The sequence below is a fragment of the Artibeus jamaicensis genome, unplaced genomic scaffold, assembly GCF_021234435.1.
Source record: "Artibeus jamaicensis isolate MK-2021 breed Jamaican fruit bat unplaced genomic scaffold, CSHL_Jam_final contig_2962, whole genome shotgun sequence".
NCBI classification, from domain to species: domain Eukaryota; kingdom Metazoa; phylum Chordata; class Mammalia; order Chiroptera; family Phyllostomidae; genus Artibeus; species Artibeus jamaicensis.
In genome coordinates this window covers 5484-77422 of record NW_026521675.1, presented here as the reverse complement: position 1 = coordinate 77422, position 71939 = coordinate 5484, and the positions used below count along the sequence as shown (strand labels likewise).

Genomic DNA, 71939 nt, shown 5'->3' with positions numbered 1-71939 from the left:
CAATCAGCGCTTTTAGAAGTTTTTACTTCTAGCTGCCTCCTCTTCCCTTAACCATTAAGGTCTGCATGTGCCAAATGCCAGAGGGGAATTTATGTGCTTTCTCTTCATACTCTTTGTCTCTGATATTCAAGTCTTGCTAATTTCTTTATGCCAAATTAATGGTCTAATACACCGTTCAGAGATCTTTCTCCACCTTTGTGGCTTGCCCATAATTAAGGCTGTAATGTGAAAACTGCATTTTTTAGCTTTCTCATGGTGAGCTGATTCATTCATTATCAGGACCCAGATTTTCCCTCCCCTTTTGTTTGGCCACAGGAAACCTCCCTGGGCCATAAATCTGAGGCAAGAAAAAGGTTTTCATGCAAGTAAAATAAGCAAAATGAGGTCTGGGAAAATTGGGTAACCCTAGGCAATGCCCCAAACACTGCTCTCTTGATGGAATGGGTTGCTGCTATGCTTGTATAACTGTATTGCTTCTGGCTTCAGATAATTGGAGCTGTGATGGCTAGTTCTCTGCATCATTCTTTGCTACAGACTCTATGGGTTTATTCTGGAACTCATATTATGACTTGCCAGTGATTCCCTGCCCCCAGTTTTTTTTTTTTTTATCACTAATACCAGCAGCACCACTGGATCTACCACATCCTATAGTCTGAGAAGTAGGCTACTTGAACCTCAGCCTAAACTTCATACAGAATTCTCCTTGCTCTTGGACCCATTCTAAACTGTCAGTCTTTGATGTCACCAGATAAATAAATCATGCATTAGATCAAAATTCTCAAGGGTGTTTATATGTTATCTGTAAAATCCAGAGTTGTTTCTTTCTTAGTAGTAGGAGGTGCAAGTTACAATAATTTGTCCCTTTAACATGGGAGTGATGTCTGAACATTCTCCCCCCACACTGGAAATGCAAAAACATCCCTAATGTGGCAAACTCCTGAATCTTTGTGATATTTATCTTCCACCCTGCCATGTGCATGTGCCTTATCATAGAATTCAGGGTACTTGACATTTTCTGCTTAATTCCTCTGATTATGTGCTAGCATCCATGTACTGGATCAGTGTGGTAGGAAGTGCCAAAATGATCCAGGTTGTTTCAGTGTGTATGGTGACAAAGAGAAAAAAAAGTAAATGTAGCCAATGAAAAGCCCCTGTATGTGCATGGCTGTCTACTCTAGTTGCCTGGAAACTGTTTTCTTGATAGGGATTAGCAGAAAAGAACACATTAGTGAGAACAATGTTCCCATAGTAAATGCTAGACACTTTGTTTGTTTTAGTAAAGATGTCCCACCTGGCATAGCAGTTGTTATTGGGGCTACAATATTTTTTACCTAGTAAATGAATGTGACACCAAAAACAATAAAACGGAACCCAGTGTATTATTTGAAAATCACTACAGACATTAATACTATTAAGAATGCTACACAGCAAAAGGCATGTATTTGTAGTCAGCAATTAGACATAAACCATCATCTTGGATTTTTATATTAACAGTATCACAAGAATAGGGCTTCTTGAAAACATTTCATTCAAGTAGAACTATTGGTTATAGACATTAAAAAATTAGGAAGCTGATCTGAGTGTTTTATTGTAACTATAAACTATCAGTATAGAAGTATACATAATTGGTTTTATGTATATTTTTATCAATATATTTCTGAAAAATCAGAACTTGGTACTCATTGATATTTTGTCTAGACCCTCTTGCCCTAGAGCTTTGCTCTTACATGAGTAATCAATAATAATTAATACTTTTATTTCCTAACTATCACACTCTACTCCTTCAGCTGGTATAGAGTGATTAACTCTGAGACTATCCCTATGCCTTCAGGGACAATACGGACTGCTTAGGGATCACTGAATGGGAAAAGCTGAGAGGAAAGATTTCTCCCTGAGGAATAAGAAAACGCTTGGCTCTTGAGTCTCTGGCCCCTTCAGGGCCAACAAGGCAGTCTTTCCCCAAGGCAGCTGAAGCTCAAGCATAAACTATTTTTTTTTCTGAAAGCCAGAATGTAACATTAAGACAGCACAGGAGCCCTTCCTGGCAGAGATATCTTTCTTCATCCAGTAAGTTTGGCTCCACCAGAAGAGGAAGGCACTAATCCGCTGCAATGATACTGGACATCCTGGCTAGAGCAGTGATTGTGGTGGGACTAAAGCTGGGCTTGCAACTGGAAAAGCTGTAGGGTTGAAGTTGAGCTAGAAAGGCAAGTGAGGGAGAAAAATGGGACAGCACCAGGTGGAGATGACTGTGCCAAAGCTGAGCCCAGGCTTCTTGCTCTGGGAGAGGTTAGATCTAGATGGAGGTCCAAGGATCTGTAGCAGAGTATCATGCGAGAAATTTTTTGAAGAGCCTTCATGAAAATGTTACAGGAACATGAGGCAGAATGCAGACTGGGAAGGAAAAGAGGATTCCCAGTCATACTCCCTTGATTATTATTACTTAGAAATCTTCACTAATCTGCCTTTTACTACCTTTATTTCCTAAAAGTGCCTGATTTCCTTTCTGCTTTTTTCTTTACTTTCCTTGTGTCCCTTGTCACCTCTATTTATGTTTAAGCTCTCCTTTTTAAAAAAGATTTTATTTATTTATCTTTAGAGGGGAAGGGAAGGAGAGAAGGAGAGAAATATCAATGTATGGTTGCCTCTTGTGGGTCCAGGTCTACCTTTTATTTCACCTTCTTGTGGCTAATATACTTTGAAGCTTATTTCTTAAGATTTTAATTATTATATTTTTATTTTTAAGAGATATGACTGATTCTTCTTATTCTAAGTATGCTTATCTGTTGCTTATATTTTCTTATTTATTCATCTTAATTGTTTTATTGTTGTTCAACTACAGTTGTCTGAATTTATCCCTACCACTCCCCCCCAACCCCAGCCATCCCCACCTCCCTCCCCTGATTCTATACCCCTTTGGTTTTGTCCATGAGTTCTTTATAGCTATTTCTGAAAACACTTCCTCCCTTTCCTCCCATTATTCCCTCCCACTTTCCCTCTGGTGTTACTTATAATTCAAGCTTATTTTTCACTTCTTAAAACCCAATAAGGAAATTTGCTCAGTGTTCTTTATTAATAACTTCAATATCTCAAGTTTTTATAAATTGAATTTTGTTATCATTTTTATGGGCTTTTACTCATGATTTTTTCTTTTTTCTTTTTTTTTTACTGAGAAACCCTATTTCTTTAGAAGTCTATGTGTTGAAGTTTTCTGAGGTGTGAGATAAAAGTTGGTTTCTCAAAAAAGGATTGGGGCTTATTTCTTTTAGCTGTGTTTCATCTTATATTTTCTGGGGCCACTATGGCTTAGGGTAAATTTAAATTTCTCTTTGATAAAATAATAATATAAACAACAAAAATAAATATGGAACAGAGTTTTCAAGTAATATACAAAAATTTTAAAATTGTGTCAATTTTTGACAAGGCAATTCAATGGGGAAAGAGTAGTCTTTTCGACAAATTGTACTTGGGTTACCGGATACCCATATGTAAGCGAATGAAATGAATTTCCACCCTTTTGTTATGGATTAGAGATATAAATGCTAACAGACAAATCAATAAAATTCTTTGGGAAAAAAACATAGAAATAAATCTTTGTGAGCCTGACTGAGAACAAAAGTCAATTCTTTGAGACAAGGAGTTGGTGTAAACTCAGGCTGCAAAGTTGCATAAAGACCAGATTGTGGTTCAGGTTTTACAGGAAAGATTTGTTACATAACAAATTTGGAAGCAGTCAGTTTCCTTTGAATTCAGGTGGGGATGAGGGATGAAGATGAAAGAGTGGATTTATTTCTAGCACCTTCATTCATGATACAGTGCTATAAAGTCCCATCTAAGTGGGAGATCACCTAATAGATTTTCTACCTCCTTAAGCCTGGATTTTATTTTCTGTCCCTGAGCTCTAGTAAGCAATAAAAACTGGGGCTTAATTGGAGAGGGGAGGGGATAATGGGGGAAAAGGGTAAAGGGTTTACAGGGACAATTATAAAGGACACCTGGACAATAACAAGGAAGGGTGGAAACAGGGGAAGGAGGTCGGGAGGCCTGGAGTGGTGGGGAGGGGTGGGGGGAAAAGGCAGAAAACTGTACTTGAACAACAATAAAAAATGTTAAAAAATAAAATAAAATTGAAGACCAATCTCAAAACAACAAACCAAACCAAAACAAAATTTGGTGCTTAAGTTCATATAATGATACAAATGCCCTCATGTTGAAAGCCAACATCAATGTTTGATTTTAATGTCTTGATTTCACTCTATCCTTAGCCTGATAATCTTTTCTTTTAGCCTGTTTGTGGATACATTCAAGGCATTCAGACATACATATAGCTATAGGTAAGGCTGTTAGCATAAATAGAGACACAGAAAAACATAGATATGACTGTTATTCATTTTCATCAGGAGCTTTGCTCTATATACCCAATCCATCATGCCTCTGGATGCCTTTTACCTTTTACTTCTTTAAAAACTTAATTGTAGGTGCCTCAGTTTTAAAAATGTATATCTATACATTTTAAACTGATTTAAACTGAAATGTTTTCTTTGATAGTACATGTTTCATTAAAATAACATTTGATGCTTAAATGATTTTAACTCATTAAATATTAACCAAGCAAACACTAAAAAGATACATTCACAAGGGAGAAAAATATAAAATAATACACAGATGGACAAACAACATAAAACATTATTTTACATATTCAACAAATATTTTTAGCCACCTCTTATGTGTTAAAAAATGTGGTAGGTACAAGGGATCGGTTATGTCCTTATCCTCATGGATCTTACAAGCTAAGCATGTAGTCATCAGAGTCTGTGGTAGCATTAACTCCGTCTTTCTTCTTCAGCTACTCAAAGGCTTCTACCTCACTAAAGTCACTGCCAATGATGCTCGATGGCAATAGCTCCTTCTCTGTTGAAGTTTCTGAGTTCCTCCTGAATTGTTTTGTGAGATCACCCAGGTTGCAGTTCTGGCTGTCTATGCCCCTCAGCCTCCTTTTCCTTTTAGCCATGGGGGCCAATAGTATTCTCCTGATCACCATCTGGCTGGAGGCCTCTCTGCACGAGCCCTTGTACTACCTGCTTGGCCTTCTTTCCTTGCTAGACATGGTGCTCTGCCTCACCGTCATCCCCAAGGTCCTGCTTATCTTCTGGTTTGATCTCAGGCCCATCAGCTTCTATGCCTGCTTCCTTCAGATGTACATCATGAATAGTTTTTTGGCCATGGAGTCTTGCACATTCATGGTCATGGCCTATGACCGCTATATAGCCATCTGCCATCCACTGAGGTACCCATCCATTATTAATGATCAATTTGTAGCTAAGGCTGCCATTTTTATTTTGGCCAGGAATGTCCTTTTCACAGTGCCCATCCCCATTCTCTCAGCACGACTCTATTATTGTGGAAAAAATGTCATTGAGAACTGTATCTGTGCCAATATGTCAGTCTCTGGGCTCTCCTGTGATGACACCACCATCAACCGTCTCTACCAATTTGCTGGAGGCTGGACTCTGCTAGGATCTGACCTCATCCTCATCTTCCTCTCCTACATCTTCATACTACGAGCCGTGCTGAGACTCAAGGCAGAGGGTGCTGTGGGCAAGGCCCTAAGCACATGTACCTCCCACTTCATCCTTATCCTCTTCTTCAATACCATCCTTTTGGTCTTTGTCCTCACTCATGTGGCTAAGAAGAAGGTCTCGCCTGATGTGCCAGTCTTGCTCAATGTCCTTCATCATGTCATACCTGCAGCCCTCAACCCCATTGTTTATGGAGTGAGAACTCAGGAGATCAAGCAAGGAATCCAGAGGTTACTGAAGAAGGGATGGTAATAAGGACAACTGGATCTCTGTACTGTTAAAAGAGAATGACTTAAAAATCAGGTAATGGAAAATTGGGTTGAAACTCATAGTTCAGAGATATAAGTTGATGGAAAATGTAATTTTAATTCTTTAAAAAGTTCTTGACTCTATCATTTTCCTTAAATTCCAGTGCTTCCCCCTAAAGTCTGTCATTTCTGTAACTTAATTTTTTTCCCAATTTTACAAATCTAAAATATGAGGACTCAGGAGGATGAATTTTATAGTGGAGAAGTAAGTTCCAGTTAATATAGCATTTACTATTTCTGTACATAGATATAAATGTCCAATGTCTGCAATTAATATTGTTGTTGGTGGTGTTAACCTAGTTCCATAATGCAGTTCTGAAAAGACCACAGTATTTTAAATATCAGTCCTGAATAATGAAAAGTTTCTAAAGTCTATAAATAAATTTTGTTCACTTTTCCTCCAACCAGGCCAATATTTTTCTCTTATTCTTTTTTTAATATCAGAAAAAATAGTATTTATGGCAAAAAGTAATAATATGTAAGTAAAAACTATATATAAAGTAAAATTCTAACATGAAACTATACAGATCACAATTAGATACCTAAATATCAATGTAGCTTTAAAACATTAATTAAAAGGTATCAGGCTCTGGCTGGTGTGGCTTAGTTGGTTGGAGGGTCGTCCTATAAGAGAACAGTTGCAGGTTCAGTTCTTGGTCTGGGTACTTACCCAGTTTGCAAGTTTGATCCCTGGTCTGGGCACTTATGATCCCCAGTTTGGGTGAGTATGCGGAGGCCATCCAGAGATGCTTCTCTCTCTCATTGATGTTTCTCTCTCTCCCTTCCTCTCTTTCTAAATGCTATGAAAAAAATGTCTTTGGGTGAGGATTAAAAAAATAAAAGTCAGAAGCATGAGACAAACTTGGCAAACACTAGCATGAGATTTTAACGAAAATATCCTAGAAACTTATAGACTGCTGGCTAAATAGTAGCAAGCATGCAAATAATCTGAATGACAACATTTAACTACTTTGGTGTAATGGATCTGTAGAACTCTTCATCCAGCAAATTGAGAACCTGCATTACTTTCAGACTCACAAAAGCACTTACTTGCAAATACTGATCTTGTGCTAGTTCACAAAGTAATTTAAAAAAAAACAGGGTCAAACAATACATTTTCTGAACATAGTGCAATTAAATGATAAATCAAATAAAACAAATAAAATCAAACTATCTTGCACTTTTAAAAATAGCTGTTGTTGTACACATTGATTTTCCTGCCTCCACTTGTGCCCTCCTAAAGTCTATTATTCTGGGAACAGACAGAGCAATCCTTTTCAAATTCAAAACAGATTAAGTCATTCTCATGGAAAACCAAAATTTTCTATTGGCTGTTTTACCACCACTAGATTTAAACTCAAACTCTTTACTATGAGACTACATGATCTGGTCTGCTAATAACTCTCCAATCTATGTTTCCTATCAGGTCCTCCCCACCCCAACCCAATATTATTTCTATTCCAGGGACACTGACTACCTTCTTTTTAAAATATAATCTTTATTATATTTTTCCATTTCCATCTAGTCCCCTTATATCCCCCTCCCCACAGCAATCATCTCACTGTTGTCCATGTGCATGAGTCCTTTTTCCTTTTTGCTGAGTCCCTCCACCTCTTAACTCTCTCCTCCCCAAGTAGCTGTCATCTGCTCTTCATCTATGAGTCTGTCTCTGTTTTGCTTGTTAGTTCAGTTTGTTCCTTAGGTTTCACATGTACATGAAATCATAGGGTATTTTTCTTTCTCTAATAGGCTTATTTCACTTAGCGTAATGTTCTCCAGGTCCATTCATACTGCTGCAAAGGGTAAAATTTTCTTGTTTTATATGGCCAAGTAGACTTCCATTGTGTAAATATCCTATAGCTGTTTTATCGATTCAACTGTTGGTGGACACTTGGTTTGCTTCCATATCTTGTCAATTGTAAATAACACTGCAATGAACATAAAAATGCTTGTTTTTTTGAATTAGTGTTTTGAGTTCCTTCGGACATATTTTCAGAAGTGGGTCAAAAGGTAGATACATTTTTAATTTTTTGAGGTATTTCCATACTACTTTCCAAAGTGGCTGCACCTGTCTGCATTCCCAGCATCAGTGCAGAAGAATTCCTCTTTCTTCACATCCTGGCCAACAATTTTTGTTTTTTGATTTTTTGATAATAGCCATTCTGACAGGTGTGAAATGATATCCCATTATGGTTTTTATTTGCATTTCTCTGATGATTAGTGATGTTGAGTATCTTTTCATACACCTATTGGCTATTTGTATGTCCTCTTTTGAGAAGTGTCTGTTCAGGTCCTTTGTCCATTTTTTTATTGTTTTTTTTTTTTTTTTGGTGTTGAGTTTTGTATGTTCTTTATAAATTTTGGATATTAACCTCTTATCAGATGTATTGACAAATATGTTCTCCCATTCTGTGGGTTGTCTTTTATTTTGCTGATGATTTCCTTTGCTATAAATTTTTTTTAGTGTAATAAAGTCCCATTTGTTTGTTTTTTCTTTTGTTTCCCTTGTGGGGAAGATATATCTGATAAAAAATTTCTATGGGCAATGTTCAAGATTTTACTGCCTATGTTTTCTTCTAGGGTTTTTATGTGTTGCAGACCCTGTCCAGCAGAGTCCGCCTGTTGTGGTTTACAATGAGAATCAATGCACAGGCAACAACAACCCTGTGTGGAAAAAGGGAACAGGCACGACTACTCTCTCAAGGGGAGAGTGCCTATGGTGCCTCGGCCACTCTTTCAAGAGGGGAGTGCCTCGACCCTTGCCTAGACAGGCTTTTATTGTTTTCCTGGGGTCTTACATCAGAGAAAGATTTATTATCTATCACATAGAACATTATTGTCTACATTCTAGGTACAATCAAGGAAATAGAAATAACATGCAGAGGGGAATGGCAATGAGCTCATTAGCTCTGTCCTTGGGAGAGCTCACACGGGTTTTGGGAGTTACCTTGAGGATAAACAATATACATTTGTTGCTTTAGACCAGGGTAAGGGAGTTTTAGCAAGAGCAAGCCATAACAGTCTGTAAGTATTTTCTAGGCCTGATTGCCATGGGAAAACTTGGTTTGAAGGTCTGGCTCCTGCCCACCACATCACATCTGTAGGTTTTCCATACAGAGCTGAGTCACATTTGCCAGGCCAAGACAAACTGGTCCCCTACATTTATGGTTTTGGGTTGAACATGTAAAAGTTTGACCCATTTTGAATTTTTTCTTGTGTGTGGTGTAAGAAGGTGGTCTAGTTTTATTTTTCTGCATGTTTTTGTTTCAGTTTCCCTAACACCATTTGTTGAATAGACTGTCTTTAGCCCATTGCATGTGCTGGTTTCCTCTGTCGAATATTTATTGACTCTAAAGGTGTGGGTTTATTTCTGAGTTCTCTATTCTGTTCCATTGATAACAATCTGTTTTTATTTCAGTGCTAGGCTGTTTTGATTACTATGGCCTTGTAATATAGTTTGATGTTAGGTGGTATAATTCTTCCAACTTTGTTTCTTTTTCAAGATCACTATTACTATGTGGGGCCTTTTGTAGTTCCATATAAATTTTAGAAATATTTGTTCTACTTCTGAGAAATATGCTATTGAAATCTTGATAGGAATTGCATTGAATGTATAGATTGCTTTGGGTAGTATGGACATTTTAATGATGTTAAGTCATCCTATCCATGAACATGGTATGCACTTCCTCTTATTTGTATCTTCTTTAATTTCTTTCTTCAGTGTGTTACAATTTTCCAAATACAGGTCTTTTGCATCCTTGGTTAGGTTTATTTTAGGTATTTTATTCTTTTTGAAGTACTTGTGAATGGGATTGTTTTCCTAATTTACCCTTCTGGTAGTTAATTTTTTGCATATAAAAATGCAACTGATTTATGAATATTAATTTTGTATGCTGCCATTAGGCTGAATTTATTTGTCAGTTCCAGTAGTATCTTAGTGGAATCTTCGAGATTCTTTATATACACTATCATGTCATCTGCAAATACAGACAGTTTTACTTCCTTCTTTCCAATTTGGTTGCCTTTCATTTCCTCTTCTTGTCTGATTGTGTGGCTAGGACTTCCAGTACTCTGTTGAATAAGAGAGGTGGAAGTAAACATCCCTGTCCTATTTCTGATCTTAAAGGGAATATTTATATTTTTGCCCACTGAGGTTGAAGCTAGTAGTGAGTTTGTCATATATAGCCTTCATTATGTTTAGGTATGTTTCCTCTATTCCCACTTTGCTGAGAGTTTTTATCATAAATGGGTGCTGGATTTTATCAAAAGCTTTTTCTGCATCTATTGATATATCACATGGTTTTTATCCTTTTTTTTAATGTGGTGAATCACACTTATTGATTTGCAAATGTTGTACCATCCTTGCAATCCCAGAATAAATCCCACTTGATTATGGTGTATGATCTTTTTGAGGCATCACTGTATTCAGTTTGCTAATATTTTTTGAGGATTTTAGCATCTATATTCATCAGTGATATTGGCCTATAATTTTTCTTTGCAGTGTCCTTGTCTGGTTTTGAAACTAGGATAATGTTGGACTCATAAAATGAGGTTGGGAGTCTTCCCTCCTGTTGAATTTTATGAAGTAGTTTGAGAAGAAGTGTTAGTTCTTCTTGGAATGTTTGGTAAAAGTCACCTGTGAAGCATCTGGTCCAAGGCTTTTGTTTGTTGGGAATTTTTTTATTACTGCTTCAATTTCATTAAATGTAATCTGTGTATGTAATCTCTTATTCTTCCTTTTTATTTTTGAAAGATTATATGTTTCTAGGAATTTATCTATTTCATCCAGGTTGTCCAGTTTGTTTGTTGGCATATAATTGTTCATAGTTTTTTTTTTTTTACAATCCCTTGTATTTCTTTGGTGTCAGTTGTTAGATATACCCTTTCATTTCTGATTTTATTTATTTGGGCTGTTTCTCTCTCTCTTTTTTCTTGATGAGTCTAGTTAAAGCTTTATCAATATGGTTTATCTTTTCAAATAAGCAACTCTTGCATTCATTGATCTTTTGTATCATTTTATTAGATTCTATTTCACTTGTTTCTGCTCTGATCTTAATTATTTCCTTCCATCTATTCAAATTGAGCTTTGTTTGTTGTTCTTTTTCAAGTTCCTTTAAGTGTGAAGTTAGATTGTTTATTCAAGCTTTTTCTTCTTCTTTTTTTTGGTTAAAGATAGGCCTGTAATGCTATGAATTTCCCTCTTAGGATTGTTTTCTCAATCCCACAGATTTTTGATTGTTGTGTCCCCATTTTCATTTGTTTCAAAGTATATTTAGATTTCTTCCTTGATCTTGTTATTGACCCATTCATTGTTTAATAATATGTTAACTTCCATGTCATTGCATGTTTTTCTTTGTTTGTTTTGTGATTGATTTCAGGTTTCATAGCATTTGTGGTCAGAGAAGATGCTTGATATGATTTTAATCTTCTTAAATTTATCCAAGCTTATTTTGAGCCTCAGCATGTGGTGTATCCTAGAAAGCATTTAATGTGCACTTGAAAAGTATGTACATTCTGCTGCCTGGGGTGAAATGCTCTGAAGATATCAATTAAAGCCATTGGATCTAGTGTGTCATTTAAGGCCTCTGTCTCCTTGTTGATTTTCTGCCTGGAAGATCTAACCACTGAAATGTTTCAAATGCCAACTATGAGTGTATTTCTGTTGATCTCTCCTTTTATGTCCATCAAAATTTGCTTTACATATTTAGGTGCTCCTATGTTGGATGCATAAATGTTTACTAGGGTTATATCCTCTTGTTGGATTGTTCCCTTTATCATTATGTAGCGTCCTTCTTCGTCTCATACTGTAGCCTTAGTTTTAAAGTCAATTTTGTTGGCCATAAGTACTGCTACCCTACGGTTTTTTGTGTATTATATCTGCATGAAATATCTTTTTCCATCCCTATACTTTTAGTCTGTGTTTATCTTTTGATCTGAGATGGGTTTCTTGGAGGCAGGATATATATGGGTCTTTTCTTATCCATTCAGCAACCCTATGTCTTTTGGCTGGAGCATTTAAGCCACTTACGTTTAAGGTGATTATTGATAGATATGTGTGTAGTGGCACTTTATTGTTAGACTTTTCCTCTGTTTTTTTTTCTCCCCTTCTCTTTTACTTCTCTTTCTTCTTAAAGCAAGCCCTTTAACATTTATCCCTGTATTGGTTTGGTGTTAACAAACTCCTTAATTTTTTTCTTGCCTGGGAAGCTTCTTATTCCTCCTTCAACTTAAAACAGTAGTCTCACTGGGTAAAGTAGCCTTGGCTGTAGGTCCTTGCTTTTCACCACCTTGAATATTTTATGTTACTCCTTTTGGCCTAAAATGTTTCTGATGAGCAATCAGGTGAGAATCTAATTGGTGCTCCCTTGTAGGTAACTACCTGCTTTTCTCCTGAGGATATTAGGATTCTCTCCTTATCTTTAAGCCTTGTAGTTTTCTAATTATCATGTGCTCCAGTGTAGGCCTCTTTGGGTTCAACTTGTTTGAGACTATCTGATCTTCCTGGGCTTGTTTGACCTTCCTTCACCAGATTTGGGAAGTTTTTGGTTATTATTTCTTCAAAAAGGTTCTCAATCTCTTGCTCACTCTCTTCCTTCTGGTATTCCCATGATGCAGATATTGTTATGTTTCATGTTGCCCAAGATGTTTGTTAAGTGTCTATTTTTTTAATTCTTTTTTTCTTTTTGCTGCTCTGCCTGATTGTTTTTTCTACCTTGTCTTCCAAAGCACTGATTTACTTCTCTGCTTCATCTACTGTACTGTTTATTCCTTCCAATGTATTATTTATCTCAGATATTGCATTCTTTATTTCTGAATGATCATTTTTAAGGTTTTAATGTCTTTTTTCATGCTTTTGAGTATCCTTATAATCATTACTTTAAATTCTCTATCTGGTAAATTGCTTACTTCCATTTCATTTAGTTCTGGAAAATTCTCTGGTTCTTTCATTTGGGGTCTATATCTTTGTCTTTCCATTTTGGCTGCTTTTTGTATTTTCCACCTTAGATGTTAAATTAATCAGTCATCAATCTAATCAGTTGTTAATCTTACCAATCTATAATCAGCAGTCAGGCTTAAGCACCAAAGGGCAGGGCGGAGTAATCTCTGTGGGTGGGGCTATTGCTTCCCCTCAGGTTGATGCCCTTTAGAGAGGAGCCTGGGAGAGATGGCTCCTGCAGTTTAGGGAATGACTCAGCATATGGGTCCTGGTGGCCGTACCCTCAGTTCCCTCTCCAGAATCACCAACCCCAGATTCTATGCAAGCATCTCTAGTTCACTTTGCCTTCCCTTTGCTCATATCTAGGGTAAATGGTGGCAAACAAAATTTTGTTGTTTGGCCCTTTAAAAGGCTCTCTGTGTCTCCAGTTGTCTTGCCCTGGCTGATCAGATGCCTGGTGTTTTCACAGCTGTACATTACCTAGGTTCATTTTTGGCTCTGGGGCTGTAAGCTAGAGAGTCCTTCTTGGGATTTGGACCGCACATGTGGCGGATCCTGACCAGAAGGATCCGTGTATGTTGTGGCTGCTTGTGAACAAATACAGACAAACTACAGAAGTCCTGTGGAGAAAAAGGGATGGCATGGCCACTCTCTGAGAGAGAGAGAGAGAGAGCGAGAGAGAGAGGGCGAGAGGGCCAGAACCCTCAGTCCTTGCCTGAGTAGGCTTTTATTGTTTCTCTGGGTGCATTACATTGAGAGTAGTCCTCATTTACTATGCACAGGTTCACTGCGGGGGGATTACCTTTTACAGATAACGAAGGAAAGAATGTTGCTAATTACTTCAAAGAGAAGGTTGTTGACAACCAAGGGGAAAAGTGGTTGAACTGGTTACACTCTGTACTTGGGAGGTTTAGCACAGACTTTAGGAAGTTGCAGTAAGCGCTCTCAATTCAGGGTAAGGGAGTTTTAGCAAAAGCAAGCCTCATAGCCGCCTAGGTACAATGCAGGCCTGATTCCCCATGGGAAAACCTCTCAAACGTGTGCTTCTGTGTGCCAACATGCACCCCACTGGCTTTCCACGTGAGGACTGAGCTACATTTCCATGGCACTTGAAACAGTTCCCCACACTCACATTTCTCAGGGGGAAGCTGTCAGCCTCTGGCACTTCAGCTGCCACCTGTGGGGTCCCAGCCAGCCCTCTGGCATCTCCTCCACACTCCTTACCAGTCATGTTGTGCTGAAGTGTTTTTTTCTGTTTGGCTTTGTTTGTAAGGCTTCTCTCCAATTACTGTTTTCAGTTGGTTATTTAAGATAATTTCTCTACAATTTAGTTGTAATTCCAGATTGATCTTGGGAGGAGGTTAGTGTAGCTTCTAATCACTCCTCCATTATCTTGGATATTTTTTTCTCCTATTCTTGATCAAACAAAACCTGTGTCTTGTCAGGTGCAACTCTGAAAAGGGTAGAGCTCTTGCAAGAATTGCTAACATGTGGGAAAATGAGCTTTGCTGGGTTTAGGAGAAGGGATTATTATATAAAGTCTGTTTCTTAATGTCTTTATACTATTTTCTGTGTTTGAATCCTCACTTTTGGAATTTATGATGACTCAGGTTATGATGTGTATATAGGGCTCTGCTTTGGTGTGTTAATATGTTACAGTATTGGAAGATGTTCCAGCAATGACACTGAAATATACTAGTAAGAAAAGAAATTAATTTTGATATTTTGATGGTCTTTAGTTTCATAACCACTGAACAAAGCATAGAAGAGTATACTCTAAACAGATCAGTGATTTATCTAATATTTTTTATCTCAAGCTAAATGACCTGAACTTTGGGAACTATACTGATACTGTATTTTGATGAATTTCATTTGGGGGTCAGAAGGCAGGAACCCATAAGTTTGGGTCTAGTAAGACTTTCCCTGATGAAATTGTTATTTTCTACATCAGTAATTCTCAGGAACATGTCCATCCTAAATACAAGATGAAGACTCAAATAGTATAACTTAGATTTTTCTGAGAGATGTGTTTTGTGTATTGGGGCCTACTGGCTATTGGATGAAGAAGTAAACATACATGGAGCTGTCTCATTAAGAAGGACCATAGCTTATTCTGGGAATGCAAATCTGAGCTTGAACCTGTACATGATGAGAATGTGTAAATGATCTTTCAGGTGTGCTTGGATTTTTGTCCTGTGAACAAAATAATAAATTGTAACATTTGAAAGTTAACATTAATAAAATGTTCAAATTTCCCACTTAGTTTCACCTGTAATGAGAGAACATGGAAAGAATCTATGCCTGTGCTTAAAGCAAAAAATTATGGTTCAGATTGAATGACACAAACAGATTCAAAGTAAAAGGTTAGAAAAAGATGTTTCATAAAAATGGAAATGAAAAAAAATCTTGGGTAGTAATACTTTTATATCAGGCAAAATAGACTTTAAGACAAAATCTACAGTGATTAAAGAAGGATGAAGCATGCAATTCCATTTCTGGTTATTTGTCCAATGAAACCCAAAACATTAATTTAAATAGATATATGCATCCATATGTTTATTGCAGCATTATTTGCAATAATCAAGATATGGAAGAAACACAAATGTCCATCAATAAATGAGTGGATAAAGAAGAAGTGGTGTATTTATACAAGAAATATGACTCAGCCATAGAAAATAATGAAATCTTGCTATCTACAACAACATGGATAGACTTAGAAGATATTGTGCTAAGTTAAATAAGTCAGACATACAAAGACATATACCATATCATTTCACTTTTATGTGGAATTTAGAAAACTAAATAAATAAACAAGCAGAACAAAACATTTTGACAGTTGCCAGGTGGGAGGGGGATTACAGTCTGGGTGTAAAAGGGGAAGGGATTAACAAGTACAAATTGCTAGTTATGGAATAATCATGGCGATATAATTATCAGCAGTGATAGGACTGAGGCTGATGATGAGCTATATATATGTAATATATAGTTGATATCATGCAATAATGATGTATAGTATCAGATGGGTACTATATTTATTGGAGTGATTATGTCAGTAGGTTATATAAATGTCCAATCACTACGTTGTACACATGAAACTAATAAAATATTGTCTTCGAGCTATAATTGAAAAAAATTATTTAAAAAAAATAAAAAGAAACTCAATATGAGTGGTGCCTTGAGTCAGGACAAGGTTTTATAGAATTTAAAACTAAAAAAATATTTTTAAATGTTCACTGTCTTCACATAACAGATGAGGACTTTGAAATTCACTGAGGCTGCTGATTTGTTCCATGTCATGCATCTTATTTGTGGTTGTGCAAGGCCCAGACTGCAGAATTTCTAACTCACCATCTCAGGCTTCTGCTCTTTTTTTTCAAGTCAGTCCTTATATTACTTGTACTTCATTTCTTTATAGTTCCTTTTATGTAGAAGAAAACATTCCTTCAACCTTAACGGGTCTAGATTGCTTTATATTCTATCTAAACAGCATATGAGTTTCCTGGTGATTGAAAATTTGTTCTGTATCTTTATACCTCAGATTCTAACAAAGTTCCTGTACCAGGGTGAATTATGACTTCTTTGCATTAAAATAAAGAGAAAGCAGGATATAAAATATTAGAAAACAGAGTGAAAAGATTAAAATGGCAAAATCTCGTTGGTTAGATTTATGCATGTCGAGAAGACCCACAGTCCTGCAGTGACAGGACTGAGGCTGATGATGAGCTATATATTCAAATGTTATCTTAATTAGCTTTTATTAGTGGCTAATAAATAATGGTAACATTACAGTGAGTAATGGTTGTTCATGTTAAGAGATTAAGTGTAAATCTTGTCTTAAACAGATTTTACAATTTTATAATCAGTATTTAAAATGGCTGATTTTAATGTTTAAAACAATTTAGAGAAAGCATAAGATATATAGAATGCTTCATAATCTAACATTCAAAGAGAAACACAGGAAATCTGGTCCTTGAAACTATGAAGTGACTAACCAGATATGGTTAAGATGAAGGATTTATTGGTAATTTTAACATTACCAGAAATTAAAGTCTCATCTCCTATCACTGTTAGTGCATCAGACAAATGTCTAAAAGGATATTTCAACTGACACTGGAGATTGACCTAAGAATACATTTTAATATTTTCACAGGGCATGGCAGTGGCCTCAACCTGCAGCCCCATAATCCCAGCTGACACAGTATCCTGTTTTCAAGTAACTTCTTTGTGCATCCCAATCTCCAAAGCATAATTATACCCCTTTCTCTCCATCTATAAAACACATTTTTTTGTTTGTTTAAAAATGTTTATATAGGCTGTCTTTTCTTAATTTCCAGTTTTTACCCAAACTCCAGCTGACTCATCTGCCTGGGGTGGAGAAGAGGGTATAAGGGGACTAAATAACAATACAAAATAAATAAGTAAAAGTAAAAAAATTAAATGTATCATAAGACATTAAGCCCTGTACACTAAATTTTGGGACCATTTTTTTTTCATTTATCTACTATGTATTCAATACCTGATATGTGCCAGATATACCAGGATCTAAGAATTGAGGATATGGTTGTGAGCAAAAAAAGAGAAGATACTTGCAACTCTGGTACCTTTTGAAGGGAATTCAATTTAAGGGAAATTTAATTATTAAGTAGAAAAACAAATAGGAAAAAAAGAAAAACATCACATAATGTGTTTGATCTAAAACAGGAAATAAAGTCCATTTTGGATGTAATTATTGGGGAGGTACTCTTTATAGGGGTAATTTGTGAATTGCTATTATGAATGCTGAGAGGTTAATCATTTGAGCATACAGGGTAAGACTTTTCAATCAAATGGAGCAGTAAGTACAGAGGCCTAAATTGAGAACAAACAAAAGTCCAGGAAGTAGTGGACGTTCCTGTGGTGGGTGGGAAACAGCCACAGGGAAACTAAGGCAGAAGTCCAGGGCAGTGGCTGCTGGGGAGAGCTGACTGCAGTTAGCAGAACCTCAGTTTTAAATCAGGTAGAGAACTGGCTATCATCCTAGAACTGACGGAGGACTGGAGGTTAATGTAGAGTAAACAAGGGAAACTCAGGTCAGAACCAATGCAGGGACCCAATCCAACAAAGTAAAGTTACAAAAGAAAAGGCTGAAGTTTAAAACCCAGAACCTATCATCATGTTGTTACTAGAGAAGATATGATACAACACAGAGATGTTATATCTTTGCTAAGTTTAATTGGAATGATGCTCAACACTAAAGCATTGTCTTCAAATATTGAATGATTGCATAAGTGCATCTGTATTACTCCTAGACTGATGCCACTGGGGGCAGATCTGAGCCAAATGGTAGAAGATCATTGAAACTGGCTGGGGCAGCTGTAAATTAAAGAGAGCTAAAACAATTACCCTTCTTGAGATACTTTACCAGGGATTCAAAGGTCTGGGATAAAGCAGGGGTGGGGTGGGGCAAGTTCAGCATAGTCAATGAGGGGTTTCAAGTTTTCTTTCTATGCCTAAGTATTTAATAACACCTTCATGTATTCACCTTTTTATTTTTATTAAGGTAAATTAACATAAAATTATCTTAGTTTTAGATGTGGCAACATAATGATTAGATAATTATATATATTGTGAAATGATCACCACAATAAGACTAGTTAACATCCATCAGCATACATGGTTACAAAACAGCAAACTGTTTTTCTTATGAGAACTTTTAAGATCTACTCTCTTGACAGCTCTCAAATAGGCAATGCAGTATTATTAACAATAGTCACCATACGGCACATTACATTGCCATATTTTATTTTTTAATAAATAAAAGTTTGTATCTTTTGACCATTTTTACTCATTTTGCCCACCTCCCCCCCACCCCCCCGTGCCTCTGGCAACCATCAATCTAATTTATTCTCTGTATCCGTGAGCTCAGCTTTTGTTTTCTTTTGCTTTTTAGATTCCACATATAAGTGAGATTATATGGTATTTATCTTTATCTGATTTATTTCACTTCTTTTTAACTTAATTTATTGGGGTGAGATTAGTTAACAAAACCATCCAGGTTTCAAGTGTATAACTCAGTAAAACATCACCTGTAAACTGCATCATGTGCCCATCATCCCAAGCAAAGTCTCTTTCCATCTCTATTACCCACCCCCATTTGCTCACCTCCACCTGGCCAAAAAACGTATGTAGACATAACACATTGACTTATTTTACTTAACAAAATGCCTGCAAGTTCCTTTGATATTGTTGCAAATGGCAAGATTTCCTACTTTTATATGGTCGAAGAATACTGCATTGGAGAAGTGAAAGTAAATATTGTGATAGTGGTTGAGAAAGGTTTAAGTTCAAGATGAGGGTTAACAGCATGGATGTCCTATTGTATTTCTTGTGGCATTCAGATAAAACCATCACTACTACGTGCACAGACTTCCATAATCCCTGATCTTTGACTCACTCCTCTCAATAGTGATACCTGAGTATCTTGAGAATTCCTTGCTTGATTTCCTTGGTTCGTACTCCATAAACAATGGGGTTCAGGGCTTGTGGAATAAGATGATGCAAGACATTGAGAAGAATGGGCACTTCTGAGGGTACCTTCTTTCCTTTCTTGTTTGTAAAAATGAAGACTAACAGCAATGTATAGAAGAATAGTATAAGGATGAGGTGGGAACCACAAGTACTCAAGGCCTTGGTGGCTGCCCCTCCTGACGGCTGACGTATAACAGCCCGCAGGATGAAGCAGTAGGATAACAAGATGAGTACCAGATCAGAACCCAGTAGGCACCAAATACTCACAAACTGGTAGAGCTTATTTAGGAAAATATTCCCACAGGAGAGCTTTGCCACCGAAATGTTGGCACAGATACAGTTCTCTATCACGTTGCTGGCACAGTAGTTAAGCCTGGCAGCCAGAACTGGTATGGGCAGTGTGGCCAGAAAATTTCGCAAGACAATAAAAATGGCCGCATTAATGACAAACTGTTCAGTGATGACAGATGTGTAGTGCAGTGGGTGGCAGATGGCCACATAGCGGTCATAAGCCATGACCAGAAAGGTGGAGGACTCCATAGGAAGGAAGGTATTCATGATGAACATCTGCAGGAAGCAGCCAGAAAAGCTGATGGACTTCATGTTGAACCAGAAGATAAGCAGGACCTGCCAGAATTATTATTCTCAAAAACTGTCCACCTATTTCCACCTTAGAATAACAAACCCTGAAAAATCCTCAGATGGCTTCACCCATCCATAGCCTCAACCTGCAGCCCCATAATCCCAGCTGACACAGTATCCTGTTTTCAAGTAACTTCTTTGTGCATCCCACATCTCCAAAGCGTAATTATACCCCTTTCTCTCCATCTATAAAGTACGTTTTTTTTTTTTTTTGTTTAAAAATGTTTATGTAGTCTGTCTTTTCTTAATTTCCAGGTTTTACCCAAACTCCAGCTGACATATCTGCCTGGGGTGGGGAGGAGGGTATAAGGGGACTAAATAACAATACAAAATAAATAAATAAAAAAATTAAATGTATCATAAGACATTAAGCCCTATGATCCAACATTTATATTTAAACACCCCAAACCTCTTTATACTCATGAGAAACATTTTCTGATTAATTTTCCTATCTCACTGTATGACATAAACATACATCCTGTTACATCTTAGAAAGTAAATTCTAAAGGCCTTGGATGTAAGAGTGGGGTAACTTAAAGTCAAGGAGAATCACCCTAGGAGTAAAAAAAAAAGGGCAAATGTTGGAATATCACTGATTCAGACATTGAGAGAGGGCCTGTCATTTGGGAAAGAATAAAATCCTGTAAAAAAAAACATGGATATTGAGAACGAGAGGGGACATGTCTTAGTATGGACCTAATGTGATTGTGCAGGCTACTCACTGAGGATTTTCCTTCAGGGGTAGGAGAATTCATAGCAGAAAAAAAAGTACTGGTTAGAGAATATGATTGGCTGCCTGAGAGTGAATTCAGAAGTCAGGGAGGTACTGACCTTGGGGATGACTGTGAGGCAGAGGATGACATCCAACAAAGAGAGGATGGCAAGCAGGTAGTACATGGGCTTATGTAGAGATGCCACCTTCCAGATGGCAAACAATAGCACAAAGTTGGCCCCAAGAGCTAAAACTAGGAGGGGAGCCAGGACTATAGAGAGCCAGTGCTGTGTGTCCTGCATGCCTGGAAAGCAGATTATCAGGAATTCAGTCACCTGGGTCCCTGTGCTGTTGAGAGATAATACCATGACTGGCAGGTGGTCCTGGGACTGGCTGAAAGAAAAGAGACATGAATTTAGGGATTGACTGTTTCATTAAAAACCTCTTAACTAATCTATCTGCCTCCACTGTTTGTAAGGTTTCTCCATAATTCTGTTGGCATAAAATCTGTCTAAAATATAAACTGGACCACACCACTCCCTGTTAGAACAATTTCCTTATCATCCATAACTTAATGAATAAAGAATAACTCCCTTCACATGAGTATATTCCAACTGCATACACACAGGCCCAGCCACCTGAGCGTGCTTTTATTGGTCTCATCTCTGTGTTTCTTGCATGTGTCATATCCTTCTTATAGAATCAACTTTCTTGCCCTCTAATAACTAACTTCTGTTCATCCCAGTCTATCTGTACAAAAAGTGTTACCTCTTATAAATGTTTGTTTCTTCTTACTCTTTTGACATACATAGTTAAATACTTCTTCTTTCCATGGTTTCTCTATGGTCCTTAAATATCCTGATCATGCTGTTATCAAAGCATTAATAAAACTTTTCCTATGCTCTTTGAGGTTTCCTAATTGTTTTTCAAAAAGTCTGTGCCACATCTGCCAGCAATGGAGAAAAACTCAGTGCACCTGGTAACAAAGTAGGCACTCAGTAAGTATAGTTCAGGTACATGGACTTACAGATTGTTGAAAGTGTCATGATGTCCTTGACTAATTTAATTTAACATCCTCATATCTTGCTCTACTATAAAAATTCAGCATTCTTGCTTAATATTTTGTAAAAAGCTGAACAAAGCAGAATAGGATAAAAACTAATTTGGTGATGAAAAAAAAGTAATCTTGTGATAGAACAACAAATACAAAAATACCTGTGTAGTATCTTATTGAATTTGTATATGTATTTATTAAGCAACTGCTTAAAAATATAAAACCCACTTCGTATGTCTGTGGACAAGGAGGAAAAATAAGAAAGTGAGGGTCTAAGACAAGGGGAGAACTGAAGGAATACTTAAACATACCCCAGGATATGATGCTATTCAGACAGGAGCTTCAGTTCTCTTTGAGTATCTTAACCATCCAGATCCTGCTGGTGAAGTGTTGTCAGGTTCTGCTGTGCTGTGCTCTGAAGCAGAGGGAAGATTATCTTTTACAGATGGATGTTTTGGACATATGGTTTGAGGGGCACCCAGGACACAAAAATATGTACCAATCAAGGTTTAAAGTGGTTTTATTTTTTCCTCAAATATATAGTATGGTCTTCTTATCAAGATTTTCTTTAATCTAGACCAGTGGTTCTTCAATGTGGGTACGCATCAAATCACCTAGACTAGGTTGTTCCGATCCCTGAATTCAGTCAGATTGCCAAACACACCCCCAGTTGCCAATTTTGTACATCTTGGGGAGAAGCCCAAGAATTTGCTTTTCTAACAAATTCCTAGTTATGCTGATATTGCTTTTACGGGATCAAGACTGCTGCCACATTGCAGCCAGGCCTAGCCACAGTACCGTCCAGCTTCAGACATCAAATCAGTTGCTTCTCCCATGATCTATAGTTATTTAAACAAAATTATGGCCAATCTCTGGTGCCCCAATTTGAAAGTTACCTTCTTCACATGGACTCTTGAAATTCTGTAGGTTCCTTTTTTAATGGTTTTATCTCTCTGCCTGGATCCATAGTTCTTAGCCACCTGTCCTAGGAGGACCAAACCTCGTTAAAGTCAAGTAAAAGGTTTCATTCATTTGTTGTTGTTTTTTTGACAGTTGGCACAAATCCAGACACTTACACTAAGTCTTTATTGGTCAAAACAGGAATACTCTCTTTCAACATTCCTGCAAGAGACAGACCTGAGCTGACCTACTGTGAGCTCCGCTGACCCACACGGTAACGGGGTCTTTTGCCGTCAGTGATCTTCAGAGTCTTCACAAACTCACATCTGAGGGTACAACAATACTCTAAAGTAAACAAAGAATCAAGAACCAAACTTAAAGTGTTACTGAAGCTTGGCTTTCCACTGTACTGTTCCCAAAAATACTTACAAAGGAAGTCTGCTCCAAACAACAGTTTGATCATTCAGTTGCTTTTAGGCAAAGTGGGACTCCTCAATTTCTCACAGCCATTCTCTCATATTTGTGGCTTTAGCCCCTAGACAACTTTATGAAGACTCTGTATCTATAAAAGCCACTCTCTTGTGGCTGAAAACATGAAAAATTGATTTGGGACTCCTACTCCCATGAGCTCTGGTCTCCCTGTAGGTACATACATGTTTCCAAAGTAAAAAGAGAGATTTCTGCATCTAAACTGAGGTGAAGTGAAAGAGAGTTGTTTCTCTTCACATGTCTGAGAGTTGTGCAAACATATGTATTATTTGTAATAGAAACAAATATCACCCAGGGACTTGGAAGATGTATTTAAGTGATCCGCTAAGAATACAAACATCATTAGACTTATGGCATGACTTCAACTTACCTGTTAGCTGCATTCTAGAACAATGGTTTTTAAAATCAGTACTTTATAATGATTTACTAATTTTTAAGTTTTAGAAATATATTCACACAGGGAAAATATGTCACTTAAGGAAAACAATTATATGGAATCCTGAATAGTAATTTAAAGTGCACATATTTAAAGGGTGTCAAATAGAAGGTGCCATAAGGAGAGGGGACTTTGGGTGGTAAGCACACAACAGAATGTACAGATGTCATATTTTAAAGCTGCACACATGAAATTTTTATAATGTTATTTACCACTTTATCCCACTAATTTTTAGCAAATGAAGAAATAATACATTTTATAATGATACCAAATTTCTTGAAAATAATTTTGAACAAGCCACTTAAAAAGATTAATAAATCTATTTTTTATATTTTAGAAGATTTTATTTATTTATTTTTAGAGAGAGGGTAGGAAGGGAGAAAGAGGGAGAGAAACATTGATGCGTAGAAGATACATTGATAAGCTGCCTCTTGCGTGCCCCCAACTGGGGACCTGGCCTGCAACCCAGGCATGTGCCTTGACTGGGAATTGAACAAGTAGCCTTTCAGTTCAGAGGCCAGGACTCAATACACTGAGTCACACCAGCCTGGGCAATTTTATATTTTAGTACTTTGTTTTTAGTACATTTATTCAGAATAATTTGCTTTGTTACAGAATTATTTATTAAACTGTTCTGTGCCAATGGTGAAGGTTTATCTAATGATTTATTATACTAAGAAAAGCTTTCTTGCATCTAAAATAAAATAATTATAAACATTTTTTAAAGTAAATACATTTAATTAGACTGTAGTAAGTCAAGGTTACATGTTTTTATTCTATGGTTATCACCAAAATAATAGTAAAAAAAGTTTGCATAAAAATTAGATTAATCAAAAATAAAATAAGAAACTAGGAAAGGGGAAGGTCAAACAGATGAATTAAAAATACAAATCATAAGATGGTATCTATAAAGCAATCGGTAGTTGTATTATGTAAATAGGCCAAGTGTTCCAAGAAAGAGACAAAGACTACCAGATTGAATATATCCATGTTGCTTACAAAAGATACACTTTAAATATAAACATCCAGAATAGCTGAAAACAAAAGAATAGAAAAAAAGTGTGATGGAAAGACTAACCAGGGAAATATCAGGTAGCTACTCTAGTCTGATTAATGCAAGCGTGAAGGCATGAAGCTTGTCTCAAGATAAAGAGAGACACTTCATAATGATGATGTGATCATAAAAACTATAGGGCTATTAAGTCTGCATGGCCTTAAATGAAACATAGTTAAAATTATTAAAGCTAATATTGGAATTTTAATTCACCAGAAAGTGCTTCCCCATGGGCCCCAGAACAAAACTGTAGACAAATGAGAAAAACTTTTTAAAAATCCTGAGCAAGAGCAGAGGTTTTCTCTCTTAGGTGCTAGAAGGTACTTCTTTATCATTGGTGAAGTTTAAACAAATCTTGGATGTCTAGCTACTCAATATTCCATGCTCTGGTTTCTATTCCAATTATATAAAATTTTCACCTTTTACCCAATGTTCTTTAGTGGGAATTCCAAGAGGACAAAAGATTTGAAGACTCAAAATCACTACTGATATGGAATCCCAGGTATCCAGAAATAATAAAAATATGGCCAGTGTGGACAATCCACCAAGTATTTTTGTGTGCTTCAAGAAGTAAATTGTAGAGAATTGAGCTATTCCAATAAAAAATGAAATAGGGCCACAGTTACCAATGAAAATTAATCTCAGGAAAAGAATTGCTCAATATCTGAGTCTCCATTATTTTCAGGGAATGATCAGGGTGAGAACTACAAAGAGAATGGATTTATCTTTGTTAAGATAACTCACCAATACAAAGGCCTGGATGCCATAGGAAACTATGTTGTCACCAGCACAGGACATAAAGATGAATGCAAGAGGAATGAAAATAGGCTAAAAAAAGTAAATTTAAGTATATCTAAAATAAGCAGGAGAGAGTGGGGATGCAGGCCACGTCTGAAATCTAATGGAAAATTTGGGTAGGATGATATGAAGTCAGAAGTTGGTAAAGGACAACTAAAAAAAATAAAAACAAAACCCTTACTTAAAGCACACACAGTGTTCCTAATTCTAGAAATATATCCTAAGAATCTCAAAATGCCAATTCAAAAGAATATATGCACCCCTACATTCATAGCTGCTCTGGCCCACAGAGCAATCAACTGGAGCTCGACCACCTTCCTGGAACAAATGGGTTGGGGGGACAAGAGGTGCGAAGAATGGCAGCAAGACAAAAGATTCTGATCAAGCTGCAAACTTTATTTTTTCGAACTGGGTATATATATAGGGGAGGAGGGAGAGGAAGAAGATTAGGTTGTTTGCTATTGGCTAGCTTGAGACAAAGGAGGGCCCGCTTATTGGTTACTTGGGTGTAACTTGTACTCGTGGACACCTCATGTGCCTGTAGCCAATTGGCTTGTGGAGCACATGCACACCTCATGTGCCTGTAGCTGATTGGCTTGTGGAGCGCCTGCACACGGGCGCTAGCCGGAGGTTATTTGGAAAGTCCTTGTTGATTACAGGTTCCGGACTGTGCCTTGCGGCCAACCGCAATGTTTTTAGCTAAAGGCCAGGTGCTGGAGACCTGGGGCAAGGTTCCCAACACATAGCAGCACTATTCACAGAAGCTAAGATCTGGAAACAGCTGAAGTGCCCATTGGTAGATGCGTGGCTTGAGAAAACTGTGGTACGTTTGCACAACAGAATGCTACACAGCTGTAAAAAAAACAAGGAAACTTACCTTTTAGGACAGCATGGATAGACCTTGATATTATTATGCTAAGTGAAATAAGCCAGTTAGAGAAAGACAAATATTATATAATCTCATATATGGAGCCTAATAAACAAAATAAACTAACAAACAAAATAGAAACAGAAACATGGGCACATGAAACAGAATGACAGGTCTCAGAGGGGAGGTGGGAAGGCAGGACTGGATAAAGGAAGATGAAGGGATTAGCCAAAAAAAACATATATACATAACACACACAGACAACAGTGTGATAGTGGCCAGAAGAAAATGGGGTGAGGGCTGGGTAGAGGCAGGCAAAGTATAGGGGGAATGGGGACAACAAAGAAGCATATACACCATCAAGTCATCTTAAAATTTATTTAAAATTATTCTCAAAAAAGAAAAGAGCTACAGGAAATTTATATTACAGAGAGGTATCATGAGAAAAATGTATTAATAGGATCTGGCAGAACTAGAGGAGGCAATGATAGCATATGCTGTTCGATCAACAAGAATCCAAGTTCTGGAGCCAACTTTCTACATGTCCACAAAAGACCCATTCATGGCACAAAGCCAATTTGATCTGTAGATTGTATCTCATGTAGAACCAAGAGATCTCATACATATCTAAATATTAATTGAGTACATTGAGAAGGATTAAAAGTGACTAGACTACCACTTATTTCTTATTTTAAAAACAATAGTACTCTAATCAAGCTCCTGTGATTATGGTTTGACAAGTCCCTTTCACAGAGATGAAGCCAGGAGAAACTTCCAGGTAACTCCAGAATGCAAAAAAGGCAGTGCAATAGAAGACAGGAGCCAGAATATGGGTTTCTTCATAATCAACTGAAACACTGGGGGGAGAAAAATCCATACTTATTCCTGCAGTAACTATTTAAAATTTTCTATGCATCATGAAAATGATTCCCCATTATCAGCTTCTGTTCCTGAAGTCAAATCTCACTTATTTTAGCTCTTATAGACTCCTCAGCAATTTCTGAATTCCTTGCTTGATCTCCTTGGTTCTCACACCATAAACAATGGGGTTCAGAGCTGGGGGGATCAGGTGGTGCAGAATGTTGAGCAGGATGGGGACATCTGGGGGAATTCTCTTCCTGGCCAGGTTGGTGATGACCAGAACCAGCAGAACTGTGCTGAAGAAGACGATGAGGATGAAGTGAGAACCACACGTGCTCAAGGCCTTGGCTGCAGCACCCTCAGCCTTGATCCTTAGCACAGCTTTCAGGATGAAGGAGTAGGAGAGAACAATAAGGATGAGGTCAGAGCCCAGTAGGGTCCAGGCTGTCACAAGCTGGTAGAGCTGATTGAAGGTGATGTCATTACAAGAGAGTTTGGACACAGACAGATTAGTGCAGATGCAGTTCTTGATGATGTTCTCTGCACAATATCCAAGTCGAGAAGAAAGTATGGGGATAGGCATAGTAAGAATGCCATTCCGAGCCACAACAAATATGGCAGCCCTAGCCACAAACTGATCAGTGATGATGGATGGATATCGTAGTGGGTGACAAATGGCCACATAGCGATCATAGGCCATGACCATGAATGTGCAGGACTCCATGGCAAGGAAGCAATTCATGATAAACATTTGGAGGAAGCAGGCAGAGAAGCTGATGGACCTGAGGTCAAACCAGAAGATGGCCAGGACCTTGGGGATGACAGTGAGGCAGAGCACAATGTCCAGTAGGGAGAGGAGGCTGAGCAGGTAGTACATGGGCTCATGCAGAGATGCCTCCAGCTGGATTGTGATCAGAAGGGTGGCATTGGCCCCCATGGCCAGGAGGAAGAGGAGGCTGAGGGGCAGGGACAGCCAGTGCTGCCAACTCTGGTAGTTAGGGAAGCAGATGAGGAGGAATTCAGAGACTGGAGCAGTGGAGTAGTTTCTGGGTGATGCCATGTAAAGGTTCTTGATCACAACTGAAAGTTCAGAAATCTTTAAAGGTAAGACAAAAATAAATCTATCCAGATATAATAAATACTCATGGATAAGTGATTCATTTTCCAAAGAACCACTGAACGATAATCATAGGTAAGTGTCTGATATTATCTAAGTGCTTGGTAAATATAAACCAATGCAGTCTGTAAAAAGTCCTGCAAGTAGAATGATAGGATGACCATATATTTTTTATTTGCCTGTCATAATTCCCATTTATACCCTTTTTCACTTCTAATGGTTTAATTTGTTTGGTAAGTTACATGATCATCCTTTTTTTGAAAAAAAGATTTTATTTATTTATTTATTTTTAGAAAGAGGGGAAGGAAGGGAGAAAGGGAGAGAAACATGGATGTGTGAGAGATGCATTGATCAGTTGCCTCTTGCACACCCCAACTAGGGACCTGGCCTGCAACCCAGGCATGTGCCAGGAGTGGGAATCAAACAGGTGACCCTTCGGTTCACAGGTTGACACTTGATCCACTGAGCCACTCCAGCCAGGGTGTGAACATGCTTTTTATAAGAAAACACCATTGTTATCTGAATTTTGAAGGTGAGGAAACAAAGGCGAAGGTAATTAAAGTCATTTTACTAAAATCATAATAATGAAGCCATGACAGGTGACTGAGAAGTTTGAATCACAGCCCTTACTGTCTTTTCTGCCTTTATAAATAAAAACCCTTATGCAGGCTCTCCTGCTAGAGCAGATAAAACATAGGCCCCAAACAAATGCCTGTCCCTGTTCTTTCTCCAAGAGAAGCTATCACAGGCAAAGGAGAAATCAGGGCTGAATGCATCACCAGAAAATATATGAAGACTTTATTAGCATTATGACTATCAGTTGTATAGGAAATAGCACCTTAGAGAAGATATTTAAAGTTTCCTAATGTCCTGGGCAAAAAATTTCAGAAGTCATTGATTTTTGTCCAATAGCACTATTCCAAGAGTGAGGGGTACAAGCAGCTGCTGTCTTCATCTCATTGATTACATGTGGATTCTTGCTCAGTCACAAACCCTGACCTGACTACACTGTCTCATGGGTTCCTGGCCTGGTATACCACAACAAGCAGTTATGAACAAAATCAAGACACCTATGAGAAGGCCTATCTCATAACATTGGTTGATATAACCCACTGATACTACTTGTTTCTAATGCTCTGGGGAAGTCCTACCTTACACAGTTTTTGTGAACAGTGGCAGTGATCTTATGAGTCAGCTTCTTTACATTTTCTGAGAAAGTTAAAGCCTGTTCCTCAAAGGCAAGAACAGTGAATATTTGAAGACAGTTTTGGAATTTAGAAAAAACAAATCTGTCCTTCTGTTTTGCCTAATGTATTATCACTTTCCATATAATCTAGAGCAGCACTTCCAATAAAAATATAATGTGAGCCACATACAAAAAATTTTGAGAAGGCTGACAGCCCTGGGGTCAGGTGACTAGGGGGTGAAGGGATAGGAAAAAAAGGACTCATGGACATGGACAACAGTGAGGTGATTGCAGGGATGGGGGGTGGGCGGAGGTGGAAGTTGGTGGAAGGGGAATAAATAGTAATGGGAAAATGCAATAAAAAGCCATCAGGAAAAAATTAAAAGAAAACATGCAAAATGAGTTATAATTACATTTTTTACTCAATATATACAAAATATTATCACTTTAACATGTAATCAATCTAAAAAAAGGAATGTGAATAAAAGACCTATGGACAAATCCAGTGGGGAAGTAGGATTGAGGATGGAAGGTAGGAAGTGGGGGTGGGTAAGCTGAGGGAGAGTGCTGGGAGGAAAATGGAGATAACTGTACTGGAACAACAATAAAACAAGAACTAATTAACATTCTTAGTTTTTCTCTTTGTACCAAGTCTTCAATATCAGGTGTGTATTTGACACTCACAATACACCTCGATTCTGCAAGCCTCATTTTTCAAGTGTTCAATAGTCACAAGTAGGTACTGGCTATCCTATTGGACAGTATAGGTCCAGACTTTTGGAAAACTAAACATCTCTCTTTTTATTTTGCTTAACATATGAGTTTGCCCGTGGTGTTAGTGACATGGTATCTGTGACTCTTGGGTTATATAGGTGAACTCCTTTCATTTAGTTCTATTTCTGGGTCATCTCAAAATTACAGTTTGTACCTTCTTTTTCAGTACTTTTCACTGGTGCTACTTTAGAAATTTCTTAGCAAACTAAGCTTTCAAATTCAGGATGGAAATACCTTATTAAGGACAGAGATAATCAACACATTCAGAGTTCCCAGTTTAGGTGACACATGTTTGTACCAGAGTCGAGGACAAAATCCTTGACTCAGGCTAGACACTACTCTTCCCTCACTTCTACATTAAGCCGGTGGAATTATTTATTTATTTATTTTAAAGAATCAATGTCACTATATCGTAAAGAATGCCAAAATACCCAGATATTTTGAAATGTGTTCACAGGAACACTATTCTTTCATATAACATATATTTGGCAACTATAACTAGGTTTTATTAACAAAGGGTGGCCAAAAATCTGAGGTTCAAAATATAGAAGTAGAATTAGAAAACAACTGTAGCTTCAGACATAATCCAGATAAAAGCCATCAGGTTAGTCACACTGTACCTGTTCCCAGATTCCAGTGAGCTTAAAGAAGTAAATCCATTTCTGTAAACTAATCCACTTTATTCTCAGTTGGTTATAGTGTTCTTTTTTTACTGGATCAATACACCAGAAATATACTATTGATTCCACACCTAGTTTGGAGTCTTCTGGGAGCGTGGTTGTCTGGGCAATGGAAATTCTTTTTTATACCACCTAGAGAAGCAGGAAGGAACACTGGGAGAAAAGGCAGGGTGATCTGGAAAGCCATGAAGGAAAATCAGGCAGCTGGGATTACTGTCCTATCATACATGGTGCTTCTAGGGCAATATTCTCTAGGGGTTACTGAACTGTAGTTGACAATATAAACTCTTGGTCTCCAGTTGACACAGGCTATTAATAAGGAAGGTATAGTTTTAATTTAAGAACACTCACCTTGAAAATCTTTGCTTCTCTAAAAGGGTACTATACAGCTTATACTAGAAAAATTTGTTCTCATATGAAAGCAGTGACCCACCAGATTGGAGGTATTGGTAGCCTCTGAATCTTCAGCACCATATGTGCTATAGTCCTATCAGAATAATTTTCCCTCCTATCTTATACTGCATATCTGGAGTGCTATATGCCTCATAATTTCTATTGTCATTACTTTCCTGGCTCTAAAGCACACCTACTAGATTGAGCAGGATGTACCGTACTGCTGCTACTTATTAATGCTTACCATACCATGTGGACTAGCTCCTCAGAGGCACCAGAGGCTATTTTCAGGGCCCTAAGCTCTATTCTGTCCCTTCTTTCCCCATACCCCATAAGGGCTAAAACCACATTAGGCATCTGATCCTAGACCATAAGCCTCACTCCTGGGGGACATAGGGGAATACGGCAAAAGAGGAGAGAGAGCAGCAAGAGCAGAGAAAACAAAGAAGACAAAATTTAATATGGAAATGTTGATGAAGAGGGAGAGAGTTGAGGGAAACCAGGAAGATGAGAGCTGGGGCAGCATGAAGTGATCTACATAAAGAGCAAATATGCTTGAATAAACATCTACTTCTGCACTTGGGACAAACAGAAATTTATTTTAGACATTAAATGTACTCTTGGATAATTTATGTTTAAATGGAGATTTAATATTATCTTTAAAGTGGAGTTATTTCATTATGGTCAGTTTACAAAATGGGCTATGAAGTTTAACATACTATATGAATATATTATTTTCCCTTATTACCCATAGTGCAGTGGCTTAATTGGAAACAGAAATAGACAAGTGAAACATTTATTGATTTACTTTTTTTACTTTAAATATTTTTCACTTACAATTGATATGTAATTGGAGGAGGAAACCAAGAAGAGAAGAAGGAAGAGGTGGAGAGGGAAAGAAGAACTCATTTATGTTTACGTGATTTAATTTGCATGCATTCAATATACTGAATAAACATTTTTATACTGTTTACTTATTCTTGAAAACAATAAGAAGCAATAAAGGGCAATTGTACAGATAGATGAAAACCATTTTTTAAGGGTTCAGGCTGTTTTTTAATTTTATTTTTATTTATTTTCTTTTTTATTTTATTTTATTATTATTTTTAAATTTTAATTAGTTTTATTTAGTTATTTTTCAAGTACAGTTTTTTTGTCTATTTCTCCCATCCCAGCCTCCCCTACCTTTTGCTCCCCACCTCCCTCCCATTTCCACCCCCCTTAGTTCTCGTCCCTGTGTCCTTCTTATTTGTTCCTCCAAATCCCTCCCCCTTTTTCCCCTTAACTTCCCTTCCTTCTCCCCTCTGGTCACTGTCCCCTTGTTCTCTATTTCAGTGTCTTTGTTTTTTTTTTTCTGCTTGCTTGTTTGTTTAGTTGTTTAGCTTTTTTTAATTTTTAATTTATTTTTTTAAGTATTTACGGTAACATTTAATACAGTAGAGACAAATCTTAAAATGTTCTTCTGGTCCTTTAATCCTTTGTTTCTTCTTCTTCTTCTTCTTCTTCTTCTTCTTCTTCTTCTTCTTCTTCTTCTTCTTCTTCTTCTTCTTCTTCTCCTTCTCCTTCTCCTTCTCCTTCTCCTTCTCCTTCTTTTAATATATTTTATTAGTTATGCTATTATGGTTGTTCCATTTTCCCCCTTCATTCCCCACCACCCTGCACAACCTCTCCCACCCACATTCCCCACTTTACTTCATGTCCATGTGTCATAATTATAAGTTATTTACTTTCTACATTTCCCATACTATTCTTACCCTCCCCGTCTATTTTCTACCTACCATCTATGCTACTTATTCTCTGTACCTTTACCCCATCTCTCCCTCTCCCACTCCCCTGTTGCTGACCCTCCATGTGATCCCCATTTCTGTGGTTCTGTTCCTGTTTTAGATGTTTTCTTAGTTTGCTTTTGTTTTTGTTTTATGTGTGGTTGTTAATAATTGTGAGTTCGCTGTCATTTTACTATACATGGTTTTTATCTTCTTTTTCTTAGATAAGTCCCTTTAACATCTCATGTAATAAGGGTTTGATGATGATGAACTCCTTAAACTTGACCTTATCTGAGAAGCACTTTATCTGCCTTTCCATTCTAAATAAAAGCTTTGCTGGATAGAGCAATCTTGGATGTAGGTCCTTGCCTTTCATGACTTGGAATACTTCTTTCTAGCCCCTTCTTGCCTGCAAGGTCTCTTTTGAGAAATCTGCTGGCAGTCTGATGGGAACTCCTTTGTAGGTGACTGTCCCCTTATCTCTTGCTGCTTCTAGGATTCTCTCCTTCATTTTAATCTTGGCTAATATAATGATGATGTGCCTTGGTGTGTTCCTTCTTGGGTCCAGCTTCTTTGGGACTCTCTGAGCTTCCTGGATTTCCTGGAAGTCTATTTCCTTTGCCAGATTGGGGAAGTTCTCCTTTATTATTTGTTCAAATAAGTTTTCCACTCATGGCTGTTCCTCTTCCCCTTCTGGTACCCCTATAATTCGGATGTTGGAGCGTTTTGTCCTGAAGGTTCCTAAGCCTCTCCTTATTTTTTTGAATTCTTGTTTCTTCATTCTTTCCTGTTTGGTTGTTTCTTTCTTCCTTCTGATCCACTCCATTAATTTGAGTCCCAGTTTCCTTCCCATCACTATTGGTTCCCTGTACATTTTCCTTTGTTTCACTTAGTATAGCCTTGATTTTTTCATATAATTTGCAACCAAATTCAACCAATTCTGTGAGCATCCTGATCACCAGTGTTTTGAACTGTGCATTTGATAGGTTGGCTACCTCTTCGTTGCTTAGTTGTATTTTTTCTGGATTTGTTCTTTTGTTTGGGCCATTTTTTGTCTTGACATGCCTGTTGTATAGTGAGGCGCAGAGCCTTAGGTGTCTGCCCAGGTGGGTCAACCCAGTCACTGTGTTATAATGCTATATGTGGGGTAGGGGTCTGAGAGGGAACAATGGTGCTTGCTCCACTTTCTGCTGGATTTCAGTCACTTCTGCCACTTCCCTCAAGCAAACTGGGCCCTTCTGGTGCTGATTCTCCTGTGGGTGGGTTTGTGTACATTTTAAGATCCTGTGGGTCTCTCCAACAGATTTTCCTGTGAGGTTGGGAGTCTCCCCCAGTGCCTCAACCCCACAGGTTTTTTCAATTGGTGTTTTGAGGCTTTATTTCCCCATGCTGGGAGCCTGGGTTGTGCGGTCTGTCTCACTCCCCAGTTTTGCCTGGTTTATCTCTGTTCAAATGTGGGACCACCCAGTTTGCCAGTCGCCTTGTGTGCCGTGCCCCTCCACAATCCGCTGCCTTGCTGGGTCCACCTGCTGCTATCTTGCGCATCTGAGGTCCTTCAGCCACTGCCTTTTTTTGCCACAACTCCTCTTAACTTGGTCACCCAACTCTGCCTGGCTACCCAACTTCGCCCTTCCTACAGGTCTGGATGAATATGTCTACTTTACTTCCTTGATTGTCAGACTTTCATACAGTTCAATTTTCTGTCAGTACTCTTTATTTTTTTTGTTTCTAAATTTTTGTTGTACTTATTTTGGTTGTGTGAGGAGGCACAGTGTGTTTACCTACACCTCTGTCTTGGCTGGAAGTCCCTATTATTATTTTTTGTATTGTTGTTCAAGTACAGTGGTCTCAATTTTCACCCCACCAAACCTCCCCACCCTCTCTTTCCACCCTTGAACTTACCCCTTCTGGCTCTATCTACATGTCCTTTATACATGTTCTTTGATGGCCCTTTCCCTATTATCCCTCTCCCTCATCTTCTCTGGTTACTGTCAGTTTGTTCTTTATTTCAATGTCTCTGGTTGTATTTTGCTTACTTGTTCTGTTGATTAGGTTCCAATTATTATGAGATCATGTGGTATTTGTATTTTACTGCCTGGCTTATTACACTTAACATAATGATCTACTGTTCCATCAATGCTGTGGGGAAGGGTAGGAGCTCCTTCTTTATTTCTGCTGCATAGTATTCCATTTTGTAAATGTACCATAGTTTTTTAATCCACTCATTTACTGGTGGACACTTAGGCTGTTCCCCTACTTCAGTACTGTAAATAATGCAGTATTGAAACATTGAGGGGCATAGGTTCTTTTGAATTGGTGTTGCAGGGTCCTTAGAGTATAATCCCATCAGTGGTATTGCCCAAGTCAAAAGGCAGTTCTATTTTTAGGTTTCTGAGGAAATTTCATACTGTTTTCCACAGTGGCTGTATGCATCTGCATTCGCCCCAACAGTGCAATGCAGTTCCTTTTTCTTCACAACCTCTCCAACGCTTGCTGTTTATTGATTTGTTTATAATGGCCATTCTGACTGGTGTAAAGTGGTATCTCATTCTGCTTTTAATTTGCATATTTCTGATAGCTAGCAATATTGAGCATTTTTTCCTGTGTGTCTGGGCCCTCTGTATATTGTCCTTGGAGAAGTGTCTGTTCAGGTTCTTTGCTCATTTTAAATTGGGTTGTTTGTCTTCCTGGAGTGGAGTCATGTGAGTTCTTTATATATTTGGAGATCAAACCCTTGTCCAAGGTATCATGTGCAAATACGATTTCTGACATGGTTGGTTCTCTTTTCATTTTAGTGTTGTTTTATTTAGCTTTGCAGAAGCTTTTTGTTTTGATGAGGTCTCATTTGTTTATTTTTTTCTTTATGTCCCTTGCTCTAGGGGACATATTGCTGTGTGGAATATCTGAGATTTTCCTGCCGATGTCCTCACCTAGGACTTTTATGGTGTTGCAACTTATGTTTAAGTCTTTTATCCATCTTGAATTTATTTTTGTGTATTGTGTAAGTTGGTGATCAAGTTTCTTTCTTTTTTTTTTTGCATATAGCTGTTTAGCTCTCCCAACACCCTTTATTGAAGAGGTGATTTTTACTCCATTTTATGCTTCTGCCCCCTTTGTTGAATATTAATTGACCATACACACTTAGGTTTATTTCTGGGCTCTCTATTCTGTTCCTTTATTTTTATTTTTAGAGAGAGGGGAATGGAGGAAGAAAGAGATGGAGAGAAACATCATGTGTGGTTGCTTCTTGGCTACCCTCTATGGGGACCTGGCCCTGAACCCATGTGCCCTGACTGGGAATCAAACCAGCAACTCTTTGGGTCACAGGCCAGCATGCAGTCAATTGAGTCACACCAGTCAGGGTTAGACGAAAAATCTTAACAGAATCTGAAAAGATCAAGGACCTGGAAGATGTCTGTCTGCCATAGGTGCAAAGAAGAAATCAGGGGTAGTCAAGGAAAAGCAATATACCCTAAAGGACAAATTCTGACATAAACAGCTATAGTTAAACCAATCAACCCTTTACAGCAGAAGCCAGGTAGGGCTCTGAAACAGGAGATTTCAAAGACATCTATGTCCTTTGCAAGCCAGGGGACAGGAGGATCTTTTAAAAGTCATTGTAGTAAGTTAGTTTCTTTACTGACAAAAACTACCACTGTAATTCTGCCCTGGTTTGCTAAGGTTGGAATGGTGCTTAATGATTTGGTAAGGAAAAATTCCTAAGTAATGACAAAATCCAGGAAAGGGAGGTTTCCTTTGAAGCAATAGGAAACAAAGATACATGGAGGAATGTTTCCATTGTTGTCTGAGATATTACAAAAAAGGAGAATCAGAAGTTACTCCAAGATTAAAAGTGAAACTTTCTTTCCAACACAAAAATAATTCTACACTTTTTTAACAATGCCAAAAGTGGACCTATCTTTTCTACCTATTACAAACTTCTTAGTAGTTTCAGGATTCCCTGCTTGATCTCCTTGGTTCTCACACCATAAACAATGGGGTTCAGAGCTGGGGGGATCAGGTGGTGCAGGATGTTGAGCAGGATGGGGACATCTGGGGGAATTCTCTTCCTGGCCAGGTTGGTGATGACCAGAACCAGCAGGACAGTGCTGAAGAAAAGGATGAGAATGAAGTGAGAACCACACGTGCTCAGGGCCTTGGCTGCAGCACCCTCAGCCTTGATCCTTAGCACAGCTTTCAGGATGAAGGAGTAGGAGAGAACAATAAGGATGAGGTCAGAGCCCAGTAGGGTCCAGGCTGTCACAAGCTGGTAGAGCTGATTGAAGGTGATGTCATCACAAGAGAGTTTGGACACAGACAGATTAGTGCAGATGCAGTTCTTGATGATGTTCTCTGCACAATATCTGAGTTGAGAAGACAGGATTGGAACAGGAAGAAAAAACAGAGCATTCCGGGCCACAACAAACATAGTAGCTCTAGCCACAAATTGATCAGTGATGATGGATGGATATCGTAGTGGGTGACAGATGGCCACATAGCGATCATAGGCCATGACCATGAATGTGCAGGACTCCATGGCAAGGAAGCAATTCATGATAAACATTTGGAGGAAGCAGGCAGAGAAGCTGATGGACCTGAGGTCAAACCAGAAGATGGCCAGGACCTTGGGGATGACAGTGAGGCAGAGCACCATGTCCAGTAGGGAGAGGAGGCTGAGCAGGTAGTACATGGGCTCATGCAGAGATGCCTCCAGGCGGATGGTGATCAGAAGGGTGGCATTGGCCCCCATGGCCAGGAGGAAGAGGAGGCTGAGGGGCAGGGACAGCCAGTGCTGCCAACTCTGGTAGTTAGGGAAGCAGATGAGGAGGAATTCAGAGACTGAAGCAGTGGAGTAGTTGCTAGGTGAGGCCATGTAAAGAACTCTGTACAAACTAGAAATTCAAAGTCCCTTAAAATGTACAACATAATATATCACCATTGAAAGTATATGTTCTAGATGCAGTGGGACTCAGTTTCCATTGGGGTTCTTAAATTGTTCCAATGGAGTTTTCAAATTATCATCATCATCTATCATTGCTGACATTTAACTGAATGCTTGCATTATGCTAGGCATTATGCAGAATGCTTACATTCACAATCTCACTTTATCCTTTTTTTAAAACTTTTTTAAAAAGATTATTTATCTTTAGAGGGAAAGGGAAGGAGAGAGAGGGAGAGAAACATCAATGTATGGTTGCCTTTCGTGTGTCCCCTGCTGGGAATTGGCCTGCAGGGAACTGGCCTGAAACCCAGGTATGTGCCCTGACTGGGAATCAAACCGCAATTGTCTGGTTGGCAGGCCCACGCTCAATCCACTGAGCTACAACAGCCAGGGCTCACTTTATCCTTTAAAAAAATACTTCAGAGTAATGAATACTGTTGTACTAATTTCACAGATAGCTAAGGGTACAGGTGAAAGGGAACAGAGTAGCTTGAACAGAATGAGAGAGACAGTAAGTGATGAAGGACCAGGTAATCTGACTGTTTGTGCTTCCAGCCACCACACAAGATTTAGATTCAGTCAGAACAGTTACTTAACTAAGCCCTTCCCTCCTTCAGTGTAGAAAGAATAGCTATGTGGAGAGCTACCCTGCCCATACATTTGGGCAGAGACTCACATCGAGATTCTATATTTTCACTCATCAGAACATACTGGGTTAGAGGTAGAGCAGCCCTGGACCCCACCCAAAGGCAGTGATTTCTTTCAGCCCCCAAAAGGGTTTCAGTTTCAAGGCAAAGTCTTTATCATCTTCTTACTGGAATTTTTGCTGTTGTTTTTCCGCAAAGGTTCAAGGGTGTCTACTTTTACATGAATCCTTTAGAAGAGACTCTGAATTTCCTATTGTGGTGACAGAGACAGTCAGTACTGAAAGATATAGCACGAGGTTCACCAAAGGCAGAATGGAAGCTAGCTAGTGTGTGAGTATAGGCATGTAAACCTACATAGGAATCCATTTATCTGGTAAGAAAAATTGCCTATAATTTTTTGGGCCCAAGCTCTAATTTTGGACCAGCATATGGAATCTGTGTTCTGTAAACACATGTGCTTTGACTTCAGCTGTTGGTACTTTAGTTTGTACCCTAGTTTGTACTCTTATCTTTCTCACTGTGAAACAAAGAGCAAGATAGCCTAGTTCTAGGTTGGTTAACAGTAATGGCTGTAACAGCAAAGGAGCAGGTAAAAGCCAGGGAATGATGACAGGAGGAGAGAGGGAGCCCAGGGACCATACAACCAGTAGAATTAGGATTACTGATTCTGCTCAGCCATTCCATCTGATAGCCTTCTCCAGGAGAGTGAAGTGTAAATGAGAAGATATCAGACTCTAGGTGCCAGAGAACATAATATCCAAGGGCTTTCATTTTGAATATCCCAGATTTTTTAAATACAGTACACATACACACACACACACACAAACACAGGCACACACACACTTATAGTGCTTTAAAAAACCAAGAACTCGTGAGTTCAAACTGAGATAGGGATAATTATGTATCAACTCTGTCCTGTAGTTTCATGAAAGATTAAGCAAATGACTCTCAATGTGGATCAGAGAAATAAGAATAGACAACATACCTAAGTTTTCTGAAAAGGAGTCTCCTTTCCAATAACTTCAGTTCTGAATCTTCCGAGTCACTCCATCTATTTAAATAAGCCAGAAAACATTTAGTACCTTCTCAATACCTGGTCTTAATATTAGGTATATTAATTTATAGCATGGATTTGGAAAAAAATTTTCTGAGAGCTAAACATATAGAAGGAAATTGAGAGAAAGCACTAGTGAAGCAGATAGTTGTAGCTTTGATAAAGATGATCTTATAAACAGTAGGAAAGGGTCAGGAAAACAGATGAATAATGCAGTGTGTTATGGTTAAATAGTTGGCCTCAGATAAATCCCAAATCTTGCTCTTAAACTAATCCTATGACCTTGATATCTATTTAAACTCCATAGTATCAAGTTTTCTCACTGATGACATAAATAAATTATACTTAACTTTAAGGTGCTGTTGTGGGGAGGGAAAGAGCCTTTCATTTACTGAGGTCCCATTAAGCAAGGTAAAAGCATCAGACAAGGATATAAACAAGAGGCCACGTTTACCTGGTGGATATGCTTGTAGTGAATGTTAAGAGAAGAAAGGCCTGTCTAGGTGGATGCTCAGTAATAATTAGTGATGAGGTGTAGGGACTTGTAGATCTGAGTTCTTTGGAGGTTAGGGGGAGGAGAATAGAGTGTTGAAAGAAAATGACCAAAGGTATACAGCGGCATCTGTAGCCACGTGAGGTTCACCTGGTAGCAGGTCTGTTTTTTACACTACAAGGAACCACAAAAATTGGAAATGGAGTGAGGGTGATGTGCTGTAGATAGGGCAAAGAGTAATAAACAGAAGGTAAAGAGTCCTAGAGGGTCCACAGAAGAAGTGATTAAAAGCTGATCAAAGGCCATGCACATGGAGAAAAAAAGTATGTATTTGAGGGGCAGGAGGACTACAGAATTTAGTATAAGAATGTTTGAGGGGGCATGAAATAATGAATGTCAACAAGGGACTGGAGTAATGAATGTCACTGAGGATCTTTAAAACATGTTTACAATATCTTTAAGAGGATCTGTTCATCAAGACAGAATGAATGTCCTTTTCAGACCTCCTACAGCACAGATGTATTCTCTCAGGTAGTAATACACTTTCATATCTGTTCGATAGTTCCTTTTAAATTTCCTAATGTCTAAATTTCTGGGATCAGTTTTCCTTTCTGTCTGCATTCTCCTCCTGATCTGAGAAATGTGGGTTTATTGGCTATCTGGGCATTGTTTCAAGCTACAATACTCCAATGCCATTAGTTTGCATCCATGGACTGATATTCACAAGGAAGTTGTAGTGGTTCCTTGTTCTAAGAGCTAAAGAACAAAGCATAGTCTTTGATGATAAAATATTGACAGTTTGGGAAGGTCACACAAGTACTGAATTAACTAAATAACAACAGAAGATCCACACCCAGCTATAATTGCCTAGGAAAGGGGTGATCACCTGGGCTTGTAGATAAATTGAGACTAGTGCATGAAGGAAGATTCTGACCCAACCAGGCAGTCTTGAGCTCCCAGCCATGATATGGCTGGGAGTCTTTGAGCCTACAGAAGTTTTGGACCCACAACACTTGTGTGTCCATATGTGACTCAGCTTCAGCTCTGAATGAAATAGAAGCTTTAGTTCAATCTGTGCCACTCACCTCTATTTCAGGATCTAAGCATCTTAGCAGCTTTGGCATCTGCATCCTATGGGAAGAGTTCTATCTCCTGTACATACCAAGTTCCCAAATGCCCCTCCTGTCAGCATTACCTTCTTCCTCATAATTTTCCTGGACTCAACTTGAGACTTACTGTCTTCAGAAGGCTGTACTACTGCTGCTTCTGTCTGTTGAAAAGAGCCCCTAAACTGGTCCCTTTGAGGGCTCTAGAGGATGTTTTTATGGGCCCTGGCTCCACTATGGACTTTCCCTCTCCATTGCTCAAAGCACATGTTTCCTGGAGAGGCACCTGTAGCCTGAATCTCTGTGGTCTATTTCTCAAGAGAGTATGTTATAAACAGCTTAATTTAGCATTGTGAGCAGAGTGTGGAAAAAGATATCAAAGGCTCTTGGGGGGCTGTCTAAATAAAGAAATAGAAACTTTGGGAAAAGGAGGGGGAAATTGAGTGATGAGTATCTCCTCAGAAAATTTTCTATGGGTAGACCTGTGGGTAAGAATGAATAAACTGTCTTTGGCGCTCTAACTGTAGAGGGAGATGGTAGAACATTTCCATCCATCCAAGGAATATATATACCTTGAAGAAGCATGGACCATGCACCACTGAGGGAGACAGGGAGCACTTTTCCTTTGAGTCCTTCTTTTTCAATGGGAACATTAGAGTCCTGCTCCCAAACAAATTTGTGGGATTGACTTTATTATACCCATGTTCACATGTGTAAGTTGTATTTTCATGGCTGTATTTTGCCTAAACTGTTTCCTAAACATGGTTATAGAAAATGCAAGTGTTAATAATACTCATCTCCCATAAAACCACAGTTGACTTTGATTTTTTTTTTTGGAAAACAGTGAGGTTGTCACCAGTGTAGCCAACACTCTTAATCCATGCACAATGGGACCTGGAAAATAGCCTCTCTTGCAAAGGCCTCTAGGTGATTGTTAGCAGGGATATTCTGGCTAAAGTTAGGATTATTCTGGGCTTTGGCCACAGAAATTTTTAAAAGAGAAGTGAAAGTGGAGTCTGCTTTTAGGTCTTACACTTTCTTACCTACAACTGCAGGGCAGAGATGTAGACAAAATGTAATGAAATGGAAATTTTCTTCCATTTGTGCATTAACTCCTGTTGTGCTTTACCTCTACCTTGCTACCTAGAGGTCCTGGGTGAAGCATCAAAAACCTTGGTAGCATCTAATAAAGTCGATCAATATTCTCAGTGAAGAAAATTATCAGTGAGTCATCACCATTCAATAAAAGCATGTTGCTACAGCATGCAGTTTACACTGGGCAAAATATCCTGATCCTCAGGGTTCCTTATAAATAAATAATCCCTCTTCACTCTCAAATCATGGGGACGTGGAAAAGAGACAACTAGAGGCTTAAGTTTAAACTCTTCTAACATTTCCAAATTACACCTCCTTGGACAACTTCATAGGCTTTCAGAAGCACATTTTTTTCATCTTAAATATGGGGATGTTGAACCTTCTGACAGAGGGTTGTTTACAAAATAAAATTGCTTTTATTATTTTATTGTTTCACCTAGTGTCCCCCACCCCACTCCCTCAGGCAATCCCCATACCATTGTCTATGTCTATGGGTCATGTATATATGTTCTTTGATTAGTCCCTTCACCACCTTTCATCCATTCCCTTGTCATTTCCCTCCAACAGCTGTCAGTCTGTTCAAAGTACTATGCCTCTGTTTTTATTTCGCTGTTAGTTTATTTTGTTCATTAGTTTCCACATATAAGTGAGATTATATGATATTTATCTTTCACTAACTGGCTTATTTCACTTAGCATAATAGTCTACAGGTTCATTGATGCCGTTGAAAAAGATTCCCTTCTTTTTCACTGCTGTGTAGCATTCCACTGTGTAAGTGTACTAGAGCTTTTTATATACTGATGAACACTTAGACTGTTTCCAGATTTTGGCTATTGTAAATAATGCTGCTATGAACACAGGTACATATATTTTTTTGAATCGGTATTTTGGGGTTCTTAGAATATATTTCCAGAAGTGGAATCACTGAGTTATAAGGCAGTTTCACTTTTAATTTTTTCAAGAAACTCCACACTGCATTCCCACAACAGTGCACTAGGGTTCCCTTTTCTCCACATTCTTGTTAGCACTTATTTGTTGTTGATTTATTGATAGTAGTCATTCTGGCAGGTGTGAGGTGATACCTCATTGTGATTTTAATATGCATTTCTTTGATGATTAGTGATGTTGAACATTTTTTCATATATTTATGGTCCATCTGTATGTCCTCTTTGGAGAAATGTCTATTCAGGTCCTTTGCGCATTAAAAAAAACCATATTTTATTGAGCCCTGGCTGGTGTAGCTCAGTGGATTGAGCGTAGGCCTGTGAATCAGACAATCTCAGTTCGATTCCCAGTCAGGGCACATGCATGGGTTGCAGGCCAGTTCCCAGTGGGAGACACATGAGAGGCAACCATACATTGATATTTCTCTCCCTCTCCTTCCCCTCTAAAAATAAATGAATAAAAAACCTAAAAAAATTTATTGATTATGACATTACAGTTGTCCCATTTCCCCTCCCTTCATTCCCCTCCACCTTGCACACTCCCTCCCACCCACATCCCCCCCTTTAGTTCATGTCCATGTGTCATAAGTTCTTTAGCTTCTACATTTCCCACACTGCTCTTGCCCTCCCCCTATTTTCTACCTACCATCTACGCTACTTATTCTCTGTACCCTCTCCCCCACTCTCCTCCTCCCACTCCCCTGTTGCTAACCCTCCATGTGATCTCCATTTCTGTGGCTCCACTCCTGTTTTAGCTGTCCACTTAGTTTGCTTTTGTTTTAGGTGTGGTTGTTAATAACTGTGAGTTTGCTGTCCTTTCATTGCTCATATTTTTTATCTTCTTTTTATTAGATAAGTCCCTTTAACATTTTATATAGTAAAGGCTTGGTGATGATGGACTCCTTTTTTAATTGGATTGTTTGTCTTACTAGTATTGAGTTGTATAAGATCTTTATATATTTTGGAATTTAAATGGTTATCAGATGTATCATTGGCAAATGTGTTCTCCCATACAATGTGTTCCTTTTTTCTTAACTCATTACTGTATTTAAAAATATATTGTCATATTATTAATTCAAGCAGCTTTTTAGTGACAATTTAGGTGGGTAAAAATTTGAATGTTGTTATATGCATAGTAATTAAATAATACAATAATATAAGTATACAATAAGTCCTTACTTGACATCATTGATAGATTCTTGGAAACTGTGAAATGCAAATGTCATTTCATATGTCATTACATGTCATTTCAAGCTAAAGACATATAATAAAACTAATTTTATCACTAGCTAATTGATATAAACAAGAGTAAGTTCCTACTGCACATTTCTGGTCACAAAAACATCACCAAACTTCTAAATAAAGATGGAAAACACTTGTTATATTAAACATTGAAATAAATGTGAGCTATATAACATTTCATAAAATTAATAGAAACAAGTAGAAAAATCTATTTTCCACCCACTTGTTCCATTTCAGGGTTCAGGGTAGCTGGACCCTACCCTAGCAGCTCACATTTTCATCACAGGGCACACAGGGCACACACACACCCAGTCAGACTGGGACAGTTTAGGCACCTGACTTCATCTGACATGCACATCTTGTGGATGTGGGAGAAAACTGCAGTGCTTGCAGAAAACCCATGCAGACGTGGGAGAACATGCAAACTCCAGACAGACACACAGTGGCCTGGGCCACAGTAAATTCTCCTCATCAACATTGCAATGAAACATTGAATAAAGCAACATTGTTTGAGGACCTACTACATATATTATATAATATATATTTGTAATATATAAATATATACACACATATATATGTGTGTATGTGTGTATATGTATATATCTATATATAATCTCACAACTTTATGATATTTATTGTTGCTACTGAGAATATACTGTCAGTAAAACTGCTATTCCTTTGTAAGTAATGTATCACCCCTCTGGGTTGATTCAGTAATTTTTTTTCTTTGCAGTTTTAGAATATTAGCAAATGTGTATTTATTTTTCAAAAATATATTTGGCTTATGATTCAAGTTTCTTGAATCTGAATATAATTCAGCTATTATTTTTTTAAACATTCCTCTTACCCTATTTTCTGTATTCTAATTTGTAGTATATTGGGTCATCTCATTCAATTGTCTTTATCTTTTCACTTCTATTTCACATTTCATTGTCTTTCAAATCATACTATTTTTATTTTATTTTTCCTCTTGTCCTATTTTTATTTTTTTTAATTATTTTATTGTTCAGTTACAGTTGTCTGTGTTTACCCCCCACCACTGCCCCCCACCCCAGCCAAACCCACTTCCCTCTCTTCCTTCCAGCCCACCCCTTGGTTTTGTCCATGTGTCCTTTATAGCTGTTTCTGAAAACCCTTCTTCTCATTATTCCCTCCCACCTCCCCTCTGGTTACTCTGAGGTTGTTCTTAATTTCAATATTCCTGGTTATATTTTGCTTACTTTTTTCTCCTGTTGATTAGGTTCCAGTTAAGGTGAGATCATAGATTAACCTCTTCAACTTTATCTTTATTTGGCCAATTCTCAACTAAACTTTTCCAATCTTTCAAAATATGTTATTCTTTTCTTTATGTCTTTTTTTTGCAACTAAGAAACCATTGTCTAATACAAGGTCAGAAAGAGGGCATTATTATGCTAAGTGAAATAAGCCAGTCTATGAAAGACAAATACCGTATGATCTCACCTATAAGAGGAAGTTAATGAACAAAATGAACTAAGAACAAAATAGATCCACTGGCATGGGAACATGGAAGAGACACAGAAAGTGACCAGAGGGGAAGGAGGAAGAGGATAATGGTTGAAAGAAAGGGAAGGGACTAGACAAAGAACATGTATGAATGACCCTTGGACATGGACAACAGTGTGGGAATAGGCTGTAGGAGGAAGTGTTAGGATGGGTGGAGGAGGGCAAAGGGGGGAAAATTGGGACTACTGTAATAGAATAATAATAAAAAATAATTTAATAAAATTAAAAAATTTACCCCTATCTTTTCTCCTAATAGTTTTATAGTTTTTCTTTTTCATTTAGGTTTTGGATACATATTTTTTATTGAATTTATGGGGGAAACATTAGTTAATAAAACCATGCAGTTTTCAAGTGCACAACTCTATAAGACATCAGCTGCATACTTACTGTGGTCTCACCACCCAAAATAAAGTCTCTTTTTGTTACCGAACAAGAGATCCGAGGGGGGGGCAATACAATATTTGGCCCACCTAGGGATGCCGAAAACTGCTAAAGAACAGGGGTCCCTCCCAAGGACAGAATACTAATATCTACTGGGCTCTTCTGTCCACCGCCAATTGAAAAGACATCTCTCAATGCCAGAGATTTGTGAAAAGGAAACAAAATGTTTATTTAATGCTATTTAGGCTTAATGCCTCCACTAAAATATCTAAGTCCTGTAGGGTATACACCTATACCCACACAGCGCTCCCTTCTCCCACTGTCCCAACTCCGGGTACCGTAAATCAGGAAAAGAGCACACGTTTCAGGCCGCTGGCACCGTCAGCTGTGTCAGGCAGGATCTCTAGTTAATCCAAAGTACTGTGGTACCCTCTCATGGTCCACTGGCAAGAGTTCTTTGTACCCAGTTCCAGTCAAAGTCTCTCTTGCTTTCCAGGCCACACGGCCAAAGGGGGCACCCCAAAGCCACGTGGGCCTCTTCTACCAAAGCTGAAGGGGTTCACACTCCACCAAAAGCATGTGGCTTTCTTCTTCACCTGGCTGCAGGGATCTCCATTCTGGAAAAGCTGCCAGTGGTTTTCCCTTTCACCTGGGAAAGAGGGGGTCTGCACTCTGCCAAAACCACATGGCTCCCTCTTTCTCCTCACCAAGAGGGGGTCCTCACTCTGCTGAAACTGCGTGCCTCTCCCCTACATGACTGCAGGGGTCCTCACTCTGCCCCAAACTGCATTGCCCTCTCCTCACCTGGGCAGTTCTCCCCTCATGTCCCAGAGCCAATCTTTTTCCAAGCTCTCACACAGGGGCTCTCTCTCAGGGGCACAGCCCCTAGTTACATCCTGGGTAGAAGCCACTCCCTTCTCCCTGGCTCAGAACTTGGCCACAGCTATTTAACATATCTATGAAACCAGTTAAGGGTTATAGATATGTTAAATGACCATTCCAGAGGTTAGCTGCAAAACTGTTGCTATGCAAAACAGCTCTCAATGGCCCTGGTTCTATTTGTCCCTTCCCCCTGGGGGTGGTGGTGAGAACATCTTATATGTCTCTCCAATATTCCTATACACTTTGAATTCTGGACACCATTCCAAATCTTTTTTGCCCCCCTCCCTTTGGCTGCACCCTGTATCAGTCCTTCTTCAGAAACAATGCATTTCTGAGGCTGTCACCTCTGGCCTACTCACTTTCAAGCCACTTTCTTGGAGCCAGTATTGTTTCAATGACATTCTTGGTCTTGGATGAATATTTTAGAATTTAGTGTAGATTTTTGGGTTTCTGGGGATTCTATTGGTGCCATGTATATTTCTTCCACACTCCTCTCCTCTTTTCCACTGAATTTTTAAAACTTTTACCTACACTCTGAACCCAGAGTTGGTAATAATTGTAATTCTTTTATCTTTTAAAAATAATTTGAAAATGTGCCAGTCTCTGTCTATTAATGTCGAAAGAGAGTTCCGCTGTCATTTCATTTACACTCCTGATGTTATGGCTCCTTTGGGAGGATGTATGGTGAGATTCAGAATCAGATAGCCATTATTTTCCTGGGGACAATAAGAATATATATACACACACACATCCACGTTTATATGTGTACGTATATGTGTTTGTGTGTATATGTATGTGTGTACATGTGCATGTTATATATGCACAACATATACACACATATTGGTCTGCAACCTCAGGAGTTCTCCGGGTGGTATCTGAAACTAGTCCCATATATGGAGGACAAGAGGAGCATGAAGAAAGAGGCACACCACTCCAGATTTGTACATGGCAGGTTTAATAAACAAGGGAACTTAAGTGCAAGTCTTGCCTCTGGCAGCAAGTAGATCTTCACACCCACCTGGCAGAATCTTAAAATGTTTATATAAAGTTCTGAGCTGGTTTAGTGCCAAATACTGTCCAGATGGTCTCAACAACACTACTCTCTTGAGGCTGTGTCCTTGAAGCAGCTCTCAGTGTGTGACTGGTGGGTGGAATGTACATGTTAAGGACGGGGCAGGGGATGAGGAGCCTCTGCTTGCCTGGGTCTAGATTGCTGGTCAATCTTTGATCGTGTTCCCTTGATGAACCTTAACAGTGTGTGGATTTAGTTGCTTGCAGTTGTCACTCTGATTGTATACTTTGGGGAAGATGTAATTAACTGGTTTTCATTTTCATAAGATATATCCAGGTTTTTATATACTTTTTAGTTGACCACACTAAAGACTTTCTTTTGAACAATTTTTTTCAGACCACTCTGTCAATATTTTAGGAAGGAAATTGTATTATTTGCAAGTAATGATGAATTTTAATTATTTCGTATACATCTTTTCTTCATTTACTAGTTGAATTCTATTGTACAAAATTGACATTATAAGAAATGTTTTAGTAAATAATTTCAAAAGCTGATTGGAAGGAGCTTAACTTATTTCTTATTTTGACAGCAATTGCATACTTCAAAAAGAATTATTCTTCCATGTTTATAAACAGAATTTTTATTTTTGTTCCACACAAATATCCTTCTGGGATTAAATGTCAATTACTTTGGGGGTTAAGAATCCTTAGTACACATTCTCTCATTTGTTTTGGTCTGACCCCATAGATTATAGGGTTAAGAGCAGGGGGAACAATCACATACAGATTGGCCAGAAGTATGTCGATATAATGTGGGAGGTTGTGACCAAGTCAGTGTGTCATGAAGGAGAAGAGGGCTGGCAGGTAGAAAGCTAACATGACACATGCATGGGAGCTACATTTTCTCAGAGCCTTGAGCCTGGCATCCCAGGATGGGAGATGGAAGACTGCTTGGGGGATTTGAACATAAGAAAATCCAATCACAGAAAGGTCAATGTATCCCACTGAGAAAGCAATCAAGCAATATATAACATTGACCCTAATACTGGCACAAGCCAATTTTGGTAAGACCATGTGTTCATAATAGGTGTGGGGGATAATCCGCATACCACAGAAAGGCAACGTCAGGATAAGAAATATAAACAGAGTCATAAACACCAAAGTCCTGACTATGATGACTGTACCTAGAATGGCTATTACTTTATTGGTAAGGATCATGCTGTATCTCAGGGGGTTGCAGATGGCATATAGTGATTGATGGCCATAACTGTCAGCACCACAGACTCTAGGCCAATGCATACATGGATAGTGTACATTTGTGTGATGCAAGCACCAAATACAATGTCCCTGAGATTGAACCAGAAAATGCCTAGCATCTTGGGGATGGTGGCTGTGGGCAGGCCAAGATCAGTGCAGGGCAACATGGCCAGGAAGTAAAACATGGGTTGGTGGAGGCTGTGTTCAGTCTTGGTCACAAAGAGGATAGTGATGTTCCCCAGGAGGGCTATTAGATACACTGCAAAGAAAGGGAAACCTATCTAGATACGTATATCTTCCATCCCTGGAATGCCCATCAGAAGGAAGGAAGGAGAGTGGAACTGGGTATTGTTGGGATGCAGCATATCAGTGAAGGTTGGTTATAGACACATTTCTTGCAGGAGTTGTCTTGCTTCCAGTGAGAGAAACTAACCTCTTTCATAGCATGTTGCTTACTTTCTGGAGAAACAGAAAAACCATTCTTTAATTCCATAATACAGCAGAGGAGACCTAGAGAAAAAATGGGGGGCACAGTTAAAAAGACACTCTCATATTCTTTTCATGATATTTTACTGGTCATTGTTGTACCTGTGGAGAATAATAAGTTTGTCCTCCAAATTTATATCAACTCAAAAGTTGGAAAAATAACACACATTCTACTCTGGGTCCCACTTATATGTATAGCTATAAAATTTCTTTTAATTCATCAAGCACACCCAGTTTAGAAAGGCCAGGGCCATCATCATTTGTACAGCTGGCCTCACCAGATATTTTCCATCAAAAGAACATCTCTAAATGGCAATACAATGTCAGCGCTGGCTGCCTCCCAGAGAAAGTTAATCATAACACCAGGAGTTAGAAAAAGTCTACAGAGATTTCCGAAGTATTGCATTTCCTTACCCTAAACTTCACATTCTACCCATCTTTCATTAAAATAAAGACACTCTCACTTAAAAATATTTGCTTCACCTATGTAGAAAACCATGCAGAAAATTTCTAAATACAATAATTCTGTACTTCTCATGTCTTTTTCCTCTTCAGTCTCTAGAAGAACCTGATTATTATATTAAATTAACAGGTATCTGTTGTTCATTACATCTGTTAATCAGGATGTTAAGCATAAACAAGGTTGTGTGTATGTATGTGTGTGTGTGTGTGTGTGTGTGTTAGTGAGTATAAAATGTCACTGGACTGGGATTGAGGTGAAAATGATGACTCAGATAGTCTCATCAGCTGGTCTGATGGTTTAAGGTAATGATACATTTTTGCAAAGTAGACCTGAAAAAAATTTTATGTGGGAGAAAACTCAATAAAGGTAAAGGATTGGATAGCTGGTATTTGAATCCTAACTAAGCAATGGAATTAAGACATTTAGACACATCAAGAGACTATTATATAATTTCAGCAAAACAGTGGTCTCTCTTAGAACCACAAAGTCTGACATGTTCCTGGAGGATGCTTTCCTGATGAAGAGTTAAATAAATTGATACCTGAAGGATGAGAATCCATTAAGAGGTGAAAGAGGGAATTGAGCAGAGAAAATATTTCTAGTTAACAGGAACAGGGTGCAAAGACAGTGATGGGATCATGTAGGCCCTTGTGGCTAATTTTAAGAGGTTTTATCTTCATCCGAGAAACAATGGGAAGAAACTGTAGGATTTTATGCTGCAGTGTAGTAAGTAGCACAATTGAATTTGCATTTCAAAAATGCCATTCTGGCTGCACTGTCAAAAACTGTATTAAAGGCAGCAAATGCATGTGTAGTTGCATCAGTTAGGTTATCACAGGGGTCCAGAGTGAAGACAATGTTATCTTGTACCATATTGTTAGTGACTGATCAGAGCAGGTCAACTTTCTAAGTGTTTAATAGTATTAGTCTTCAGAAAGAGCCATCAAATCTATTGTTTTCTCCTTCACAACTACTGAGTTAATTAAGTTGTGCATAACCTTTCATCTGAACTTTTTCTGTAATTCTTTCCTCTTTATTAATGGCCCTCATTGGTTTTCCTTTTGAAATCATATGACTGATCAGTACAGGATGGGGCAAAAGTAGGCTTATGGTTGTGAGTACACAAAAAAACAAAGAGTTTAGTCTAGTATTATTGTTTATTAAAAATTATTGTATTATTTACTATACAAACAACTGTAAACCTACTTTTTACCCACCCTGTAATAATATTATTAATAAAATATGATTGAGAAGCAGTGATTCACACTTTTAGAAAAGGGGGGAAGGGACTCTGTGCAGATTTAGGGGAGAAGGATTGGGGACTTATGCATAGTTTGAAAAGTCCTCTATTCACTCCTCAGGGTGGCATTTAGGATGGGCAGGGAGGTGGAGGCTATTTACCTGGTGGAATTTGTTATTTTGTTCCTGCAAAAAATGATCAAGTTCATCTATCAAGGACCTAAAATCATAAAGATTTTTACATATTCTAATAACTGCTCCCAATGGTTTAAGTTTTCTTCCTTTTCTATCCAGGATCACCTGCAAACTTTACCACCACCACCACTCTCTGCCCTCATCTGTTACTTTATAGAAGTTTCCAGTTATTAATCTTTAATTCACTTAACAAATATGTATATCTGCCATGTACCACTACAAATGTAGGCAAGCAGCACAGATTGAGTCAAATTTGTGAAGCCTAAAGTCTAGCCAGTTATGCCAGTATTTTGCTTCTTGGCCTCACACAAGATTTCCACTGTCATAATAGTCCTTCCATTTTTTTAACAGTCTTTGTAAGGAAACTTTTGAAAAGGTGCTTTGGTATTCTGAATATATTACAAATTCAGAATAATCCTGGTAAATACTCTTATTGTCATTAGCAAAAGACATTGTCTGTCTAGATCACTGCCTCCGCAACACCCCTGTCTTCGCTGTGACCACCTCTGATGCAGTCATCCTCACCTTTTGTCTGTTTAACCATGCTTCCATGTGTGTTTTCTAAGTTTATCTTCAGCATAACTCTCTAAAATTCTCTCTTCCTGGTCCTTTCTCTTCCTTTTCAGACACTCAATTCCATGGGGTAAACTGAACTTCTCCTTGGGACTGGCTTTTATCTTGTGCAGCAGAATTGGATAAGCTCTTACCCAGGTTCCCAGGCTTCTCATCTCTCAACCCCTCTGTGTCCCATTTCTAAACATACTGTAACATTCTCTCACTAGGATGACTGTGCCCCATGTGAGAAATTCTCCTCTGAAGTGCCATAAAAGAAGGAAGTAGGGAAAAAAAAAGACCTTCTTTGTACCAGTGAAGAAAAGTTACCATTGGTATTTTTCCTGGTATTTGCAAATGACATTCTTTAATTGTATGCTGTGTTTACATATAGGTTCCTGGGTTTGTTTATATATTCATTTAGTGAGCATTGTGTTGTATGCTTCTGTGTTAGTAATTGATGGGTGGTTACGAAGCCAGTTATGGTCAGCACAACTCCAGTCTCTATTTTGCTGCATTACTTGGAGAGGGCACCATCTAAAGACTCTGGCTGAGTCCCAGGAGCTCCATCTCCCCCATGAATCACTTTAGTTACTGTCACTATGCACTCTCTTCCAGCATAACCAGGAGCTGACTCACTTACCTTTGCCGAGCATCTGAGAAATCGTTTGTGAGGAATTGGATACCACAGACTGCAACCTGCATGTGACCGAGTTCTCAATAGTCAGGGCCAAGGAGCTGTACAAACTCACTCTAACCCCTGGGAAGAGCCTCCACACTGTGGGTTGTTCCTGGGCCTGGAGTAATGGGACAGAAAATTCCCATATCCCTGAGGATCAAGCGCTATAATTTCTGATTAGAGATGCCTACTGGTTAAAGATGATTTAGAATTTGCATCCTCTCACAAATATCCTCCCCATTCGGTCCCAGGAGTCTAGTCAGTCAGAGGCATAATGGCCAAAAAACACCTTAAACCTCTCTATGGTATCAGGTGAACAGTAACTTTGAAAAGGCAAACAGTGAACATAGGGAAAGAGCACTATAGGCAAAAACAAAATAAAACAAAACAGTATTTTCTTAAAGTCAGCTCAGAAATATATGTACATTTAGTGAATAGCAGAGCCAGAATTCAAACATAAGTTTCCAGACCCTGACTTATACCTGTTCTAGGAATTACATTAGATGATTTTTGGGGTAAGAATATAGTGTTCTAAACACTATATATAATATTAATAGAAACATGAAAATAAATATACATTTACACAAAGGAAAGCAGCTCATCATATGCAGGGGACCAGTTTGTTTTGGCCTGGCAAATGTGACTCAGCTCTGTATGGAAAACCTACAGAAGCGAGGTGGTGGGCAGGAGCCAGACCTTCAAACCGAGTTCTCCCGTGGGAATCAGGCCTAGAAAAAGCATACAGATTGTTATGGCTTGCTCTTGCTAAAACTCCATCATCCTGGTCTAAAACAACAAATATGTATGTCTATCTTCAAGGTAATTTCCAAAGCCTGTATGAGTTTTCCCAAGGACAGAGCTAATGAGCTCATCACCATTCCCCTCTGCTTGTTATTTTTATTTTCTTGGTTGTACTTAAAATGTAGACAATAATATTCTATGTAATAGATAATAAATCTTTCTCTGATGTAAGACCCCAGGAAAACAATAAAAGCCTGTCTAGGGCAGGGTCGAGGCGCTCCCCTCTTGAGGGAGTGGCCGAGGCACCATAGGCACTCTCCCCTTGAGAGAGTAGTCGTGCCTGTTCCCTTTTTCCACACAGGATTGTTGTCACCTGTGCAATGATTCTCGTCGTAAACCACAACAGGCGGACTCTGCTGGCCAGGGTCCACCACAATCATACATACTTAGAACATAACCATTTTGTCCACCTACTTATTCTGTGACTTTGGCCAATTTATTTTGTTATTCTGAGCCTTGTTTTTTTTTCTCACAGGCAAAATGAGGAAAAATTATATTGACTTACAGGATCATTGCTTTAATGATCCTAGGGGATCATACCTAGAAAGTGCTCAGCAACTATTATTATAAATTAGTTAATAAATAAACACTGATTATTATTGTAATTATTGTATAACATTATCCCTGAAGTCAACATTTTGGGGTCAGATAACTTAAATTTAAATCCCTTTCCTGTGATTCCAAAGCTGAGAGATGTTAAACATATTTATTAACTTTTCTAAGACTCATGTTACCCCTATAAATTCACAAGGGTAATGAAAATGACAACTCACATTTCATATGTTTTTTCCTCCAGATTAAGTGAGATAATGCATTTAACTAAAATAGCAACATTTGAAAATAGATTCAAGCTATTATTAAAATGGGTATTACCTTTATCACTTATTTGAAATGTTAATAGATGTTTTTCTTTTGGTGTCAAATTTAAATAGAAAAACTAGTTACTTTTTAGTTCACTAGATTACTCATTTTTATTTTATTTATTTATTTTAAATACTTTAGATTTTTATTGTTCAAGTTTTGTTGTTCAAGAAATGTATTTAACTTCTCCACTAGATGTCAGCAATGCTAATGTGACAAGGAAACATTCCTTAATTCAAAATACGTTTACTAAGCTTCTGCCCTAAGTTAGACAACACATTAATTAAGTGTTTGATACGTGTAAGTCAAAATAATAAAACTTTGCTTGTCGTTTTAGCATTTTATGTAGTAATGGTCTAATCTACTACATTTCTTGAACAGATAATGAAAGCTCTCATGTGAGCTACCAGGTGTGCTAACTGTAACTTTTCAAGATATTTTACATACATACTTTATTTGTGTAGCTCCAAAGTTAATAGCCATCTCTACTTCAGAGAGCTTTAATTTGTTTTATGATAAATGAGTGTAAAAAAAAAGTTAGTGCCTCTTCTTAATTATTTGTAATAGTTTATAAAAATTTTGATATATCTGGATATACTTTTTTATATTAATGTTTTAGAATTTGGATATTAGTTAAAGCTTTATTTTTTATCTTTCTTATTGTTGTTCAAGTACAGTTGTCTCCATTTTCACCCCACCACTCCTCCCATCCTTGAGCCTATGCCCTCTGGCTTTGTCCATGTGTCCTTTATACATGTTCCTTGATGGCCCTTCTCTTATTATCCCATAGTAAAGCTTTAGAAAGCTCAATGTTTTCCTCAATAACCTTAATCCTTATAAAACATATAAAAGAATACTACTGGTATATCAGTTTTTTCCTTCATGCCACTTTTGGCCTTAGAGAGAAAATACTCAAAAATTATGTGAGAATATATAGGAGTACAAACATAGAACATGGACAGCAATTACATGATTATTTTAATTTCTTCTTTGAAAAAAATTTTAATGTTTAAGGAAAATATACTAAAATTTATTTCAAGGTATATTTCTCCATGTGACTTTTTAAAATATCAGTATTCTTTTGGATAACTCTTGAGCTATCTAAAAGGATAAAAAGAAATTCAAATTTCTACTAAGAAAACTCTGAGAACAAAAAGAGGCAGTACCCAATACTACAGATATAATCCTGATGGAATAGTAGAGAATAGTAATTGAAGGAGAACACATAAAAATCCTGGCCTTCAAGTATATGTTTAGAATTTTCCTCCAGTTCTTCAGTTACATAGGCCAATGTGCTGGCTACCTCCTCTTTGCCCTTCTGGGACCACTCCACACTGCATTCTGCAGGACTCACAGTGCACATGGGTAGTCTCCCTTGCCCTTTGGCATTCACTTGGGTTCAGAAAATGGAAACTACCAAGAGGAGGGTAGGAAGGAAAAAAAGTCAGGATATTTATTCTTGTTTCCACTTGCTCTGTGCTTACAGATAGCCTGCTGGGCACCATTGGCTGGGTCAGTGTTTCAAAATAAGTCCGAACTCCTGCCTATAAGAGTCTTCACAATACTAACTATCTAGTCCCTTCTCTTCAGGCCAAGGTGTTGTAAATATCTCTCACCATGGCTTCCCTACATGTACCTATCATTTGTAAAAACTTAAGGGGTTTACCTTCTTTGCCACTATTTTTCCAAAACTTTGACTAATATGGCCAATAAGAAGATTTACTTTTGTCCATGTGTCTGTGTCCTTTATACATGTTCTTTGACAAAGCCAAAGGATGTAGGTACGAGGGTGGGAGGCAGGCGTGGGTGGGGTGGGGGGTGTTGTGGGAGAAAAATGGGGACAACTGTATTGAACAACAATAAAAAATGATCATTAATATTAACAGCTGATTAATAAATAATTTAGCAGTTCAAAAAAAGAAGCTTTACTTTTTCTTGAAGATTCTTCTACTTAAACCTAATTGTAATTTATATAATAATATATCATAAATGATACATACTGTATACACAAACATATGTGTATGTATATGTGCATGTTAATATATACAACTTATATATAATTTTATTGGTGTTACTGTTTACTTTTGTTATAGGCAGTTTTATCTTTGAAGTTCCATTTCTCAAAGGCTTTTGAACTACACTCAAATATATCTCAAAACAGCTAATTTTGTAGTATTAGGAAAGACATATATATACTTCTCAAAATATTTAAAAATGGCTAATAAGTACTGAAACCAAAATCGATATTATTATTCATCAGAAAAATTAAAACTATAATGACATACTGAGTCTTATGCACAAAGAGTAGCTGAAATTGAGGGTGGAAAAATTAGAACCTTTGTATTTTGTTCATAGGGTATAAAACCATGAAACCACTTTTGAAAAGTGTTGGAAATTTTTTAAAATTTAAACTTGGCAACTGGAAAATGGAAAGACCTGAAAGCATCTGGAATTTTTATAAGTTTTACCAGGGTAATATTAAGGTTCTGACTAAATATTATGAGTTATGGATCAATTTACCAATTGAGTGGATCAATATTGAAACAGAGTCAAGAAGATACATGTGGATTAAACTTCATGAAAATTTATTTCTTTAAGTTATACTAAGTATGTGTTGGTGGGTAACATAAAGTTAGAGGTAAACAACACTAGTATCCAATGAGCTAGCCTGGCTTTCATGTTCTGTAAAGTACCCTGTGATTCACAAAGAGATACCAGTGAGAAGGAGTATCTCGGAGAGTGGGAGAGGTTTATGGAAAACGACATTGTTTTGGAACATTTAATCTAATAAAATATAATTAACTCTGGAGTCATTGTATTTTTATCTTGTCACCATTTCCTCAGTTATTTTTATCTTCTGCATATATGTATTTTCTTCCTATATATATTCGCTATTAAGCATGCATGTAAATACATTTAATATTCTCATACGCAGTAAAGTCATGCCCTATTTACTATAATATTTAGCATGTTTGTGTTACACATACACATAGCTTTGTACATAAATCAGTACTCAAACTGCATACAGATTATTTCTAGAACTTTGTGGCCATGCTTCAGATTCAGGAAAGCATTACTTCTTTGACTCATGCCACAAGAGAAGAGTGGGAAGTGAGAAGTTGGGCATTCAGAAACCAAATGTAAAAACTTTTGCGGGACCAGCCCCGCCACTGTGTATTGTGCCTGGGACAAGTATTTTTGTGGGATCACAGACTATTTGACTAAAAAATGTATTACAAAATTTATGGACCTATGTGATATATAATATTTTATTAATGAAGACTTAGGATAATAGGTAGAAAACAATTATACATTTGACTGTTATCTCATCACTGCACATAAAGATTCTTTCCAGTGTTCAGGCATTTTCTTCTTTTCTGTTTAGTTTTGTGAAGTATCTATTTATGCTTTTTTATTGTAAAAACAGGCCATTTCTGGACATTTCAATTCTTCTGCTACAATAGAAGGTACTCACACTGTTACTATTCTCAGTGCTGCCAATTTTCAGAATAATATAGATCATCTTGCCTCTAGCATTTCCAAATTCCACTTATTTATTAGGTCAGTGTTCCATCAGGATCAAAACTGACCTAAAGAGAAGACATATGGAGAAATGGGGGGAGTTTATACCCTTTTCCACCAGCCATTCAATTCCCCCAAACACTGCTGCCTCTAGAATATCTTTCTTTTCTATTAGTCTTTTCCATTTGTCCAGTTTCATAGTGCTGGGTGAGCAGAGTGGGCAGCAAAGACAGCTTTGCTTTATCTGTCAACACTAAACCACTTTCAATATAAATGCAAAATCTGGCCAGCATTATCTAGTATAATAGAAAATTTAAGAGAGCTCAGATTAAATATGAGTAGTTGGTGAATATATTTTCTCAGTCTTTACACTAAACTATTATTTCTCTACAAATATTTTTATAACGCGCTCCCGGATCTGCTTGGTCCTGACTCCATAGATGACGGGATTAAGGGCAGGTGGGACAACCACGTATACATTAGCCAAAAGAATGTGGATATAATGGGGAATGTTGTGACCAAAGCGGTGTGTCATAAAAGAAAAAAATGCTGGTGTGTAAAAGCACAGCATGACACAAACATGCGAACCACAGGTATTGAGAGCCTTTAGTCGGGCTTCCTGAGAGGGAAGGCGGAAAACAGCTCGAAGGATAAGCACATAAGAAGAGGCAATCAGGATCACATCTACAATAATATTAGAAATAACCATAAGCCCATAGATAATGTTGACCTTGATGGGGGCACAGGCCAGCCTGGCAAGACCCATGTGCTCACAGTATGTGTGAGGGATGATGTAATGTCCACAGAAGGGCAGCCTCAGAATGAGAAACACAAATGGAGTCACAAGAAGTAAATTTCTCCCAACAACAACAGATAGTAGGATGCTGATGGTTTTATTGGTGAGGATCACTGTGTACTGGAGAGGGTTGCAGATGGCAACAAAACGGTCATAAGCCATGGCCACCAGTAGAACAGTCTCCATGCCTGTAAACATGTGGATAAAGAACATCTGAGCTAGGCAGCTTCCGAAGCTGATTTCTTGGAGGTTGAACCAGAAGATGCCCAACATTTTGGGGACTGTGGATGTGGAGAGACCCAGGTCAATCACAGACAACATGACCAAGAAGTAGAACATAGGCTGGTGGAGACTGTGTTCAGTCTTGATCACAAAGAGAATGGTGATGTTTCCCACAAGGGCAACCAGGTACACAATGCAGAATGGGAAAGCAATCCATATATGTACAGTTTCTAGTCCTGGTATTCCTAGTAGGAGAAAGAAGAGGGGGTGGAACTGGGTATCATTGACAGAAGGCATTCTCTTAGCAAGTGTTATTAAATTCCTGTTGAGGAGTAGGATCTTACTTTAAGGTTTTTTTCTTATCAAGGTCCTGGAAAGAGAGAAAGACCTCAAATCAGTATGCTGGAGATGATGGAAGAAGCAATTAATTTAAAAACATTAGATATTCTTTTCTTTTACAGGATAATTGACTAACTTTCTCAGTATATGTTTTTGTTGTGAGTCTCATCATAGGCAGTATTGTTCATGACTTTACTTTTTGTGATATGAGATATTTGAAGGAACTAAGAATATTTTTAACAGTAGGGTATATTTACATTTTGTGGCATTTCCTTTCATCCCTTTTCCAAGAGTCCACTTGGTTAATTTTGGGAATGTACTATACACAGTTGTTCTCAAAATATGCTCTGGTGTTGAAGGAATCCTGAGTCTATATTACAGATGGCAAACACAAGGCCCCAGGGCCGAGTCCAGCCCTCCACCTTGTTTTATCTGGCCCAGCACCTTGTTTCTACCTAGCGGCAGTGCTGAGCTCTCACTTAACTTAAGGAGTAGTGACATTTATACAGTCTTAAACTTATATTTGGCCCTTTGAAGGCAACCACGAGGCTGATGTGGCCCCAGTGAAAATGAGTTTGACACCCTTGTTCTAATGAAAATATTTGACTTATACCATTCTGTGTTTTGATATAATATAAATGTAGGGATCTGACTCATGGGTCTGATACAGACACATGATATAAAGGAGGATGCTATTTTTGATACTTCTAATCTTATAAAATGGGTTGGCTTTTAATTACATATCTCAAGGCTTCTGTTTTTTTTTTTTTCTGTGATTTTCTGATGTTCTTCTATTAAATTGCCCTTGGCTTATCAGCTAAATCATGTTCATCTTTACTACAACTTATAACACCAATAGTTAACATACAAAAAGCACACCCACATTCTGAAATTGCACCTACCTTCACAAGTGAGTAGATCAAATATCTAGCAAATTTAAGTGACACTGAAATTAAAAATTTTTAATGAATCTTTCCTAATCACTGAAATAAGAAAGAAAATTATTTTAATTTTTTGTGTTCCTGGGGTGTTGTACTACTCTGCAGCATTTAACATGAATGTTAAAATGGGTCAGAAATGTTGCTATTGAGAGGAAGGAACCAGGAGATATTCATTTTAATACCCTCAACACTGACATATAAATATATGATGCCCAGTTTTTTTTTAGAATTTAATTGTTGAATAGAATCAGGATTTGTATAAGTGTGTGTTTATGCATGTATATATGTGCATAAGAGAGAGTGTGTGTGTGGAAAGAGCAGGAGCAAGGAAAAGATGAAGGAAGAGAGGGAGAAAGATTTTTATTATGTATGTGGTTGCATGTAACTTTTCCAGGTAGTTATTGCACAATAAAAAGACCCAGAGAGTCTTAATCCCTTGTTCTACACGAGAAGAAAAGGAGCATCTCTTGCTCCCAAAGAAGCTGAAGAGAAAATTGTCAATGTGTAGGAAGAAGACTATGTTTGCTAGCGTTGAGGGGAGGTTGCCAAGAATGAGAATTCAGAGCGTTTGCAGAAATTTACTTGGAAGAGTCTGAGAAAATAGGGTGATATATCATGACATACACAGTACAGAGTCAGCCTCATTCTCATCCTTTTTTTAAAACCTGGCCTCCACTTTTATTTATTTCGTTATTTAAAAAATTTTTAAATTTAATTGTTGTTTAAGTACAGTTTTCTGCCTTTTACTCCCATCCTAGCCCAACCCCCAGTGCTCCCCACCTCCCTCCCATTTCCACTCCCCCTTAGTTGTTGTCCATGTGTCCTTTATACTAGTTTCTGTAAATCATCCCCTTTTCCCCTGAAATTTCCTCTCCTCTCCCTTAATGTGCCTGTTTTATCAACACATGACACTTCATTAGCTGAGGAGAATGTTTCCAGTGTCGTGGCTGAGGGCACTGTTTTCTGACAGTAGAGTTCAAACCCAACAGGACACCTACCTTCTCACAGTTTTGGTTAGAATGCTTGATTTCTTGCTGCAGGCACCTCAGTGCCACAAACAATGGCAGAGAGTGTGAGGCCAATAAGCTCAAGGATCCTTCCTGGAGGGCATGGACGTAATTTACCTTTCTCTAGAAATGCACATTGACAAAGAGCTCAGTCTATGGCCATACCACCCTGAACACACCCGATCTCGTTTGATCTTGGAAGCTAAGCAGGGTCGGGTCTGCTTAATACTTGGATGGGAGATAAAGATCTCAGCCCCAGGCTTCATTTCAAAAGCTCAGCTGATACTAGGTATTTTTCCCCTTTAATGCCCACCAACACTCAATTCATTCGGTGTGATTTTTCTTTTACCTACTAGCTCTACCTAAATAGCTCAAGAGTATTTATATGGACTTTGAAACCATTCAAACAAGTCTAAAAATCTTGCTACCATCTACAAGCTGAAGACCCTTGGAAAAATTCCTTACTTTTCTAAGTCTGTTATCTTTTTATAAAATTGGCCTAATAAATTTTACCTAAATGACCCATTTTAACAACAAATAAAACCAATGTGTGTAAAGGACTAGATCATCATGTGTACTCAATAAATAATAATTTACATTATTAGTCCTTCCCCCAATTTTTTTTCTGTTATCCCAAAATAAAAATCTCACAAATAACTTACTTGATTGTAAAGAGTCCACTATTTATAAATAACTCATGGGGGCTACAAGGTGAGGTGAAGAAGGTATGGAGTGGTGGGCGACAATAGAATATTATGAAGTAAATGAGTAGCTAGGGCTTCACATTTGGACTTACTTCTCTGGTTCTCTGGATGCATAGGTAAGTCAGTGCAGCTCAGTTCAAAAGTATATCATGTTCTTCTCTCATTCTTACAGACTTCTCAAGCTTGATAGGATTAAGCCGTTGATGGGAATGGGTACCTTCTTTCAGGCACTGTCATGACTGGACCACTGGATAAGTCTGATCTAGCAGGTGTATTAGAATATTGGGACTCCAATAAAAATCCTTGAGTATGTTTCCATAACGTAGTAGGTACACAGCAGGCCAACTTAGAACTGACAACCTCTAGATTTACCAGCATTATGTGGGAGAAAAAATAAGATAGTAATGCCGACCAAATGTAGTATATGTACATCATTTTCTTTGGATAAGTCACAGCTCCACTCCCAACCTCAAATGTATGACAGTGACCTGCAATAATCTACTCTCTCAGACGAACCACGGCAAACCTAGTTACTGGGTCTGGTTCCCTGCCAACAATTTGCTAGCCAGAACAATCTCTATAGTGACAGCAGAGGTGGTTATGCTACTATAATACTATTTGTGGGAAGGCCATGAAGGATATATTAAGTGATCTGTGTGTTAATGTGTGTGCATGTGTGTATGAGAGAGAGAATTATTTGTTGGTACATCACTGTGCTCACCTGCTGATGTCTGTTCCAATCCCTTATGCTCTGTGTATTTGTTTGTGAAGAGAATGGAGAGTAGTGCTGTGGATCACTCTCAGCAAAGGGGAGCCACTATCTCCTTCTATTTTCATTTACTTCTCTGCAGTATCTCATCTCCCCTGTCTATGCATTTTTATCCTTCTAATATCTCCTCTCCAAGTTCTCACTTAGAACAATATTACAACATAAATTCAGGTGCTCAACATGGTGACCCAAGCCCATTCAAGCCTCTGGTTCCCAAGTTTGTCCTGCTACATGGAGAAAACCTTTATAGTGAAATGATAGTATCCCAGGTCCAAGCATATACCAGAATCCCTGAGCTTAACCTCCAGAGTCCTCTGGGCATATACATGGGCTCCTGGGTCATAAAGCTTATCGGGAGGACAACTCATTGTTCCTCCCTATTGCATCTGCAGAAAAATGTCATCATACTAGATGTAACTTTGTAGCTCAGGGGAAGGGATATCTCATGAGCTGTTAGGAAGAGAAATTTCCCAAATGGAAAGGAATCTGTATGGGGGATGATATTGATTTTCTCTCCTTTAGAAGTCATAAAACTATTGAGTTTATACCATTAAGTCTTCAAAATGTGACTTCTTAGGAAACTCCTTAGCAATTCTTCTGCTTTGTTTAGTGTAAAGAAGTGAATCCTGATGCAATTTAGCATTGTTACAACTATAGTTTCAAAAGTTGAAGAAGACCCCTGGTAAACACAATTAGACTCCGTGAGAACACTTTTTTTTAAGGTGTTTGTACCTGTAGATAATAGTTTCAACTTTCTTCCAACCCAGCATGATTCTCCTCCCCAATCTGTAACTAATAATAAACAGATAAATTCTTTGTAGAAGGACTTTCCCTGTGCGTTAGCTCCTTTGGCAAACAGTAATGAAAACTCCACATTCTCATGAGAAAACAGAATTCAAGTAGAGCTCAAAGTGTAGAGTTTTCTTAGAGTCTCTGTTCTTGGATGATGATGGAGTAGACCTGTTAGTACCAGGATATGTCATAAATCATGGTTTTCCTAAGTACAGCTAGAAAAAGACTGAGGGACAATTGAATGCACTAGACAATTTTTTTTATTTTTAAACATAGCTGACATACAATATCATATTAGTTTCAGATGTACAACATTGTGATTCAACATTTATATACCTTATGAAGTGATCACCACAATAAGTCTAGTAACCATCTGTCACTGTGCATAGTTACTACAATATTATTGACTATGTTCCTTATATTGTATAAATTACATCCCTGTGACTTGTTTTTTAACTGGAAATTTTCACCCCTTAATCCCCTTTTCTTTTCCAGTTTTTATTTTTTATTTATAAGTTCAGACAATTTCAAGTTGTCATGAGAGAGAAGATAATGTGGTCTGGTCCAAAAGAGGGTCTGGTTAAATCTGATATGTTCTCATTTTAATTATTTCTCTCTTTGATTAACAAGAAATGTATTCCCTGGTCTCTGGTCACTCCCTCATGATATACCTCCCCCCCACTGTGTCAACATTTATCTTCATAAATCAAGACTGACATTACCTAATCTCTTAAAATTCTTTTCTATGACCTTGATTTCTCCATTGTACACAATAGGTTTTATATCATAAAGTATAAACACCATTCTTATCAAAGTCTTTTAGTTAATACTCAATCAACCTTTTAAATTTTAATTCTATTTCACTCTTTAAAATACTACCCTGTCTTTAATGAGCAAAATTCTATGTATGAAATAACTGCTGCTCATTTCCACTTTCCTTCAACTCTGACTCAATGACCATGGCCTCCATGATGGTATTCTGTATAAATCAGCTAGATCTGATCCGTGTGTCTCTTGTATTCTCATATCTGTGTGTACTGCAATCATGACATGCACATTTTCCCCTTTAACTTAGGGTTTCTGCCTTTATAATTTTTCTCAATTTTTTATTTTGTTAGAGTACATTTTACATATAATTTACTGTCTTAACCATTTTTAAGCATGTACTTCAGTAGTACTAAGTGCACTTATTTTTGTACGACATGGCCACCATCCATCTCCAGAACATTTTTTATTTTGCAGAAACTGAAACCCTGTACCCACCCAGTAAACTCTCCAAGATCCCCTTCCCCTGGCTCCTGGCACTGCCTCTCCTTTCTCTTCATGCCACAGCATTTGATAACCATCATTCTAATTTCTGTTACTGTAAATTGAGTTTTTTAAAGAATCCAAATAAAACTGAGATTATGCAATATATATTTTTAACTAAAAAATTTAAATTACAACTGACAGCAGAGGGCAAAAGTAGTTTTACAGTTGTGAATATATGAAACATAGAGTTTATTCTTGTATTATTACTTATTAATTATTGTATTATTTTTCCATATAAACAACTGTAAACCCACTTTTCTCAAGCTCTATATTAGTTTCAGGTATACAAGCATGGTGGTTAGACATTATCTAATTTATGAAGTAATCCCCCAATTAGTCTAGTATCTACCTGACACCATACATAGTTATTACAATATTATTGACTATATTCCCTATGCTGTACTTTACATCTCTATTACTATTTTTATTGCAAATTTGTACTTCATAATTCATTCACCCTTTTCACCTAATCCTCTAACTTCTCTCCTTTCTGGCAACAATAGTTTGTTCTCTGTATGAGTGATTATGCAATTTGTCTTTATTTGACGGACATTTCACTTAGCATAATGTCCTCAAGTTCATGTTGTTGCAATGGCAGAATTTTCTTTTATTTTTAAAGGCTGAATAATATTCCATGGCACATATAGGCCATATTTTCTTTATCTTTATTGAAATTTTCTGTTTAGTCAGTATATTTTGAAGCTTCAAGATTTCTGTTTGGCTTATTTTTATATCTATTCCTTTGTTAGACTTCTCATTTCATACATACATTGTTTCACTGATTGCATTTAGTTGACTGTTTTTTTCTTGTAGTGTACTGAGTTTTAAGATGATTGTTTTGAATTCCTTGTCAAACAGTTCATGGATCTCCCCTTCTTTAAGTTCAGTTGTTGGAGCTTTATTAGTTTCCTTTGCTAGTACCATGTGTGTGTGATTCTTTGTGATCCATGTAGCTTTGGGTTGGTATGTGTATTTGAAGGAAAAGACATCCCACTTCCAATTTTTAGCCTGGCATTGACAGGTGAAGTCTTTCCCCTGCTGGGTCCCTGAACTGATGGGACTACCTCTGAGATCATGATTGGACAGAGCTGGAACCAGGTATCATCTGGTTTGCAGTCATTCCACAGCTGGCAGACTTATTACCAGGGTTGCAGATGGGTGTAGATAGGTCTCTGAGCATGCTCCCATTGAGTCTTTGGGATGGTCTCTATTTGGGCAGAACTGCCTCTGGTCAGTGGTAGAGTGAGTGGGTATCAGGTCATGAGACTGCTTTAAGTTTCAGGTTGTTGCCTGTTATAGGGGTCACAGATGGGCATGGTACCTCCTGGAACCCCTGGCAGAAGCAGCTATCAACAGGACTGCAAACAAGTGGGGCTGGGGCCGAGTTCACAGGAGACAGCTTTGTGTCCAGCGTGTAGTCAGGGCCACTGTCAACTAATTTGCTATTGGCTCCCTTCTCAAAGCAGTCGTTCTCTGCCATGGGCTCTACATGGGTTTACAATCTCCCACCTGGATTCCAAAGCTCCAATATGCATTGCCATCCTTGAATGGTTGCCAGATGTTTGTTTCTATGGGGGGAACATGGGCTAGAGAAACAATATGAACTAACATGTTCACAATTTTTTATCATAATCAATTTAATTTCACATATAATTTTCATTTGTTCCACAAACATTTTTTAAACTCCAAGAAAAAAAGGCCATCACAGAAGACACAATATTAAATTTACTAGTTCAAGAATGAGAGTGTATAAAATGAGAGGCAGGCTTATAAAAAACTTTATAGAATTAGAAACTTGAGAGCATAGAAAGAACCCCCCCCAAAATAGTCTAATTCCCATCTTTTACTTGTATACACTTCAGAAAAAAATTATACTATTCATTTTTAGGCAGTACTTTATTATTTGTATTATTTATAGAAACTTTTTGCATTTTTAAAAAGATTTCATTTATTTATATTTTTAGAGAGAGGAGTAGAGAGGAGAATTAGAGGGAGAGAAACATTGATGTGTGAGAGAAACATAAATCAGTTGCCTATCACATGTACCCAACCCAGGACCCAGCCCACAACCAACCATGTGTCTTAACCAGGAATCAAACTGGCAACCTTTCACTTTGTGGGATGATGCTCAACCAACAGAGCCATGCCAACGAGGGCTGCATTTTCCTTCATAGTTGTCATTGGTCATGTGACTTATAATTGAACCACTGTATGTAAGAAATCTAGAACAGCATACACTCTTCTTTCTTTCTTTCTTTCTTTCTTTCTTTCTTTCTTTCTTTCTTTCTTTCTTTCTTTCTTTCTTTCTTTCTTTCTTTCTTTCTTTCTTTCTTCTCTCTTTTTCTTTCTTTCTTGTTCAGTAACAATTGTCCCATTTTCCCCCATTACTCTCTCCTGCTCTACCTGCCCCTCACCTCCCACATTAAATCCCCCAGCCTTTGGCTTTGTCCATGGATCCTTTATACATATTCCTTTACTTGGCCCTTCTCCTTCTTTCCCCCGTTATCCCCTTCCCCCCTCCCTTCTGGTCACTGTCAGTTTGTTCTTTATTTCCATGTCCCTTGTTCTATTTTGCTCACTTGTTTTGTTGATTAATGTTAAATTCTTCCTTCAGTGAATTAAAGTTCTTCTCTTTGAAAATTTCTCTTGTATGACATTTTACACCTGAGGTCAATAATGAATATCATTGCAGGTATATATTCAGATACACAAAAACACAAATGCTTCCAACAATTATAGCCAATTATATATATATATATATAATTATACATATAATACAATAAATATATATATATCACAATTAATTTTGGTAAAAGAAATTTATTATTTTAAAGTAAAGCTTTTGGCAATATTTATTGTAATATAATTTTATATAAAAATATTTAATTTCCTCTGGATAATCAAAGCTCCCAGATATCAAATCTGAGGAAGGCAAAAGGGAGTTTGGGGACAAGGGTAGAAAGAGGCTATTATACACAATATTCAAGGAATACAGGACTGTACCCCAGACTCTCTTGGGTTCTATATACCCCAGGAGGCCTCTACCCATGCCCAAGTCCTGGGAGAAATGCAGGTAGCCTTAACAGATGATAGAGATCCAGGTGCACCTGAAAAGAAGCTGGGAGCAGTTTTGAGGCCCAGCTAAGTTTCTAAAATTGTAACTAACAAAATTATGTTGTTGGTATTTAGAAAAATAAAAACTTTAAGATGTGGCGCTGTGTCAAATTGGACTTTGCTGCACAGTGCTACTGCTTGTGGTGACACAGAGGGTAGGAGCAGATGGGGATGTTGCTTCTCTACTGCCCAGAGCAGAGGAGAAAGGTTAAAGAGTAGAAGGAAGGAGCAGCAACCTGGCAGTCCTGCCCTAAGATGGCCAGAAAGCTGTGGCTTTATCTTGAGCTAACCAGGTAGCTCTAGCTCAGGCACTAACGGCCTTTCACCCTTTGTAGCTGTGGAAGTAATTTCTCTTAATCCTTTCCTCCTGACCATTTACTGCTAAAATGGCCAAACCTGGCCCAGTTATCACCCAAGAGACCAAAATAGGCAAACAGTAGCTTTTAAATATGTGTAGATCATGTGCCGAAATCTGAAACCTGAGACTTAGGAGAGAAGAGGTGCCCAGAGCAGACCCTCATTCAGAGAACTTCTATGGAGAAGAATGGGGGAAGACTGAGCAGGTTTGAGTTTATTAATTTATTACAAATTCAGTCTGCTCAGACTTTATACTTCCATAACTGCAATCATGTACTTCTCATTTTTTTCAAACAAAAAAGGCTCTGTACCCGCCTCTGGATCTGCTTGGTCCTGATCCCATAAATGACTGGGTTGAGGGCAGGGGGGATGACCACATAGAGGTTAGCTAGAAGGATATGGATATACTGGGGAATGCTATGACCAAAGCGATGAGTGAGGAAGGAGAAGAGAGCTGGACCAAAGAACACTAAGATGATACAGATATGGGAGCTGCAAGTATTGAGAGCCTTTAAGCGGGCATCCTGGGAAGGGAGGTGGAAAACAGTGTATAAAATCCTAGCATAGGAGGCAATGATCAGAAGCACATCCAGAAACAGGATAGAAATATTAGCAAGACCATAATAGACATTGGCACTAATACTGGCACAAGCTAAGCGTGCCACTCCCATGTGCTCACAGTAGGTATGAGGGATGATTCTATGTCCACAGTAAGGCAGTCTCAGAAGGAGGAAAACAATGGGAGCAATCATGCATAAACTTCTTAGAACTACCACCAGAGCAATCACACCAATGACTCTATTGGTGAGGATCATGCTGTATCTGAGTGGGTTACAAATAGCCACATAGCGATCAAAACCCATGGTAAGAAGTACAATGCTCTCCATGACTGTAAAAAAGTGGATAAAAAAGACTTGAGCAACACAGCACCCAAAGCACAGCTCCTGAAGCCTGAACCAAAAGATACCCAGCATCTTAGGAATGGTAACAGTAGAGAGACTCAGGTCAATTACTGAGAGCATGGCTAAAAAGTAGAACATGGGTTGGTGAAGGCTATGATCAGTCCAGATAACAAGGAGGATAATAATATTTCCAACAAGAGCAACCAGATACACTACACAGAAGGGAAAGCCAAGCCAGATTTGTGCAATTTCTAACCCTGGAATCCCCAGCAACAGGAATGAAGAAGGGTGGTACTCAGTGACATTGGGAGAAGACATTCTTCTGCGGGCTGATTGAAATGTCCTTGTTAAAGGATTACTGGTTCCCACTGGGCAATTTATCCACTGTTAGATCTACAAAAATTAAAAATAAAATGTCACCACAGTATATTAATAAAAGTTAATAAAAAGACTATTGTAGTAGACTACTCTGCCTGATTTTAGGAATTGTATCTCTACCCCTTGTGGCTAAGGGCAAGAGATGACCTTTGGAATGCCAGTCACAGGAGACAAAGCCTGTCTCTGGTAGCAAACTCTGCTTCAGTTCCTCTCCCCGCCCCCAGAGCTTGGTCGAAAGTCAATGACGGGTAAGACCCCTCACAGTGGGGGGCAATCTAAGCCAGACTCGATCAGCTGGGAGGCCTTCATGGAAGGACTCTGGGGGCTGCAACAGAGAGCAATGGACTCTCACCCCCCAGCTTTCTCAAAGCCTGAGTCCCCATGTACTCTGGGAGAAGTGGTTCTAATTCCCTTAAGCCTGAATACCTGATGGGGAGAGGTGCAGCTCCTTGCCTTGCTAGAGTGTGTCCTGGGGAAAAATCTGGCACCACAAAGACTTACTGATAAACCTGTGAAATCTGCTCTGCTAACAGTGCTTTCATTCATATGATAAGGGTCCGAGAGTAAATGAATTTGTCTCCCAAAGTTTCTGCAACTCTCTTCCTGACAGACACTGACTCATAGTAAGCCCTCAGACCTCTTTGTAATGTTATCTACTGTTTGATCCTTGCCGCCCTGTATTCCTGTGTATTACAACCCAATAAAAGGCTATGGAGAAAGGCCTTTGGGGCCTTTTTCTCCTTGGAGAAACTGGCCACTGCTGGCCTCTTTCTCCCCAGAGAAACTGGCCACAGCCCATGCCTCCATCCCCAAACAGATCTCATCTTGTCTCGGCCATATTTATTCACTCACGCGTGTCCGTGGCACCAGGGGGACCTCGAGAGAGTGGTCGCCTCCACAGACTATGGTACAGTTACACAATGGAATGCCACATGGCTGTAAAAAAAAAAGGAAATCTTACTTTTTGTGTTAATATGGATGAACCTGGAGAGTATTATGCAAAGTGAAATAAGCCAGTCAGAGAAAGACAAGTACTGTATGATTTTACTTATATGTGGAGTCTACGCAACAAAATAAACTAACAAACAAAATAGAAACAGAATCATAGATACAGAGAACAGACTGACAGCTGTCAGAGGGGAGAGGTGTTGGTGGGCTTATTGAAAAAGTGAAGAGATTAAGCAAAACAAACTAACCTACAGACACGGATAATAGTATGGTGATTATCAGAGGGAAAGCAGGGTGAGGGGAGTTAGAAGATGGTAAAGGGGGGATAAATGGTGCTACAAGGAGACTTGACTTGTGCTGGTGAATACACAATACACTATACAGATTATGTGTTATAGAATTGCACCACTGAAACGTATGCAATTTTGTTGACTAATGTTACCCTGATAAACTCAATAGAAATAAAAAAATAAAATATCCCCAAACAACTGATATTAGGATTACTTCTCTAAAGGCCTTGAATTCTTTTTCCTTTTCTAGTTCTCCATAAATAATCCCAGTATTGCTTCTCAAATGAAGCATAAAAGCTAATGCTGTCTGTCTCTCTGAAAATTATTTAGTTCAGACTAAATACATTAACTCTCCTCTTCCTCAGAAGATAAATACTGTTAGGAGATAAATAAAATTGATAGTAATAATAACCACCAGCACAATCATTATAATAGCTTTAATTAATTATGTTACTACTATTTTTCATTCATATTTTTACCATTATTTGCATATATTTTTAATTTCTCCCCACAATTCCATGGCATAAGTTTTGTTTGGTATCTGGTTTGTGGAAGAGAAAGGTTTGGATAAGTTAATTGACTTCCCATTACTTACAAAGCTAATGAGCAGCAGAATCATTATCTTATTAACC

General features: G+C 38.1%; 7 protein-coding genes across 7 annotated transcripts; 1 reads left to right on the top strand and 6 right to left on the bottom strand.

Annotated features, from left to right (window-relative positions):
- The first annotated feature begins 4883 nt into the window (after positions 1-4883).
- Positions 4884-5883, top strand: LOC119061993 (olfactory receptor 56A3). Its single transcript, XM_037162782.2, has one exon. The coding sequence runs from the start codon at positions 4884-4886 to the stop codon at positions 5829-5831; it is 948 nt and encodes a 315-aa protein (XP_037018677.2). The 3' UTR covers positions 5832-5883.
- A 13379-nt stretch (positions 5884-19262) lies between these two features.
- On the bottom strand, positions 19263-21053 carry LOC119062049 (olfactory receptor 56A1-like). The gene is made up of 2 exons (XM_037162880.2): positions 20805-21053; positions 19263-19958 (listed from the first exon to the last, which is right to left on the bottom strand). The coding sequence occupies exons 1-2, from the start codon at positions 21051-21053 to the stop codon at positions 19263-19265; spliced, it is 945 nt and encodes a 314-aa protein (XP_037018775.2).
- Positions 21054-27263: 6210 nt separating this feature from the next.
- On the bottom strand, positions 27264-28217 carry LOC119061985 (olfactory receptor 56A4). Its single transcript, XM_037162774.2, has one exon. It carries the CDS (start codon positions 28203-28205, stop codon positions 27264-27266), a length of 942 nt encoding a protein of 313 aa, XP_037018669.2. The 5' UTR covers positions 28206-28217.
- An 8775-nt stretch (positions 28218-36992) lies between these two features.
- Positions 36993-37934, bottom strand: LOC119061981 (olfactory receptor 56A4-like). Its single transcript, XM_037162760.2, has one exon. It carries the CDS (start codon positions 37932-37934, stop codon positions 36993-36995), a length of 942 nt encoding a protein of 313 aa, XP_037018655.2.
- An 11129-nt stretch (positions 37935-49063) lies between these two features.
- Positions 49064-50004, bottom strand: LOC119061970 (olfactory receptor 52E5-like). Its single transcript, XM_037162749.2, is given in 2 exon segments — positions 49064-49629; positions 49632-50004. Coding segments are annotated over 2 exon segments (939 nt in total).
- An 8812-nt stretch (positions 50005-58816) lies between these two features.
- On the bottom strand, positions 58817-63283 carry LOC119061954 (olfactory receptor 52E4). The gene is made up of 2 exons (XM_037162746.2): positions 63168-63283; positions 58817-59825 (listed from the first exon to the last, which is right to left on the bottom strand). Exon 2 carries the CDS (start codon positions 59750-59752, stop codon positions 58817-58819), a length of 936 nt encoding a protein of 311 aa, XP_037018641.2. The 5' UTR covers positions 59753-59825; positions 63168-63283.
- A 5775-nt stretch (positions 63284-69058) lies between these two features.
- On the bottom strand, positions 69059-70009 carry LOC119062186 (olfactory receptor 52E8). The gene has a single exon (XM_037163057.2). The coding sequence runs from the start codon at positions 70007-70009 to the stop codon at positions 69059-69061; it is 951 nt and encodes a 316-aa protein (XP_037018952.1).
- Positions 70010-71939: the final 1930 nt, after the last annotated feature.

What these genes read in the sequence shown, in the direction of transcription:
- LOC119061993 (XM_037162782.2), top strand. Translation starts at nt 4,884, where the DNA reads ATGATGCTCGATGGCAATAGCTCCTTCTCTGTTGAAGTTTCTGAGTTC.
- LOC119062049 (XM_037162880.2), bottom strand. Translation starts at nt 21,053, where the DNA reads ATGGTATTATCTCTCAACAGCACAGGGACCCAGGTGACTGAATTCCTG. An exon ending in GCCTCACAGTCATCCCCAAG is followed by an intron (nt 19,959 to 20,804) that starts GTCAGTACCTCC and finishes TAATTCTGGCAG; the next exon opens with GTCCTGCTTATCTTCTGGTT.
- LOC119061985 (XM_037162774.2), bottom strand. Translation starts at nt 28,205, where the DNA reads ATGGCATCACCCAGAAACTACTCCACTGCTCCAGTCTCTGAATTCCTC.
- LOC119061981 (XM_037162760.2), bottom strand. Translation starts at nt 37,934, where the DNA reads ATGGCCTCACCTAGCAACTACTCCACTGCTTCAGTCTCTGAATTCCTC.
- LOC119061954 (XM_037162746.2), bottom strand. Translation starts at nt 59,752, where the DNA reads ATGCCTTCTGTCAATGATACCCAGTTCCACCCCCTCTTCTTTCTCCTA.
- LOC119062186 (XM_037163057.2), bottom strand. Translation starts at nt 70,009, where the DNA reads ATGTCTTCTCCCAATGTCACTGAGTACCACCCTTCTTCATTCCTGTTG.